The sequence below is a fragment of the Diabrotica virgifera genome, chromosome 3 (assembly GCF_917563875.1).
Source record: "Diabrotica virgifera virgifera chromosome 3, PGI_DIABVI_V3a".
NCBI lineage: Eukaryota > Metazoa > Arthropoda > Insecta > Coleoptera > Chrysomelidae > Diabrotica > Diabrotica virgifera.
Window position 1 is genome coordinate 87157658 of NC_065445.1, and position 60948 is coordinate 87218605.

General features: G+C 33.2%; 1 protein-coding gene across 2 annotated transcripts; it reads right to left on the reverse strand.

Moving 5' to 3' along the window:
* Positions 1-19433: 19433 nt before the first annotated feature.
* Positions 19434-58386, reverse strand: LOC114330529 (uncharacterized). 2 transcript variants are annotated; one of them, XM_028279883.2, is made up of 8 exons: positions 58233-58386; positions 35179-35584; positions 34512-35046; positions 33596-34401; positions 30645-31565; positions 28038-28342; positions 25073-25444; positions 19434-19879 (listed from the first exon to the last, which is right to left on the reverse strand). In XM_028279883.2, exons 2-8 carry the CDS (start codon positions 35581-35583, stop codon positions 19651-19653), a joined length of 3573 nt encoding a protein of 1190 aa, XP_028135684.1. In that variant the 5' UTR covers position 35584; positions 58233-58386; the 3' UTR covers positions 19434-19650. The 2 variants fall into 2 exon arrangements, with proteins under 2 accessions (XP_028135684.1, XP_028135685.1); XM_028279884.2 differs by lacking the exon at positions 30645-31565.
* Between the last annotated feature and the right edge of the window lie 2562 nt (positions 58387-60948).

Here is a 60948-nt window from a genome sequence, read left to right on the forward strand (position 1 = left end):
TCTGTTTATTTTGTTTGCGGTGCTTCAAAATACATATAATCTATTTTGATAACTCAATATTACTTAAATAGGTAAGTACATATAAGTATTATATAAATTTTAGTTACTTATTATGCATAGTTTAGTTTAGCTAAATATTATATAATGATTTATATAAATAACTAAAATTTATAAATATGTACTTACTTTTTAAGTAATATTGTAGAATGTAGGTACTAACTACATTCTCATTTGCAATTAAAATATGTAAATAGATATTTGGTAGAACCAGTAGAACCTAGATGAGATTAGGTGATGCTGAAAACATACTTCTAAGCAATATAGCACTTGATAGCACTTTCTTCTAAAAATGTAATATTCTTCCCATACAAAGATGTGCGGTAGTACGTTCTTAGTATATAAATAGAAGGTTTATAGCACTTCCTTGGCATATTCTAAAAAGTACCTTCTTGGTATAAACTAAAAAGATGTGCGGTAGTATGTTCTAAGTATACACAAAGAATGTTTATAGCACGTCCTTGGAATGTTCTAAAAAGAACATTCTTGGTATATACTGAAAAGAAGTGCAGTAGTACATTCTAAGTATATACATAGAACGTTTAAGTACTGTAATGTAGTATATACTCAGTATCTGCTCTGCACATTCGCAATGGTAATTACGCACATTCTCAGTATATACTTTTTCTGAAAAGTATGTTCTATGAATCTACTAAGATCATGAAATTGTTATGTGGGATATCACCTTTGATTCTTGAGGTATACTCTACATACTTACCAATTTTCATGAAAATCGATGGAGGTTCAACGAAATCGGAGGTGAAAACCTTCATTGACTCCACTAACTGTCACAGTGTCATATTCCTCTGATACGTCTAAAGGTGGGAAACTATGTCATGTAATGTTAATTTACACGTTTATAACGATCACTTCCATCTCCACTAGTTTAATCTCTTTTTGTTTGGCAATGTATTATGTTTTCCATCTTTTGCGCTATTTTGCCGGTTATTAGCGCGCTCATCACTGTGTAGAAAAAAATACAAAGTAACAATGTAATTACCGGTAGTGTTAAAGTAAAAGTTGTAATGTAAGGAACCAGAGCTTTGAAAGTGCCATACTTATAGTACAATAAAATTCCTCCTGCAAACATCTGTGTGTGTATCAATGCTAGTACAGTTAAAAAACATGAGGCTCTTTTCCACTCATAATCTTTGTTTACCCACATTAATAAAGTTGTTAGGATAATTTGTAAATTATCGCCTACAAAATTTAATTAACAAATTAATTTGTTACAATACAGAAAATATTATCGCACACATTTGCAAATATTACTGTTTTATTACAGTTTTATAAATCAAAATGAAATTTTTACACGACACAAAAATGATGGAAATATTCTCGAAGTAGTCTGTGACAACTAGACTAATAGACCTTGGGCCCACACTTAAAAAACTTCATTACTTCATGAGACTTATTCATGACGAGTCGGATAATTTTTGTCGGAAAATATTACCAGTAAATTGTAAGTATTTTTGTCAAACAATTCTGCACAAAAAAATCATTATTTATGACTCTATCTATAGTACACCCTCCATATGGGGGTCGCACGGATTATAAAGAGTCATAAAATTTATACCACCACAGCTAATTTTTGCTGGATTGTTTTATAAAAATATTTACAATTAACTGGTCATATTGTCCGACAAATTTTTAAGGGTATTGCAGTTGTCGGACGCACCAAAGTTTAGAAATCTCTAAGTTTGGAAATCTCTCTGGTCCCTTCATATTGATGTGTTAAGCAAGAAACTATCCTAACCGTGCTATGCAATAAGATCTGTTTCGAAGGAAATGAATTTAGCCTCTTCCAAAATAACATATTTTGGGGTTCTGATACAGCTGCCCAATCCGATGTTATTTTTAAATTACAAAAAAGAGCAATAAGATATCTGTTTGGCCTCAGAAGAACAACACATTGCAGAAGCTACTTCAAAGATCACAGGATTCTAACACTACCTTCTTTATATATTTTAGAAACTGTTTGCTTAATTCGTAAACATCTACATGTCTATGTCTTTCCAGCAAGACCTAGTCATGACTGTTCCACCGGAAATTCTACCTTTGACATCTATTTACCGATCCCACCCAGTGAGTTAGTAAAGAAATCTGTATTATATTCTGCAAAAAAACTATACAACCATCTCCCTCTACAACTTAAATCTGCAACATCTTTCCCCAAGTTCCGTAAAATGACAAAAGCCTATCTAAAAATCTGAAAGACCATATTATTCAATATTAGCAGAGTTTCTTAACCAATATCCAAGAAATTACCTACAGTACAGTACAGTTCTTATGTATTAGTAGAATTTTAATCTATATTTGAGTGTCATATGCAGCAGCTTAATTTAACCTATTAAATTTCTTAAAGTAGAATATGCAATTTGCAATTTTTTGTTTAAATTTTGCAATAGATTGTTATTGTTTTTTGTTTCACTTCATTATATTTTATTTATATTGACAATTTATATAATGTTAGTAAATTGTATTTGTTTTTGTTTTTATTTATGACTCTTATAGGCTTTGTCTATAAAATGACAATAAAAAGCATATTTCTAGTCTTTCTATTTTCTATTCTATATTTACGAAATGACCCTTCCCTAAAATTATCTGAAATAGAAAAGTTTTCCGACTCGGCATGAATAATTGAATAAAAAAAGTCTTATGAGGATGGTGATAAATATTTTTATGTGTGGTCCCAAGACCTATAAACAGTGCCGCGCCAGTACGTGTTAGCGCCTGTGTGCAAAACATTTAATGGCGCCCAAAAATACGCATTTTTTTAATCATCTTGTTAAAATCGTCCCGTTAAAATGAACAATTATTTATTGTAACCAAAAAAAATAACTAAATAACTAAAAATAATCGTATATGCAACAGGAAAATAAACTAAGTTAAAATAATTAAGTAAAAATAAATCTTTGGCGTAACATAAATAACTAAAGATACAGGTAAACTTGAAAATAAATATATATTTCAGAAAAAATTCACTTTTCGCGTCTTCCAGCATTTACTGGAATCAGACTGCAAACCTCAGAGTTTAAGGTGAACACACCGAATACGTGAACATCATGCGTGGAGTGAGGCAAGGCTGTATTCTGCAACTGTGTGGCTGGTTGATAACTGGTCTCCTCATCCAGTTTCTCTGCAGTTTCATTTGCTGTAGTAATAACATCATTAAATTTGATATATATCCGAAACTCGAGCAACAATTATTTTATCTCTTGTAAAGCATTTATAGCCAGCTGCATAATATTCATTGTTTTTTATTGAAAAATTTTGTTAACGAAGTTAACTTTTATCAAAACTTTATAACCATAGGTATGTAGACCAGTGGCGACGCGTGACTTTTTCTGAAGTGTTACCAAAACCAGATGCAAAAAACCTTATATAAAAAGATGAAGATATGGCTAAATGTATATATGGCTTCAATAGTATCATTACAATTCCCTGTAAGTGCCTCGATTGTCAGAATCATCGCCCTCAAAATGAACACGAAACGCTAATTCTTGTTTGGCCAAGAACCATACTGTATCTATTATAAATGTGCTAAGATATACCTATCTATTTTTTTTTCAACAAACTCATTATGTTTAGCAATATTTGCTTTAAAAGCTTAGTTAAGAGACCTTTTGATACTTGTTTTGCCAAACTGAATAAAATTCGCTATACATCTTACATGTAGATAACGGAGAAATTTCATGGCTCATTTTTAAAACTCTAAAACTATTGAAATCGTGAACACGGCCGCGGGTCCACCCATTTTTTCTCTAGAAAGCAGAAGACATGGCCAACAATACAGTCTATTTTTCTTGCAACCACATAACCAATGATTTTCACTGTACCAACTCAATTTAAAATATCGAACTACTTTTTTTATTCCTTTTTTAAAATGTTTAAAATAGGTCTTTCATTTTCAATAATCTCATTTTTTTTCTTCAAAATTATACAAGGAGAATTACTTTTCAAGTAGTTGATCGATTACGCAGCGACACTCATCCATGGTTAATAGCACGCACACTGTAATAGGTACGTAACCAAATCAAAAACTGGTAACAGGTCTACTGATATACACACGACCCATGCCGTCGCTCCTTCAAAATTTTCAGATACTAGGCGGTCTCGACCGACAACGAGGATCACCACATTGTAACCACAAACGAAAGTGGTAACAACGTGATAAAGTGCAACTGAGTCACATAAACTCGCCAATATTTTCGTGTGTCTACGAGTAGTTGGCTATTTACTGAATTAGGTACTATTAACACATAATATATTTCTATTGGTAAAAATATAAATGGAATTATTTCATAGTAGTCATAAAATATTTATTTGCAAGATTTTTAACTGTTACCAATGGTAACAGTGATTACATGGACGCTTCGCCAGTGATGTAGACTGAACAACTGAGCATATGAATGTAAATGTTGATATTTTATCTCCTAAACATCTAGCTTGACAATTTCAAACATGATCTTTATCCTAATGCGTGATATCACATAAAGCATAATAACTCTCTGACAAAATTTGGTATAATGGCTTAAAGCATCAATTCTGCTAGACCAGCGTGTATTAGATAAATGCTTTTAAGCCAGACTTGCAAAGTGTTGTTTTATGATATCCCAACATTTGGTAGAAGCTGAAAAAAAATAGGTAAGTGATATTTTGATCCGCCTAAAATTTTTGTGAAAACTCTAGTGGCGCCCCTTAATTGCTGGCGCCTGTGTGCGCCGCACACATTGTACACGTGGACGGCGCGGCCCTGCCTATAAAGGATATTATATTCGACATATGCGTTGTCATAGAGGAAATATGCGAAAGTAGAACAGAGTTATTGTCTACTAAATATAGAAATATGTCTTTTTTAGCACTATTTTGTATAAAATATAAAATTTGTAAAATCTTGATTGCGATAGTAGGAGGCTATGCTACACTGACCCCCTTTTAGCTTTGAGGATTTCGATCAATAATTATCCCCATACGAGGGCCATCCAGAAATTTCGTTACATTTTGATCTGCAGCTGCTAGGGGCAGGGCTAGCGCTTTCATTTTAGCATCGTAGCGTTTCTCCGTTCAGTAGCTGTCCAGGGCCTCGATTTTTGACCCTTCGCTTCGTTATCGAACGTATTCGCTTCGTATCTGTTTAGTATACGTAGCGAATATGTTCGATAACGAAGCGAAGGGTCAAAAATCGAGTCCCTGCCGTGTTATCGCGAAGTCACTGTCTCTTCTGTTATTTTACAACAGTTGTTTGAAATGTGTGCAGTCATCGAAAACCCCGCCAGTTGTGAGGTGCGATGATACAGTTCTTGTTGGCTAAGAACAACAATACAATTGAAATTTCTTTCAAATGTATAGAATAAAATCTTTTTCCACCTACCTCTACCGAAAGTATACTTTTCCGGACCTGATTGTAGGGAGCAAAGTTGTACTTTTCCTCCCTAGGGAGGAAAAGTAAAAGTGACGTCATGGTATGTCATTCATGAATTATAACTTATTGACGCCCTGTACAATATCTATTTTCTATTACGTAAGTTTCTATACATTTTAACGTTTATTTATAAAACACCCTGTATTTTGCAGAATGGTAAAAAACAGTAAATTGTTATTTTGATTCAACAATGTTTACATTAATAATTTGACTTATATTTGACAGTTGGCAAGTTATATTGTACCTACTTGTTAGTTTTAGTTCTAATAAATTTTGTTGGTTAGTTACATAAATAAATTAAGTTAAAATGAAAAAATGACTTGTTATTTGAGGAAGGTGGAAAAACCATATGTATAACATGGGAGTAAAGTGCTTTTTCCACCCTTGAATGATTACTGCCCTCCGCTACGCGTCGGACAGTAAACTTCATTCTCGGGAGGAAAAGTAGCACTCTCCTCCCTTGTATTACAAATAGCTATTTCTTCTACTTGTTTTTTTTTTCTACTCCAAAACGTAAGGTAATTTCTGGATAGCCTGAGTATTTTCTTAAGGGGATGGGTACGTATTTTTGGCTGCAATTATATTCAAATGGGGATTCATTTTTTTCGAATCCTAAGAAAAATAATAAGTATTTTGAAAAATTCAAACGCAGAATGAAAGATTACGTTCTTATCGAGGGCCGAAAGTCCCTGAAAACTTCTATAATGTTTATTTTAATAAATTACAGGGGTGAAAAACTAAGAGAAAATGTAGTGTGATTTTTAATTTCAAATATCTTATTCAAAAGAAACTTTTTATTTATTATTCTAAGGGACTTTCGGCCCTCAATTTCAGATTAGGCCCTCGATTTAGTCTTTCATTCCGCATTTAAATTTTTTTTAAATATTTATTAATTTTTTCAGGATTCGAAAAAAATGGACACCATGTCCGTGGTGATATTTTCCAAATCGAACATTTGCTATCATTGTCATACAACGCACTGAGTCAAATAGAATATGATGACAAGACAGTGACAGTTTTTTATATTTGACATGGCATCGGGAATATTTTGAGTTGTTGATTAAATAATATTGATAGTGTACTTGATAAATAATTGATTTATATTAAGACGTGAACTTAATAAAAAAGTTATTTATTGTTTATTAGTTATGGAAGATCCAAGCAGAGAATACATCAGGATATATTCTGTGATCCAAGTATTTTTTTGTTAAACATGTTCAAAATTGTAAGCGTTCCATAGTAACAATATATTATTAAAAAATCACTTTAACACTTTTCCTCTTTTCTCGATTGAGTATTAGTTCTTGCTGTACATATAAATTATTACAATCACTGAATACATAGTTAGTGAAAAAATTATCACATTTATTAACTGAATTAATAATTTGCAATTATACAAATAACAGTTATCCAAGAACATTCAAAAGCCATCTCTTTAAAGTTAATGATGACATTGTCAAGTAGAATGACATTCTAGTAATGTTTACATATCCATACCAGTGTGAATTTTACTACACGTAATTTGCCGTGTAAAGACAGAAAAGTAGGGATAGCCGTAAAATAGGTGCGAATTATGTGCCGATGGCCTTAATAACGAAAACAGCAGGTGTTTCCAGCTCTGCACAAATCCCTATAATCCCTTTTCGTTTATTAAAAAGCACGGTGACACTGAATTTATATAATGCTCCTCAAAATATTTTAATCTGTCAAAGAGCATTTATATAATGCTTCTCAAGATCTTGCAATCTAGGCTTTCCAACCCGTTGTATATTTCAATAGTGCTAGCACAAATTTTTTCCCAAAACCACTATCAACTGCTATTATCTATGTTATGGGAGCTATATTCAGTAGTGGCAGACATTTGTTTGCCTAATATTTGTATAACAAAAACTCTTTAAATGAATTTAAAAGTGATTTCGGTAGGGGTTAAACAAAGTATTAAAGAACACTAATAAAAGGAATAAAAATGTTTTCTTACCCCGCCTGTACTTTTTGTTAAAATTCTCCATTGATAATGACACTGTGAAAAAAGAAAATAATTTAATGTTTTATAACACGCCATATCTTCTTCTTTAAGTGCTATCTCCGCGACGGAGGTCGGCAATCATCATAGCTATTCGGGTTTTAGAGACGGCTGCTCTGAAAAGTTAATTTGATGTACATCCGTACCATTCTCTCAGGTTGCGCAGCCACGATATTCGGCGTCTTTCTATGCTTCTTTTTTCTTGAATCTTTCCCTGCATAATCAATTGGAGCAAGTTGTATCTCTATCCACGTGTAATATGTCCGAGATATTCAAATTTTCTTGTTTTGATGGTATTTAAGACTTTCATTTCTTTATTCATCTTTCTCAGAACCTCTTTGTTTGTGACGTGTTCTGTCCACGATATTTTTAGAATTCTTCTTTACACCGACAGCTCTAATGATTCTAGTTTTTTCACTGATGCAGCATTCAAGGTCCTAGCACCAAACGTAGCACCTAGCCAACCTAACTCTTAGCTCCAACTTCAAATCTCTTGTACAGAGCACTTTTCTCGTTTTGTTAAAATTTGCTTTTGCCTTTTCTATTCTGATTTTGATTTCCTGTAAGTAATCTCCTGAGGAGTTGATCATTGTTCCAAAGTATGCATATTGGTCGACTCGTTCGATATTGGATCCGTTTATGAAGAGATTCTCGTAATTTCTTTGAGTTTTTGATATTCTCATTAACTTTGTCTTCTTGACGTTCGTTGTTAGACCGTATTCTTGTCCAAACTCCGCTATTCTGGTCCCCAGCCTCTGAAGATCCCCAATATTTTCAGCTAAAATGGCAGTGTCATCCGCATATCTAATGTTGTTAATGGGAACTCCATTTACCTTTATTCCAGCTGTTTCACCCTCAAGAGCTTTTTTCAAGATCTCTTCCTAGTAGGAATTAAAACGAACTGGCGACAACACGCATCCCTGTCTCACTCCACGTCTGATCTCGATTTCCTCTGATAGCTGATCGTTAACACGTACTTTTGTTCTTTGTTTATAGTATAAATTAGATATAATCCTGAGATCATTGAAGTCTATATTCTTTGATTCCAGGACATGCATTAATTGTTCATGTCGTACTTTGTCGAATTCTTTATTATAGTCAATAAAACACGCATATATATCTTGATTGACGTCCAGGCACCTTTGTGTAAGGATGTTAAGTGAAAAAAGAGCTTCACGAGTTCCTAGGTCTTTGCGAAACCCAAATTGCGTATCATTAATGTAAAAGTTATAGCGGACGAACAATAGGACGGTAGTTATTACTGTTATTAGAATCCAATTTGTTTCCTTTTTTAAAAATCGGTATTACAGATGCGGTTTTCCATATGGAAGGCAAAATATGTGTATTTAATGACAAGGACATAATCACATATAGTGGGTAAGCTAAAGCATCGGAACATTTCTTTAAAAATAAAGAAGATATTAAGTCGAGACCAGGAGATGAATTATTTTTAGGTTTTGAAGATGATGTTTAACTTTTTCAGGAGTAATGATTATATTTTCAAGGAAAGAAGAAACTCGTGAAGAAGTAATAAGTACTAGGCAACTGATGATTAGGGGGTTCGACAGAGAAAACCTTATAGAAAGTATTGGCGAGGACTTCGGTATTCTCATAGTTATTTTGGGATATATCACCATTATCTTTTTCCAGTAGAGATATATAGAAACTTTTGTTGTCAACGAAGATCGAATATACTTGTACAGTTTTTTACAGTTATTACTAATGGCTGTACTCTCTTCGTAGGCAACACGAGCTTCATGTAGAGATATCTTTCAATCTTTGGCAAAGTATCGATGAATTAGTAAATTCTCTATGCGACTTGTACGTCTATATTTGTTCCACAACTTTCTTTTACACTTATCAGATATATTAACTCTCCATTAGTCCAAGGTTTTATGTTATTTTTGTATATAGTTTTTTTGAAGGTATTTTGGTTTTTGCAGAGATTAACAACGTGTAAGAACTTATCCCAGAATATAACTGGATCTCTTATGTCGCCGAGAACATCATTCCAGTCAATATCAGGCAGTTGACGATTTGCATTTTCAAAATGAATTATTTCATATACCGTTTTATTAACATTAGGAGTACAGTACTGTAAGTGTAAGTTAAACTGAATATGAAACGTTATGACTACATGATCTGAGTTACCTACTGGAGAGCTTATTATAGGATGTGTCAATAAATGGGGATCATTAGAGAAAACCAAGTCCAAATATAGATAAATTGTTGATTCTGAAACGAGTCGGCTCCGTTATAAATTGATGTAAGTTAGAATTTAATACAAAATCTGTAAATAAATTTTTGGAAGTTGTTAAGTCACTAGGTGGATCAGTTATAGGTCACGAAATGTCTCTAAAATTAAAGTCTTCAATAACAATCAGATTCTCTAGCCTAGACAGTTCATCAAGTGATGCGATAAGGGACTCATCATCTGCTAATCTAGAATCACCAAGCCGATAAACACATACTTAGGTGAAAAAAAAAGAGTTTTTATGACATATTTTTAAGCCAAGAGTTCTTATCCCTAATAAGTTCCATATTAGGGATAGTAATGTCAAGCGATGTAACAGAGAAATTATTAGTAATTTCTGAAGACAAATAGATACAAGTTCCTCCTCCACTTCGCGTCGATTACGACGATCACACCTATAAAGGGAATAATTATCAATGTTATAAAGAGAGTCAAGATCATTTGGTGTTAACCATGATTCAGTGATGAGAATTATTTGGGGATTTAAGTTTTGAATGTTGCATAAAAATTCATTAAATTTGGAATTTAACCTTCGGATGACCAAGCGGGGGAAATTTTGACCCCAGCGTATGTTTTTCTTTAAGAGGATCGGTACGTATTTTCGGCTGCAATGCTATTCAAATGGGGATTCATTTTTTTCGAATCCTGAGAAAACTAATAAGTATTTTTGAAAAATTTAAACGCAGAATGAAAGATTACGTTATTAGCGAGGGCCGAAAGTCCCTGAGAACTTCTATAATGTTTATTTTAATAAGTTACAGGGGTGAAAATACTAAGAGAAAATTTAGTGTGATTTTTAATTTCAAATATCTCATTCAAAATAAACTTTTTATTTATTCTAAGGGACTTTCGGCCCTCGGTAATAATTTAGTCTTTCATTCTGCTTTTAAATTTTTCAAAAATATTTATTGGTTTTTTCAGGATTTGAAAAAAATGAACACAATGCCGTGGTAATATTTTCCAAATCTGTCTTTGTCTTACAACGCACTCAACCGAATATAATATTGTCAGCATATATTGTCAGTCAGACACTGACAATCAGTGACAATTTTAAATATTTGACATTGCATCGGGAATATTTTGAGAAATTGATTAAATATTATTGATATATAGTGTATTTGATAAATAATTGATTTAAGACGTGAACTTAATAAAAAGTTATTTATTGTGTATTATTTGTGGAAGATCCAAGCAGAGAATACATCAGATATATCCTGTGATCCAAGTATTTTGTTGTTAGAGATGTTCAAAATTATAAGCGTTCCAAAATAACAACATATTATTAAAAAATCACTTTAACACTTTTCCTCTTTTCTCGATTGATTATTAGTTTTTGTTGTACAAATAAATTATTACAATCACTGAAAACATAGTTAGTGAAAAAATTATCACATTTATTAACTGAATTAATAATTTGCAATTATAAAAATAACAGTTATCCAAGAACATTCAAAAGCCATCTCTTTAAATTAATTATGACATTTTCAAGTAGAATGACATTCTAGTAATGTTTACATATCCACACCAGTGTGAATTTTACTACACGTAATTTGCCGTGTAAAGACAGAAAAAGTAGGGATACACGTAAAATATTTGCGAATTATGTACCCATAGCCTTAATAAATTCAAAAGTATTTTTAATTTTTAACTCATTATTTTTTTATTTGACTTTAATATCATTCTAGATATCCTCATATTTTGAAATAAAAAAAATTCCCTATATTTTACAAATAAAAAATATATTCTGAAGTTGATGTTTAGTAAAATACCGTCTATTATGTGTAATTCCAAGTAGTTTTACGCTAATGACGTCGACTTTGCAAAGTAACAAGACACTTACTCAACATACACACTACACATGACACTAATACTCATGTTGTGACTGGCTAAATGACATAAAGTCCATGCCATGAAAAAACTTCATTTTTTCGATAATTGTCATTTTTGACCTGAGGTCATTTCCCCCCCCCCCCCCCCTTGGTCATCCGTGTAACAAAAAAGGTTGGTCATCGGAAGGTTAAAGTAGCTAGATTAGTATAGAAACAGAGCCAAATTATAAAACTCGAAATTATTAAAATACTTTCAGAGTTTTATGACTGTGTTATAGGTATGGTTAAAATGAATTAGGAGAGATATTGATATGTTACACAGACAATATTTAAATCAATTTTTTAAAAGGCTTTACTAATATTGCTGTTATTTCACTCTCGTATCGATATTCGTTACATAGGCAGGTTTCACACACGGTGGTTTATCGCTGATAAAACCGAGATGTCTTTTCTCTCTGTTTTTCGCGGACGCACGTGTACACGTCACTATTTTCGTTTTAAACTAGTTCAAAAGGAGGAAATGCGTTTATTTGAGTTTGAGAAAAAATTATAATGCAAAATACGATGTATAACCGAAATACGCTACTTACTATTAACGATAAAGGTTTTTAGTTAAAATATTAGAAATAAATTTTGTAATTTCAATTATTATCCATTTTGTTTTCACATTTTTGTAAAAAAGTATCGCTTTATTCAATTTTGTTATGTTATTATTTCTACATAAATATGACAAATAATTAATAACTATTACATACAGAATATTGATAATTTTAAAATACTAAATTTTTCCTGTATTCTTACCTAGCTTTTCTTGTTGGTTTGAGTTCGTTATCGTCAATGAAACTATAAAGCAGGACAGTGAAAATGATTACAATATATTTTTATATTAGAGGTAATTAATGTTAATACATTGAAATTTACTTAAATATCATTATAGCTTATTAATATCTTATCACAATAACATTAATTCGATACATATCTAATGATGCGCATAAAGACGATATCCATTTTTATGAAAAATATTAACCTTAATGGATTAATGCATGAAACTTAATGTGATCAAAAATATTTTTTCCAGAAATATTTTTCTACTAGAAGCACTTTTTCATTATTAACACATTAGACAACAAAGATAATTGCATTTTGTATGATGTACGACTGGTTAAAAATGTCTTAAATTATTACCCTTTCTGCAAAATAGCAATGAGTACAAAATAAGGGGGCAAAATAAGATTGTTTTATTCAATGTCTATCAACCACTTTGGTGGCACTTAGAACCTTCATAACTCGCTTAGAAAATTACTATAGCATAGTTAAACCGTCCACCAAATTTTATTAAAATCAACCCAACAGATTTTGCATAATAAATTTGCAATCTAATTATTTTTTTAAAAGTTCAAATTTTTTAAAAACTTTCTGAACAAAAAGTAGCCCATTTAGTAGTTTGCTAATATTTTTACATACATATATAGAGACGCTCTATCTATCTAATACACGTTACAGAATTAAAATCGGATTATATAAGCGGCCTGAGCAATGTTTTAAAGTTATAAACAATTTTTTGGCTTATAAACAAATAGAATATCTCCGTTACTATTACATTAAATTAAATTTACAAAACGGCACTAGAAATTACTCGGTACGACGCTTATTTTAAAAGTAAGAAAGTTGAATTGTGAGGACCAGTTCTTGAGATACAACCGGGTAAAATTGACCGGTATTTACGACGAAGTTATGAACAATACGATGATAATCTTTGAATTATTTATTAGCTTACTCTTTGGATCCTTTTTCTCTATGCAAATTTTCATACGTTTGAGATGCTCATAAAATATATTATAATAATGGTATAAAAAAAACATAAATACAAAAAAAACTAGGTTGAAATAATTTGAACCTCAAAGTTCAAAAATCGGTTTAAGCAAAAAAAAATGCATTTTCTCGGCTTCTAATCGAGTAATTTTCTTCATTTCTTTTTAAACCGAAGTAATTCGAGTAGAGCCGCATAAATAACGTACTATCAAATGCCAAATATGCTTTAGTTTTGTTATAATAAATTAATTTATTTATAACAAAATAAAACAACATATTTTTCTTGTGTTGTAGATTTTTTTTGTAAACTTACTTTATGTGTATCTTTTAATTTTATAAATACTAATGTTCTCATTTGAATGCTGTATAATTATTTAAACAATATTTGTTTAAACAAATTAAACTTTTTTGTTAATAATTTTTTTACCGGACACAGAATGTCATCTTTGTTTATATTTCATTGATGAAATAAAGACTATTTAATTTAATAAAGATAGTTTAAATAATAATTTTAGACTTTCATTTCATCTTTCAAATGAGACATTTTGCATTTAGAGCGTTAGAAGGTCTACAACACAACAAAAAATACGTAGTTTTATAAAATAAATTAACTTATTTTTAACAACATTAAAACATATTTGGAATTAATTAATGTGATATTTTATTTGTCCCTGTTCGAATTTAATCGGATTAAAAAAGAAGAAAAGGGAATTAATGTTAGAGATAAGTATTTAAAAATTAGGAGAGGCAATTTCCTTCTTTGTTTTTATTTCATCAATGAAATATAACACATAACATTCAATATAGCAATATATGACATATGTGAGCAAGTATGTTGTTCTGGAGCGAAATCAGAGCCACTGAAACCATCCGGTAGAAAAATTATTAACAACAAATTTTAATTTGTTTAAACAAATATTGTTTCTAGTCCGTCCGCTATAACTTTTCCCATGCGGTACGATTCATTTTCAATCAAATTAAGTCAAAACATAAATTGAAACGAACGTCGACGTGTATATACATTTTGTATACTGTATACTATATACTACACACATCGGCGTACGTTTCACTTTCTGTTTTGACTTAATTTGATTGAAAATGAATAGTACCGCATGGGAAAAGTTATAGCGGACGGACTATAAATAATTATACAGTATTCAAATGAGAATATTTATAACGTTAAAAGATACACGTGTGTTACGTTTTTTTAAAAAATTCTACAACAAAGGAAAAACATGTGGTTTTATTTTGTTATAAATAAATTATATTATTATAACAAAACTAAAGCATATTTGGGATTTGATAGTACGTTATTAAGGTGTCAGAATGAAGAGAATTGCTCGATGGGAAGCCAAGAAAAGCCAAGATTACGTATACCGATTTTTGAACTTTGAGGTTAAAATTCCTTCAACCTAGTTTTTTGTTTGTATTATTGGTATTTTTATACCAAATAATCGCGGAATACCGAGCGTTTTCATTATTGTAATATACTTTATGAATATCTTGAGGATATGAAAATTCGCATGGAGAGAAAGGATCGAAAGAGTAAGGTAATAGTTCAAAGATTATCATCCTATTGTTTATAACTTCGTCGCAAATATCGGTTGTGTCTCAGGAACTGGTCCTCACAATTCAACTTTTTTTTCTTTTAAAATAAGCGTCGTACCGAGTATTTTCTAGTGTCGTTTTGTAAATTTAATTTATTATAATAGTAACGGAGATATTCTATTTGTTTATAAGCCAAAAAATTGTTTATCACTTTAAAATATTGCTGAGGCCGTTTAAATAATCCGATTTTAATTCTGTAAAATGTATTAAATAGGTAGAGCGCCTTTTTATATGTAAAAAAAAGCAAACTTCTAAATGGTCTACTTTTTGTTCAGAAAGTTTTTAAAAAATTTGAACTTAAAAAAATTAGATTTCAAATTGCAAATTTATTATGCAAAATCGGTTATGTCGATTTTAATGAAATTTGGTAGACGGTTTAACTATGATATAATAATTTTTAAGCGAATTATGAAGGTTCTAAGTGCCACCAAAGTGGTTGAAAAACATTGAACAAAATAGGCTTATTTTGTATTTATTGCAATTTTTCAGAAAGGGTAGGTAACAATTTGGGACATTTTTAACTAGTCGTATATTATACAAAATTCAATTATCTTTATTTTATTTCCCAACGACATTGTTCCAAAACGAATGGTTTTAAAGTTATAAGCAAAGAAATTAGAAAAAAATCGATGTACCTATTTCGAAATTTTTAAATATTTAAATTTTTTTATTAATTTTCCGGGCATATTTGAGAAAGAGCATAAGTCAATTATAATTATTGAAGTTGTCACCTAACTTTATCTGCAAAAATCTGAATGCCACCTCTCACATCCAAAAATATACGTTTTTCACCGATCCGCCCTGGTCTAACATTTTTGTTAACACTTTAACTGCCATAATATAAACCGAATCAGTCAATGTTTATCCAGCGCCATATTATGTAAGTATAGTGTAAGTAATAAATATAGTAGAACGGTCAGATTTGTAGGTTTTGTAAGTTCTGCTTTAACTTTAACTTATAGCGCGGCGACTGGTTTTTTCTGGTAGTTCAATATGTATTTAAAAATATTTACTTTTTACAAATTAAAGGGAAAGTCCCAGAAGTTGGCGCTATACCATAGTTATAAAAAACTTACAGAGAAGTAAAAAACTTCGTTTGTAAAATGGTAGGTATAATAGGTCTGGATCCGGCGTATGAAAAAAAAGTTGATTAATAGCAAGCTGAAAATTTGTTAATAGCTTAAGGGTGTCTAGTAGGATCAACTTTGATATATGGGAACACTGGAACAGGGGCAGTTTTAATTGTGGAACAGATTAAAAATTTGGAACGGTCAGACCACGAAAACGGCACATTTGTTTTGTCCGACAGAATAGACTTAAACTCTCCGAACAGAGATTAAACTCTCATGCAAAAATCAGACTGCTATTAATCACCTGTCATAATTCCTGTCATTTGACATATTCTACATGTTCCACTCATTAAAACGCCCATTTAGTGATAAATAGCAGTCTGATTTTTGCATGAGAGTTTAATCTCTGTTGGGAGAGTTTAAGTTTGTTCTGTCGGACAAAATAGTTGTACCGTTTTCGGGGTCTGACCGTTCCAAATTTTTAACCTGTTCCACAATTAAAACTTCCCCTGTTCCATTGTTCCCATATATCAAAGTTTGTCCGACTAGACACCCTTAAGCTATTAACAAATTTTGAGCTTGCTATTAATCAACTTTTTTTTCATACGCGGGATCCAGACCTATAATGTTTATTAAAAACTTTAAAAAGTCATCTAAAGGGGTTATAAAATTTCATCAGAACGTTTTCAATTTTATCAGATCGTCATCAGTGACATTATGTGTAGTAGTTAAAACTAAATATTTAAATGATATTTAAATATGTGAAACGACACTAGGTCGATGTTAGCAGATTTTACTTATGGGGCAACATGGCTTCCTTGCTCGAAAGAACAACAGTGGTATTTATATCGTTTAAAAGATACAGATCGAATCAGGTAGATATAAAAATTGATAGATACGCTTGATTTCCATAACAAGTAGTTCCATAACATACAATTTATAGATGGCTCTAAATATTTGTATAACCAATACAATCAAACTATTGTAGTTGACATAAAAACTAAAAACGTGAAGTGTATGTATTGTTTTCACGCAACTGAGAAAAAATGTGAAAACGTTGAATTATCCACGTCCGTTTGTCCGTCCGTCCGTCTGTAAACACAACTCATCCGTCCTTATACCAGGTAGAATGACAAATGAGGTGTCGAATGATAGCTTATAACTCAAAGATGGTACTAAAGGTGAGAAATTTAACTTCGGACTTCCGGTTTTAAAGTTACAACCGGAAGTACCTTTTAAAGTCACCGTAATAGTACAAGTGATATATTATTCGATGAGCCTTAGCAAGACGAGAAATATACTTGCGGTTTCAAGACTGTCTGTCCGTCTTTTCGTCCGTCCGCGAATAAAACTCCTTCATTATTAATACAGATAGAATGACAAATGAGGTGTGGAATGAAAGTTTATAACCCAAGGATGGTATTAATGATGAGAAATTTGGCTTCTGACTTCCGGTTTTAGAATTGCAACCGGAAGTACCGTTTTAAAGTCACCAAAATTGCCAAAATAGTATAAGCGATTTATTATTCGATGTGCCTTAGCAAGATGAGAACAAACGTACACTTTTGGTTTTTATATCATTTCGGGTTAAAAAGTTCTAACCGGAAGTGCCATATTATAGTCACAGAAATACACTCACCGGCACGAAAAACGGGCACCCCACAAAATGGGCCATTTTTGATGTCTCGAATTTCCTAAACCTGTTGTCCGATTTGCGTGATTTTTTAGTGTGTTATAGCCTTATTATTTAAGAATATCAGTGTAATAATATTGTTGCTAGACAGGTAAAGGCCATTTTGTACCGGGTGTACCAATTAAACTGTGTTGTTATCCTTAAAGTTCGGAACGCTCTGTGGAATATTATAGCATTTATAAAATACTGAAATTAAAACCCAACTATAACCGCAGGCTTTCTTAACATTTTTTTTTATTTAATCTTTTATGTTGGATAATAAAAAAGTTAGGTACTTTAACAACTAGCCATGCTCTTCCTCTATACAGGGTGTTTCTAAATAAGTGTGACAAACTTTAAGTAGTAATTCTGCATGAAAAAATAATGACCGTTTGCTCTATAAACATATGTCCGCAAATACTTCGTTTAAGAAGATACGGGATGTTGGATTTTTTCTTACAAACTGACGATTTATTGATTGCTCTTAAACCGGTTGAGATATGCAAATGAAATTTGGTAGGTTTTAAGAGGCAGTTATTGCGCATTTTTTGACATGCAATAAAGAATTTTATATTCTCCATTGACGTGCATGCGGTTAATATGACGGGTAATATTACCCGTATGCACGCCAATGGTAAATATAAAATTCTAAATTGCATGTCAAAAAATATGCAATAACCGTCTCTTAAAATTTACCAAATTTCATTTGCATATCTCAACCGGTTTTGGAGCAATCAATAAATCGTCAGTTTGTAAGAAAAAATTCAACATCCCCTATCTCGGAAACGAAGGATTTGCGGACATGTGTTTATAAAGCAAACGGTCATTATTTTTCCATGCAAAATTACCCCTTAAAGTTTGTCGCACTTATTTAAAAACATCCTGTACTGATGATTAACATGGCTAGTTGTTAAAGTACCTAACTTTTCTATTATCCAATATAATCGAATGAATCAGAAAACAGAATGTTAAAAAAACCTGAGGCTATAGTTGGCTTTTAATTTCAGTATTTTATAAATGCTAGAATATTACACAGGGTGTGTTGAACTTAGAGAAAAAAACACAGTTTATTTGGTACACCCGGTATACAATGACAATTTACCTTTCTAGCGACAATATTATTACAGCGATATTGTTAAAGAATAAGGCTATAATATATTCAAAAAATCACTTAAATCGGACAACAGGTTTAGGAAATTCGAGACATCAAAAATAACCCATTTTGTGGGGTACCCGTTTTTCGTGCCGGTGAGTATAGTACATGTGAGATATCACTCGAAGCGTATTGAAAAGTCAAGCTTGAATCTTTAGTTCCGGTTTTGAAGTCATTTCCGTTTAAACAATTATGACCTAAAGTTTAGTAAAAATGATTCAAAATTAGTGAAGAATTCAAATATCGACTTCCGGTTCTACTTTCGGTCACTTTAGGTGAAAACCTAGGACTTACGAAGTCCAATTACTTGTTTTATAATGGAAAGTAATATTTCCTTTTTCAAAAATGTTTTCTAACAAAATTTATAAAGTATAAAATCCTGATTTCGACTAATGTTAATTTTTAGTTAGATAGCTGTAATGTTAATTGATTTTTCTTCATCAGGTCGGCAATTATTAATAGAAAAATCCATAAAAATATATACCTGTTGAAAAAATTAAGTATCTATACATAAAAGAAAATCATTCAACTTTATTTAGATGATTTTATTTAAAAAAAAAGAGGATCAGTAGCAGTACAAAATCAATATATCACAACAAACGAACATAAACGAATATAAAGTTAACTATATACAAGTAATAAGTTATATTATACTAGGTATTCCATAAATAACTTATAATAAATAATCTTAAAGTATTGGAATTAATTTAAATCTAACTGTAAAACATTGACTTCTTTAAAGTCGACCTAATATCTTTGCGTTATTTGCCTGATCCAGTCCAGATAGTAGCCAACTTTAACATAAACTCCAGGAACTCCGGTCTGACCACATCCGATACCCCAACTTACTAGACCAACTACTTGCCAAGTGCCACCCCTTTCGCATACCATTGGACCACCTCCGTCACCTTTGCAAGCGTCTTTTCCTTCTTCTCCACCAGCGCATATGAATCCAGGATGGAGCTTGAAGTCGTACCTGCAACAGATCATTAATTTACAATTGATGTTTACAATAAATATAGGAAGACTTATTTGTTAAATTAATGAAATAAAACAGAATTCAGAAAATTATTATCGTGTAAAACTTAGTTTTAAGACGATACTATAAAATAAAATATTTGTTTTTTTGGCATAGAAACCTCAAATCTAAGACAATGCATAATCAGTCTTATTAAAAATACATATGTTGCACTATATTTTTCGGAAAAATCAACTGAACAAATCAACCCCTCTAGGATTGAAACCACTTCAAAGCCAGATAATAATATAAAATTCGTGATCAACACTTAGTTTTACAATCAAAACATGTGTCGCACTTTATTTAAAAAAACTGGACAAAACAAGTCCTATAGGGTTGAAACCACCCTGAAGCCAGTCAAGAATAGAAAATTCGGAATCTAAATTTAGCTTTAGTATAAAAACATGTGTCGCACTATATTTTCTTGAAAAAACTGAACAAATCAACCCCAAAGAGTTGAAACCGCCCCAAACCTAGTCAATAATATAAAATTCGTGATCTATATTTGAAATCACCCTGAAACCAGTCAAATAATAGAAAATTCGGGATTTGTACTTAGTTAACTAAGAAAGTTAATTAACAGCCCAGACGCATACGTATTGGATCAAAAGTCAAACAATAGAAAATTTTGAATCTGTACTTAGTTTACTTGGCCGGTTTCACCAACGACAAATAGTAGTTTATTCTATGAATAAAGTTATTCGACCAATAAACTGACATTTCCTCATTTTACTAACGTCAAATAAGACTTGTTTTACCAATTTATCAAATAAATATTTACTTTTCGAATAAATTGGCAAGTTAATCTCGCTGTAAATATTTATAAGAAAGTAAATTCTGCAGTTTAACATTAAATTATCAGTAGTAATTGCACAAGAGCTCTGAAATTATTGAATTTTTCCCGAGTGACACTTTGACAGTTTTAATTTCACGAGCCGAAGGCGAGTGAAATTATGTCAAAGTGTCACGAGAGCAAAAATTCTATATTAATTTCAGAGGTCGAGTGCAATTTGTCACGAGAGCAAAAATTCTATATTAATTTCAGAGCATTATTATCAATCGCAACACGGTTGAGATAAAGCCACGCGCATGAATAAGCCTGTCTCTCTCTCGTCTACGCCTACGTCACTGACCGACAAACGCCAGGCCAAATGTTCAATTTTTAACTTGGGTTTGTTATTTTTATGCACTTTGCGAAAGTTTTCGGAAACCATAAAGCTATATTTTCGGGATAAAATTCTTAAATATAATTAGAAATAGTCATTAGTGCCCTTTCAGCAAGGTATTATTGTTAGTATTAAATCTTTGCGACTACTCTTTCTAGATTTAAAAAAAGATTTCAACATCAATTATATAACAACATATAATTTAAATGAAGATTGCTTAGAAGGACTATTCTCAGTAATACGTGCGATTGGAGGTTTACAATGATCATCCGTCTCCTTTGCAATTTAACTCCTTCGTAATTTTATTATGGGTCGGAACGATGAAGTTATTTCACTCTCTTCTAATGAAAGTAACCTACCAGAAACAACAAACATGTCGCTTCAAATCATGAAAGCAGGAAGCTCTTTGAATCTTGATTGTTACAACAATGACGTAGTAGATTCAGTAATGATAGCCGAACCACTCTTTAGTCAATTAAATCTTCCAGTAACTTCAGAAAATGAAAACCATCAAACAGATTTTGAAATGAGTTGTATCATAATGGACTAGAAAATTTAGCTGGTTTCATAGCTTTCAAGCTACGACATGAAGAGAGTTTGGGCAGTTCTACAAATAGTAACACTTCTTCCTCGTGGGTAAATCATCTCTCAGAAGGGGGTTTGGTGAAGCCTTCAGAAATATTACTTACGAACTGTCTAGTGTGAACTAGAAAATATTTTTTGCTAATTCAATGGGGACACTATTAAAGTTGGCATCAAAAATTATCAAAAATCTTTATTGGAAAGATCAGTTTATGTTAAAATATCTGGTGATGTGAAAAAACTATTTTTTAGATGTCGGATGTATGTTCGAATGCGATTTTTGAACCAAAAGTTGAAAGAAAGTCTAAAATAAAAAAAAGATGCAAAAATCGTTAAGTAAAATGAATCAAATGTAATATTGTTTTTTTTTGTTTTTGTTTTGTTTTTTTTTGGGCCGAGAGATGTGCTCTTCTTCTAGTCGGCGTAAAGCTGAGCGGGAAAAGAACTAATCTCAGGGGATGAGTTTTGCTTGGAGAGTCTTAGGACTTTGCACCTCCTTAAACCATCCCAAGACCGCTGGGTACTCCCAACATTGATTGGGGGTGTGTAATCTTTGATTGCACCCTTCTCGTGGTGGCCCTGTTGAAACTAAACTTAGCGGATCTAGACTACATAGATAGTCGATAAACAATCCCTGCGGTAATATACACATAGATAGGAGAATAGGACAGTAATATCAACTCCAGTTAAAGCAACCATCAAAGCAAGAGTAGGTGGAGGCTGTCCACAAGGAGGAGTTCTGTCACCTCTACTTTGAGCAACCTTGGTAGATGTTCTCAAAAATCTCTCCACAGAAGACTTTTTTGTCTAGGATACACTGACGATATATCAATCGTCATCAGGGACAGGCTTGCCCAGATGGTGTCTGGGAGAATGTAAGCAGCCCCAAATATAGTTGACGACCGGTGTAAATAAGAGAGACTGATAGTCAATGCTCAGAAAACAAATCGCCAACTGCACCCAACGGACAGCACTAGAAGGCTTAAAACTACCGGTGCTGGGAGGAACAGAGATTTCATTTGCCAAAAGAACAAAATACCTTGGGGTTTATACTGATCATAGGAAATGGAATACTCACATCCTGAAAACCGCACAGAAATCTACTATGTCCTTGGGCAAATGTAGAAGAATGTGCGGTGAGAATTGGGGCTTATTGGACCTTTTAAAAAGGGCCAGACTAAAGAATGTAATCTAGAATTAGAGGACCACAATAGATCTGAAAAGGTAGTAGTGGAATAGGCTAAACGGCCACCTCTTTAAATCCATCTAAATCTATCTACTTAATTTTGTTTTTGTAATTTTAATACTTTTTTGAAACTTTAGTTTTTTTATTATTTGTTAATAAACCATCTTTTATTTGACGCGGTTTATTTAAAGTTTTCTGCATGTCAAGAAACCTCTTAAATTTTTGCAGTGAAAAAACTATTACGTTTTTAGTACAGTACCTACATAATATATTGTATTATTTTACTGGTATGATTATAATAATTCATAAAAGTATAAATTAAACAGTGTAACAGAACAGACGAACGGCAATTTCAGTTATTTAATAACACGAGAATGTATAAAACCGTATAAAACTCTATGCTTTCCCATAAGTCTCCGTACAAGTTTGTCGGGCGCTGACGTCATGCGCGCACCGGTTAAAAGTTGTTCTCGAAGTGGCTTTATCTCTGGTTGTCGTAGTATCATGATCGCAACAAATCGCAATTTGTTGCGATTATTTCATGAATAAAACTGTTCAAAACCAAAATTTTATTGTAATTTATTTATGTAAGTACCATTAAACACACAGTTTTTATAAATATTTGACGATTGAAAGTCATCACTTTTATAATTTTTAAAACATTAATTGTCATTAATGTCACTGAATGTATTTTTTCGTAGCAACGAAGGGCATCTGACGTAATATACTTAACGACGGGAGATTATCAAAAATTATCGATTTAATTCAGATTTCTGTAGCTTTCTATTGGTCAGAATCTCCTATGAATGAAATAATCAAAATTATATTGAAACAAAATATAAATATAAACGTCTAATAAATTTTATTCGATGAATGTTTATTCATTGATTTATTTGTTGTTGGCGAAACCGGAACTATTAGAAAATTAAAATATGTGTAAGAGCCCAGATGCATATGGATTGGACCAAAACCAATATGCAACACAATTTTATTTTTCTGAATTAGAATTTATTTAACTATTACAAATTAAACGTATACGTTTAAGGGCATTAAGTTTATTTTTTGATACTATGTGGTTTTGCCAATATTATTTAATACTTTTATGAACTATTATACATAATAATGTAATTATAACATAAACAAAAAGAAGAAGTCTGGTGCAAATTTGAATCATCCCATATTTTTTCCGATTGCTTTCTCCATTTTTTCTGTATTGATTGTCCAATGCACACTTGACGTAATTTTCAGAAAAATACATAAATATGCTCATATTACTATATCCCGCAAGGTTACTACACGTGTCTCGATTTTTCGAAAGACGCTATCGCAAAAGACGCAAAAACATCGTACTGAGCTATCTCTCTCTCTTGTCGTTTCCTCATTACTGAGGATCGTGATTTCTTCCAATGTTCCTAACAATGATTCTCCATTGGTCTCTATCTTCAGCTGCTCTAAGAGCTTCGCAGAATTAGTTTCCAGCTGAATTCTTTATTTGGTCGAACCATCTAGTTGGTGATTGTCCTCTTGATCTTCTCCCCGGAATGTTTCCAGAAACAATTAATCTCTCCAAACTGTCGTCACCTCTGCGAACCACGTGACCATAGAATTGCAAAATTCGTTACAGACAAATTGTGGACAGCCTTTTTTTAATATTGAGTTGATTTAGAATGGAAACGTTTGTCCTATGAGCTGTCCAAGGTATGCGCAGCATTCTTCTCTAACACCACATCTCAAAGGCATCAATTTTTTGGCGCTCGCATACGCGAAGAGTCCAAGTCTCTGCTCCGTATAGAAATATTGAGAATACAAGGGCATTCACCAGTCTCATCTTGATATTTTGAGAGATAGATCTGTCTTTCCAAACTTTAGTTAGGCGACTCATCGAATTTTTTGCCATACCAAACGTCTCCGAACTTCTGCTTCACAGTTACCATCGTTAGTTATACTAGACCCGAGATAGACAAAGGGGTTTACTATCTGGTATTCCTGTAACAAGTTAGTCAGTTGAATAGTGTTGAATCTGTCGACCACCATTATTTTTGTCTTAGCTTTATTGATTTTCAGACCAACTTTATTGCTTTCGTACTTTCGTACTCAACTCTTCGCAGAAGATCAAACATTTTTTGCTCATTTGCTGTTATAAGTGTAGTGTCATCAGCAAATCCATACCGAGCTATAAAAAGTACATATTCACGTCAAAATATTTATCCAACTTACCCTAATCTAGTTTGCTGCAACTGTCTCTGACAAATGCCGCTATCAACTATCGGTACATCCACTTCTTTAAGTATGTTCTGATATTTTCCGAAATCTCCAAAAGCATCTTTTCCCCATCCTGTTGTCCAACATCTGGCGCCCGTGTAATCGTCTTGGGGATGAGGCAAACAGGCAGGACTAATGTGTGGGCTCTTGGACCAATCTACGGGTTTGTCCATCCTCAAAATAGCGATATCGTTGTAGAGAGTACCAGCGTAGAATTCAGGATGAACATGGACAGATACTACGTCTCGTTCTATGTAGGGGTAGAATTCTACGTCGTGGTTGACATCCCATTCTCCAAGACGTGCACGTAAATCAAATCCAGTGTATCTAAATAAACAAATATATTAATTATAGATCCGGAAGATAAAAGACGTATAGCCTAAAATGGTCAAGGGGTGCAAAGAATCTCCCGGTTTCAACTTGATAAGGTAAACAAAACTGCTACGTGGAATGTCAGAAGCTTATTTGCAGCAGGCAAACTACAAAATATAATAATTCAGGAAATTAATAGAATTGACATCGATATTTACGGCATAATCTTACAAGAAAAGTAGCGGCCGACCACGAAGAATATGGATTGATGATGTGGAAGAAGACTTAAAAATTCTAAGGGTCACAAGATAAAGGGAAGTTGCCAGGAATCAACAGGAGTGATGACTTCTTTGCGAGCAGGCCAAGATCCACAACAGATTGTAGAGCCACTTATGATGATGATTCACGCAAATTGGGATGGAAAGTCACAGAATAATGGGTGGCAAAACCCTTTATTACTTATTGACTACATATTTGTGTATTGTTCCCACGAATGTATATGTCTGCAAATTTTTAGTTATTTGCATTGAAGAAAATGTAGTCAAATTAACGTCCAAAGATTTGACCCAAACGATTGAACTAAAGAAAAGCGTTTAATTAATTAATACGACAAAAGAATTCTAATGTTAATTGTAGCACAAAACGTCTCTACCGGTGGTTTTTCTAAAGCGTCGTTTAAACACAACGATAAGTCACAGCAACTAGTTGTGATGACAAGTTGAAACACTGTTTAGACGCTGCGATTCAATGCGATACCACCTTCAACCCAACTCCAACTTTGATAAGTTGTGCGATGCACCGTTTACACACAATGATAAGTTGCAACAACTCGATTGACCTTGATAAGTTGTTTGATTTATCGCTGTGTTTAAACGACCCTTTAGACTACGATAAAAGCACGAATTTCTTGAATTCGAGTTTTGGTTGAAGTTTTGTTTCGTATCGTATTGAAATTTGACACGAATAAACGCCGATTTATATATAAACAAATATATGAGCTATGAAAGATGAAGTTAGTTTTCAATCCTAATAGCAAAATTAATAATATTGAAAATATTAAAAATATTACTAAAAGATTTTTAAATTGAAAACTTATTGGTACATTTCCCTGGTGACACCTCCAAGGCTTCTACAATTTGCAAGCCAAATGGATGCTGCAGTGAAGACAAAGGGAAGAAATTCTACACTATGCAATTCACATCCCCCGTCTGCAGCTGGTAAAGTTCCAACGGAAAATGCACCTGGTTACTCTACGGAGTAATACGACTATAAAATAAAAATGTATACCATTTTTATTCAGTTGCAATGCGAAGGCAAAACAATCTTACTTTTCAATTAGAATACGGAGCGCAGTCCAGTCCTCTGAATCGCGATTTTCGGCTCTTATTGGAGCCTCATCGAAAAGAACGTAGGCACTGTTCTCCATACCCCAATTGACTAGCGTCGAGAGTTTCTCCCACCCATTGCAACCGAAGTGAAGGTATTAGGTGACTAGCGTTATCTGGCAATTGAAAGATGAAGTTAGTTTTCAATCCTAATAGCAAAATTAATAATATTGAAAATATTAAAAATATTACTAAAAGATTTTTAAATTGAAAACTTATTGGTACATTTCCCTGATGACACCTCCAAGGCTTCTACAATTTGCAAGCCAAATGGATGCTGCTTTGGATGCAATGGATGAGCCTTTTTCAATTTAAAAATCTTTTAGTAATATTTTTAATATTTTCAATATTATTAATTTTGCTATTAGGATTAAAAACTAACTTCATCTTTCAATTGCCAGATGACGCTAGTCACCTAATACCTTCACTTCGGTTGCAATGGGTGGGAGAAACTCTCGACACTAGTCAGTTGGGGTATGGAGAACAGTGCCTTCGTTCTTTCCGATGAGGCTCCAATAAGAGCCGAAAATCGCGATTCAGAGGACTGGACTGCTCTCCGTATTCTAATTGAAAAGTAAGATTGTTTTGCCTTCGCATTGCAACTGAATAAAAATGGTATACATTTTTATTATATTTAAATATATGAGCGTTCAAAATTTGAAACTTTATTGTTTATTTATGAAGCATAACGTAAACAATTAACGTAAAAAGTGAATAGTAGTTCGTATCATTAGCTACAATCCGTAAAAAAGTTTCTACATTGTAAAAAACAAGAGAATTTAAGCATTTTCCATTAGAATCGTTTTTTTTTTAACAATTTATAAATATAATTTTTTTTATTGACTATTCGTGTATTGTTCCCGCGAATGCATATGTCTGCAAATTTTCATTCATTTACATTGAAGAAAAGTCAGTCAAATTAACGTCTAAAGATTTGATGCAAACTATTGAAGTAAAGAAAAGCGTTTAATAAAAAGTAAGTAGACTGCATAATTAGGACACGTATTACGAAATGAGCAATACCCTATCCAGCAAATGGTACTCGAAAGAAAGATAGAGGGTGGGAGAGGTCTATGATGAAAATAGGATGACGTATATAGGTCTTAAATAAAAAAATTGGGTGCTATCGAAAACCTTATGCTTTAGGAACTTTTCAAAAACCGAAAGATATTGTAATATTGCTGTAAATTTGAAAAATAATGTTATTACCCATATCAACTTACGTTTTAACACAATGGGCAGCAGTAAGAATATGCAAAGGATCTATCAATGTTCCTCCACATACGTATACGCTTTCTTTTGAATCTTTCTTCAGAATAGCAACTTGCCAGGGATATTCTCCAAATTCGCTGTCGCCATCTACATAGACGGGGTTCTTGATACGGCCGTTAATACCTTGAGAATGCCTGGTACCACACTGCCTGTTTGGATGAGGTACTTGTGGACGTAATGGACGTTTGCAGCAGACGTGTCTTGGACCGCAGGTTTGTGGACGACCTATTAAGTTATTGCCTCCGTAGAACTGCCTCTGAAATAATAAGAGGACAAACGTATGAACAAAGAAACTTTCTCTTGCATACAAAAATAAGTTTTAACTAAAATAAAGTTGGAAGTTGACTTATTACTAGATAAAAAGATAAAATAATGAAAATAATTAAACAATGACAAGTAATTTAAATGTAAACAGTAAATCATATATTAAATACATAGAGGTATTATTCATAAAAATGCCAAAAGTTCATAAAATTTTGAAGGATGTATAGATAATTATTAAAATCTAATATAATTATCAGAATCAAAGTCAGGCAGAGTAAGACTCAAATATGTAATCCATCTTCTGTATAATAAAGAATATAAAACTATTGAAAACATCTACCAAAACAACAAAATGGATGCCAGAATAGATCGACAACTTACAGAACCTATAGACATAGGCAGTGGAATAAGACGAGGGGACTGACTCATCGAGACATATGCTCTTCAATTTAATCATGGACGAAATCATCAAAAGCGCCAACAAAGGAAAAGGATACAGAATGGGAAATAAAGCAATAAAAATACTGTTACGCAGACGGCGCAATATTGATAGCCCAAGATGAAAGTCTGCAAAGATTAGTCCACAGATTTAACATAAGAGCCAAAGAATTCAATATAACAATTTCATCTCAGAAAATTAAAACAATAGTAATCAGTATAGAACCAATCAGATGTAAAATAGAAATTTATGGCATCAGTATTGAACAAGTAATGGAAAAACACTATTCAAAATATACCTCGAAACAGAACTCAACAAATGGAAGAAAGAATGTACGAATATGGGCATACCACCAACGGAGTCAACTTTGTACACGCTGTGCTTTGCGGATGACCAGGTGATCATCGCACAGGACTCTGAAGATCTTAGTTACATGATACGAAAACTATTAGAAGAGTTTACAGAGTGGGGTTTAGAAGTGAATATGGAGAAAACTGAATACATGAGTATCGGAATAAAATTATGTAAAGACTACAAATACCTGGGAGTAAAGATCACTCAGAGGGTTGTTTGGCATTAAAAAAACAACCCTCTGAGAGAAAGATCCGTGGAAAGACAAATGCTGAACATTAAACTATCAGACAGGAAAAGAAACGAATGGATCCGTAACAAAACAAAAGTGAAAGATGCCTCAACCCAATTAGCAAAGCTTAAATGAAAGTTCGCCGGACACACCCTACGGCAGAAGGATGAAAGATGGACTAAGACGATTATACATAGTAAACCGTGGAACCACAAACGAAAAAGGGGAAGGCCACAAATGCGATGGTCAGATGACCTGAAGAAGCACACTGGGTCAAAATGGATGCAAATTGCCCAAGATAGAGAGGCATGGAAGAAGGAAGAGGAGGCCTATATCCAAGGATGGATGTTTAGGGCTGATTAGATAGATAGAAAGATCACTTAAGACGGAAAATTAGACGCAGCTATTAAGGAACGAAATATACAGAGAAGGAAAGGCATATCCTTACTAAACAGCATACTGTGGGATAAAAACATATCTAAGAAAAATAAAAGAAGAATTTATAACACCATAATAAAAAGCATCACAACATATGGATGCGAAATTTGGCCCCTAAAAGACAGAACAGAGAAAATGCTTAGAGCAACAGAAATGAACTTCTGGCGCCGTTCGGCGGGAATATCTAGACGCGACAGAATAACAAACGAGAGAGTCTGAGAAATCATGAGGGTTACACATACTATTGTTAACGACATCAGGACGAAACAACTCAGCTGGTACGGACACGTAAGGAGAATGCCGGAGAATAGAATACCAAGACAGATCCTCGAATGGCAACCAAGAGGAAGGCGCAGACCAGGAAGGCCCAGAATAAGTTGGAGAGAAGTAGTTGATAGAGCAATCAGGGACAGAGAACTCGAGGACGATCTATGGAACGACAGAACGAGATGGAGATTGAAAATCGGAAGACGTCGAAGAACGTTGTGAACCGATATTATAATATGGAAATAAATTAGCAAATAGACTAGCAGAATGCGTTAGTAACACTCTAGACTCTAGGCGAAACCGACATATTAATACTGATAGGAAGTCAAGAATTTATAAAGCCAGTGTAATATCAATTATTATGACATGCATCAGAAAGAAGACGCGATACAGCCACAACACAAAGTCTACAGGAAACAGCAGAGATGAAAGTACTGAGAATAATTACAGGAACTACGCTGAGAGATCGGAAGCGGAGTGAAGACATTAGAAGAAAATGAAGAAGAAGATGATAATTATCACTCATTAACGTTAAAATATTGGAAATTAAATCTATAAATGTTTTACCTTAGTAAGCTTTTTATCATTTTCAGATTCCCTAACGTCTCTTCTTCTCCGACTTGTAGGAAATCGGATAGGATTAGAAGAAGAGCTATCAATATTTAAATTTTTTCCTATGCGAAATCCTCGAGAATTTTTAAATTCGACATTATTTTCCTCTCCATACGTTTCAGTACCACGACTGGCCTGATTTTGGTATTGTTGTATTACACTATTTCCTTCAACAAATTCATTGCCACTCCCAATATTTTTTCCATAAATTGGTCCTGGGTAATATTCCCCTCCGCCGTAATTTAGAGGATTGTCAAAATACGAACCTGGTACGGCTCCTTCATGTGTATTGGGGTATTGTTCTGGATACGAATTGTGAAGGTCGTTTGGTTCATAGTGAGAACCCCCATAGTGAGGATCTCCATAATGAGGACCCCCATAGTGAAGTCCTTCGAAAACTGGAGGACCATGCACTGCAGGGTAGTGAGATTCGAACTCATGAGGGTGCTCACGATATATATCATGAGGACTTTGATGATATTGAGGATAATGATTATGATGAGGGTAATGGTTACCTTTGTGAACATGATAGTGCTTGTGTTTGTTAAAGATAACAGCTTTTTTGTAATTAAAAATATCAGAAAACTTGTGAATGAGATAATCGTTGGGTGTTACATGTAAGTTAACGAAAGGCTTAATTTCTTTATTGCCATAATCATCCTTAGTTACTTGAATCGACACTAAAGGGTTCACTGAGACTAAGCCAAGATTTATCCCGGGTTGTCCAATCGGATAAGGATTAGAGAAAGGCGTGGGACCATAGGGATTCACAGGATATCCACCGCCTCCCTGTTGTGGCAAACCGAACGACACTCCAAATGTTGGTTTTATCTTCTTCATGTCCAAGTTTCCAAGAGAACCATAATTGCCCTGGCGCTGTAACAACGTTGCCGGATTAACAGGCGTATTTAAGAACATCTAAATATCCTACACCGTATGGGTTAAATGATACAACGCTATTATAAAATTTAGTTGGTATTAACATTGAGGCGGTGGTTTTCCTATGAACTCCTTTCCGATTGGTTAAGAATTTTATCTGTAAATTGGTAAACATGAACTTAATGACAGTAATTATCTACAAAAATCAATGCTTAGCGAAAAGTTACGCAATATTAGCAATAAATATATAAAAGGAAAAATTTAGGTAGTCCAAGGAGAGGTTGTGTAATTATTAACTTACAGAGAACACCGCACACATCTTATGAAAAATGTAATGTCAGCCAAATGCAATGAAATTTACGTAAATAGATTCTTGAAATTACAATCATTTCATATTATTGCGCCAACTCTGAATTTTGATTAATAACAGCGTAAATTGTAATGCAATATCCCCAAAACTCATCTTCACCTTAGCTCTGGAAGACGTCCTTAAAGAACTGGAATGGGAAGACATGGATATCAACATAAACGGAAATAAACTCAATCACGTCAGATATTGCGATTATGGTGTTCTTATTACAACCAACCAAGAAGAACTAGCCACAACGCTGACTAGCACAAGCATCAGAAATGATAGGATTAAAAATGAACATGAGTAAAACAAAAATCGTGACAAATACAAATGACAGAATAAATATAAATATAAATAATGTAACTATTGAGGTTATTACAAATAATCAAAACTAATTAAGAGAACCAAACAATTAAAGTGCAAAGAAGAATCAGAATGGCGTGGGTAGCGTTTGGAAAGTTAAGATGGACACTGAAAAGCACAAAGATGCAACAGTACCTAAAAACCCGTGTATTTGATCAGTGCATCCTTCTAATTCTGACATATTGCTCAGAAATATGGACATTAATAAAGGCTAACATAAAAAATAGAAATAACTCAAAGAAAAATGGAAAGCTTTTGGGAAGGCCTATGTCCAAAGTTGGATAGAAATGGGCTAAAGAAGGATAAGAAAATTTGAAATCCATAAAACTGTCATATTCACAAATACTATTAGTCTCGTCGCTATTGAAAATGGCTTAGGCCTCGTTCATATAGGGCGGTTTGCCAACGTCGACGCCGCGATTTACCTGTTTTCCCCCTATTTTTCTTGGTATTAGGGTGAAACTTCAAAGGCGGCATTAGGATGAGATCAAGTAAAACAGGTAAACAGCGCAGTCGACGTTGGCAAACCGCCCACATATAAACAAGCCCTTAACCCACCGTGAGCTAAGCCGATTAGAGAAACCATACTACCCTAATACCTGCAGATATGAGATAATTGCCTTAATACTATTTACTACTTATTATTACTTTTTCTCACTCATAAGGGCCGGTTGTTCGAAGGCTAAACAAAAATGGAATCAACTGATCATTATCAAATATTTAATTACTGTCACCAACTGTCAATGTCAACGTTGTTTGTCAATGTTGTTTGGGTTGCTGAAAACATAATTGTTTACAATTATGAGATTTATTAATCAATTATGTTATAATTGTTATGTTAATTAATAATTAGTAATTAATTAACCAATCAATCATGTTAATTATCATAATGATAATTAACATAATTGATTACAATCAACTGATTGACGTACGAATGAGTGGTGTTTTTATTTGATGGTTGTTAAGGTTAATTAATTATAATCAACTTCTTAATTAGCGTTCGAACAACCGGCCCTTAGTCACTTACATACCCATTTTATTTTAGATTTATTCATATCAATTTGCGCCATTACTAATCAAAATTCAGAGTTCGCGCAATGATATGAAATGATTGTAATTTCGATTGTATTTATGTAAATTTAATTGCTTATGAGTGACATTACATTTTCCATAAGGTGTGTGCGGTGTCCTTTATTCTAGAATCTAGAAGATAAATATTATTAGATATAACATGTATTAATCGATTAACATAAAAATGTTAGATATTATTTATTGTTATCTACGTTAGTTAAAAAAAGTCAATGTGGCTTACCGCTTCTGGTTTACCGTCTCCTCCATTCTGGTTTACTTTGGCATCTACTTCAGAGGTATCTCGTTTGCTGATCCTCTTACCCTCCTTCATAACTTCAGTTACATTTGTTCCAGTTAATCCTGTATCCTTGTTAACTGTTACTACGGTCATCGTACCATTTCCATCTGTGATAACTCTTTCTTCATCGCTAAGTGCCTCGATGTCGGATTTCAGATTTCTGGGGTCAAGAGGTAAATATAAGTCATCTTTCCTTCCAATAACGTCATGTGAAGGACATTGGTCGTAAGGTACGCAGATACAATCATAATTCTCAGCTCTTGCTGATTCAACTCCTTGGTACTTATCAGCGTAATTGGCTTGAAGATAGTTGTTGTTAACTGAATTGAGGTTTAACTCTTTTTTGTATAATCCTGTTGAACCATATGAACCTACAGAGGCCCCGAAACTTTCATATCCTTGATCTTGATAATTTTCGGTTATAGGTTTAACTCCATAATTTGCAATAGGCTGACCTCCATAGGAAGCTTGACTGAATCCATTTGTAGAGCCAAAAGTATTAGATGCTAGGAAACCATTGCTAGATCCAAAATTACCTAGGCCTGCTGTGGTTGAGGGACTGATAGGTAGAGAAGGTTTAAAGGAATTGTACGTTCCACTGGAACCAAAGGAGTGAGTACCATAAGTTCCAGAAGATAAATCTGAGGTAGTTACAGCTGCCGCAGCAAGTGGAGCTGGGTTGACTATTACTGGCTTGTTGTTGTTGTCAAGGTTATGGTGGTAATGATGATGGACGTGTTCTACGGTACCTGTTACAGAAAAACCATAGTGAATGGAGTTTAATTAATTATCATTACGAAAATATATTAATTTATTTGAAACTGTCAAATGTAAATATATTTTAATATGGCTTTTTTACCTTTAGCAGCTGATGAAGATCCTAAAGCAGCAGCATGACCACCTTGAGCATTAACAGTTATTTCAACTCTCTTATCTTTATGTGTACCAAACTGACTGGCTCCCTGTTCAAACTTGTAAGGAGGAATCTCAGGTTCTATAGGCTGCACAAAATCAAGGCCACCAGCAAAGTTTGGAGGTGGTTTGCTGAATATATATTCTCCTCCTTCATATACTTCACCATTAAGTCCTGGCTTACCATAGAAGGGTTTTGTTGGTGGACCTGCGAATTGACGACGAGGTGGTTTTCCTGGTTGGATATAGGTAGATGGTGGACCGAATTTATTTGGTGGTATGCTTAAAGGAGGGAATTTTCCGGGAGGAGGTAAGGGACGACTTGGATAGTGAAGAGGTTTTGGAGGACCATATCCTACACCACGGTGTCCTTTGATAGGAATGGTTGGAATGGGTTTACCTACAGGGTTTATGGAGACTGGTTGGGCGTATATAAGTTCTTCAGGAGCGTAGAATGGTCTCTTTTCCTCCACACCGTCACACTAAAAAATAACAAAAGTATATTATATAAATTAAAATATTTAACTTAGGGTGAAGGCAAAAGAGCAATCCTAATAATAATATAACAAACCGAGAGTCTCAAAAAAAAGGAAAATTAAAATTAAAATACAAACCTGCATAAGTCCTAAAGCACATAACCTATCCTTGATAACATTTCTCGCTTCGGAATCATCCCCCTTTTGCAAAGCTTCTTGTACGTTAGGGTCGCTGTAGACTTCATGGAAACCATCTATGGCTCTACCTTTCTTCGTAGAGCTAAGGATTTCGTCTATTACAAGTTCTGCTTCAGTGCTGTTTGCTCTGATGTCTTCTGAATATTCGGAAGGTTCAGCAATTAGAATTTCCTCATCTTGTAAAAACGAAGGTTTTAAAGATCTGGGCACAGTTTCTTGAAGTGGCTCATTGGACGATTTCTGTGGGGTTTCATCTTTGTCGTTTGAGCCCCAAGACCATGAGGCTTCTTCTGCTGTTGTATGATGTAACACAGAAAGTGCCAGTATGGCTAGAAGTAGTCTCATTCTGAAATAGAATACCAAGGATAGTATTATATAGATATCAAATTATACAAGGTATCTTATTACATTTATTTCAAATAAAGATGTCTTTTAAATAAAGAAATTCGGTCTGGGATGAATAAATCACTTGTTTGTTGTTCAAATCGGTGAATTGCCATTACCAATGAACACTTTATTATGTACTATACTAGAACTTTAGATTTTTAGTGTTCGTCTATACAACCAAATATCAAAAGCCTCTAACTAAGTGGTTAATAGTAGATATTTTGAAGCTCCATGATAATATCAATTTTTAATTTTCCAAATTAATAGATTGGAAAATTAAAATAATTATTTACAGAACCCTAATTAGACCTGTAATAACATACAAATCTGATACCGGGGTAATGATATAACAAAAAAATGATGAAGAACAACTTTTGAGAGATACCTAGTCCACTATGATACTTGTAGAATAAGACGAAATTACGACATTGATGTGTTGAAGGAAGAAAATGTTAGAAGAAGTTGAATTACAGAAGACGCAAAAACAACTAGGAAAATGGTGCAATGAAAACCAACAGGCAAAGTAAAGAAAGGAATCCCTAGAACCAGATATTTGGACGATGTGAAGAATGATTTAACGAAAAATATAAGAGTAAAATGGGACAAGAAAAATCTGAATGAGATGGAATAATCAAACAGGAAAGACTCACGTAAGGTTATTAAGCCAGAAAGAGAAAAAAAAGTACAACTGGCCATCCTCAGGCACTCTGCATCGAGAAAGGAAACTTCCAAGTGGTATTTATGCCACTAATAGATACAATTATGATACTTCAGGTATTCCACCAAGAGTTATTAGATATATCAAGAACTTAGGTATACACGCACTAAGTCTTTGAACCGATTAGGATAACTATAGGATTGTACCCGATGATATGCCAAAGACTGCTAAAGACTGTTTAATACAGGAAAATGTCTTATCTGATATGATACAATACTATGTGATCTTATCTGATAGAATACTACAACTCATTCTTAAAGGCAAAATAGAGGGCCGTAGAGGTGTAGGAAGAAAGCAAATTTCTTAGTTAAAAATAGTATATTGTACAACAAATGAGAAATATGCCATTTTTTCATGTGTTGTACACTGTACTTTTTCTATGGATGCGGTTTTGTCAAGAGTTCAAACTTCAAAATTAAATAATTTAGGTGCTTTTAGGTATATTATATGCATAAATTGAAATAAGTAATAATGTAGGTATTTAATATTCTTAAAATTTATATACCCCATTCCACGAATATACGAACCTCTTGGATTATCGCGACAACGAATATTTTACTGTGCAAAATATGAATTAGAGCAAAATACTTTCGTACTTCTTATGTTGCATACTAAAATATTCGTTGTCTCGATAATCCAAAACAGGCGTATATTCGTGGAATACACCATAGACGATATTTATTTAAAATTCTAACAGTTATTTTTGTGAACAGTTTTGAAGGTAATTCCTGGTATGTTTTGCTTCAACACATTTTGTTCGACAACATTAATTGTGTTTGTATTGTGCATGTTACCATGGAAACGGCGATCGTATGCACGTAAAACCGTAGGAGAACCCGTGAGAAAAAATATTTCTCACTGCAGTGGCCGACTTTTATTACTGCGTGAGAAATTGTTCGTTTTGAATGTATGTATGTAAGTACATAGTGAGCGAAGTTGCACATTGTATAACATCCATAGAAAAACATTATTCAATAGACTCAGATATCAAATGCAGAACAATTATTCGATGTTGCAGTAGATCGGGAATCTTTCGCAATGGTGATCACCAACGTCGGATAGTCTGATAATTCAGATATGGCACGTGAAAAAGGTGATTGATAATATGCTTAAAATTGGCAACTTCTACAAATTATAACCGAGGAGAAAAGCATAGAAAATGATAATATTAAAGAAAAACAAGATAGATTTTTTGTAGAAATCAATTAAAATATAGATAAAATGGCAACTAAGATGATAAATTATTAACATATTACAAATAACTACTATCTTTTAATGCGTTGTGACAGAATAAAAAGGGTCTAACTGCCTCAGGTGCCATTTTTAGTTATGACTGTTTAAAGTTTCTATGTTATATATATATTTTACTATTGTCGCCACTTTTATGTGTTAACAATGTAAATTTTTAAAAAAATTCATATATTTTTATTAACAGTAAAAGGTTACTTCAATAGTTACTACACAAAGGAGTTCTGATTTGAGAAATGAATTAAACTTATTTAATCAAGTTCTATTTTCCACACATACCTTTGTTTAACAATTAGTATACAATAAAACAACTTCTAGTTGTTTAATAAAGTCTTATTATTAACTTATAAACACTTTTAGTTCTTGCAGATAGGACCTTGTGTACTTAGTTGACTGTTTTTTATGTCAGTTAGAAGCTTGTTAACTTATCAACATTTAAAATTCTCTGAGATAGAACCTTGTAACTTACGTATGTCAGCCACCTGTTAATAGATGTCGGTGCTAGGATCATATTAAGGTAAAGAACATAAAATAGAACCAAGTTACACAAAAATCTCAATTTTAAAAAATTTACAGATAGAACCTTGTTATTCTAACATAACGAATGGCAACAAACCATAAATTTAATTATGTAAACGCATATAAACGATGGTAATTATATAACAAATTTCGCAGATTTTCGCAATTTAGCAAAACATAAACATATAAAATATGACCAAAAGAAAGCTCGTGGGTACAGACTGGTATAAAGTAAAAGTTGTCTTTATGCGTCATGATTTACTATATTTTGGCGCCTACTAGACCATCACATAACGGCCATTCGTGTGATATTTTCACTCGCCATAACACGCATGAAATCATTGAAAACATAAGGAAATTTTGGAGAAATTTTTACATAATCTAATTGATACTTCTGTAAATAATTGCAGTTTATATTGTCTATTCCACAAATATTAATAAAAGCCAAAGCAGTAAAAGTACTCTACAAAAATAACAAAAACGGGCAATAGAATATGCAGTCCATTTAAGACGATAAAGGGACTGCTACAGGGCTGCTCCACATCCCCTACCCTGTTCAAAATATTCCTGAAAAAAAAACCCTGAAAGCATGGAAAAGAAAGTGCAAAGGAATGGGTATACCAGTAAGAAACGAGTAAGTACCTATGTACCCTAAGTTTTGCTAACGACTAAATAGTGATCATACGGGACGAAGATGACCTCAGTTTTAGATGAGAAAACTGGAACAGTAAGATACAAAGAATACGATGGAAATAAACCTAAAGAACACTGAAAATACAAGAATAAAACAGCTGGAAATAGACGAAGGTAAACAAATCAAAGGAAAAGACAAGTACAAGTATTTAGGGTTCATAATATCAAACAAAGGAACAACTGAAGAAGATATCAAGAATAGACTAGGACTAGGACATAATATAAATGACTTCATACGAAAATTGAACCCGGTATAGTGGGATAAAAACATCAGTATAAAAACAAAACGAAGAATATGTAACACCGTAACAAGAAGTATTCTCATTTATGGGTGTTATATTGGATAATAAATAAGAAAACCAAAAACAAAATAAGAGCAACACAGATGGAATTCCTAAGGAGAAGCTGCAGAGAAACAAGAAGAGATAGAATAAATAACAGAGATTAAGAAAAGCATGAGAATTAACTCAGATATAATAGACTACACAGAACAGAAGAGATTAACCTGGTACGGACATGTCAGAAGAGCAGACTAAAAACGTTGGATAAACAGAATAACATAGTGGAGTTCGATAGGAAGAAGGAAGAGAGGCAAATCCCAAAGATCCTTCAGAGATGAAGTGGACGTAGCATTGGAAAAAGAAATTTGCAGGAAGGGGACTGGCAAAACAGAAAGAACTGGAGATAACAGTTGTGTGAAGTAATACAGTGAAAACTGTGGAAATCTTTAGTATAAATATATATGTTTATTCGCGGTGTGCAAGTACTTGGAGGGGATACGAGAAACGATCGTGCGAGAATAGCGGAGAAATATTGCAACTTTCTTAAATAATTCATATTGTCAATTGAAATTGTCAAATTGACGTATATTTCATACCTACTGTCATTTAAGAAGAAAAATTATATATTGCTCCACAATATTGATATGATATGCAATTATTATATAAAGCTAAATTTAATTAATTGTATTTTGCTTGCAGTACTGCATTTCAATAACTAATTTTATTTACTACATACAATTGTTTACGTTTTAAAACATAACCCGAATCTTATTTTTTCTTCTTATTGTTTTTTTGGACTATGGCCTTGACAATCATCCAGTAACCAGGACTAATATAATTGGCCAATATAATTAAAAGTGCGAATAATGTTGCTGAGCGTAGAAACCAGGTGTCGCTTTGCCGAACTTGCACGGTCCCAATAGCTACGTTTTCACGCAGCTAGAAATCATGTCTTTGCAGCTAGTTGCAGCTGCGGACAAAAGATCCAGAAGAAGATCTCCAGTACGATGGTCGGACCAAATAAAGGACATGTTACGGTAAATAAAGGACTGTTTACTTATTCCCTTAAGCAAAACAACACGCACAGGAGATAGCTAATTGGACAGAAATAATCAAACAAATTACATGACGCCACTACGTCCTTACGAAGAAGAAAGTATAGAGGAGAAGGATTCAGAAAAATATAAGTCTACAAAACATCCTAATCGAATGACAAGCATAAGCACCAGAAGAAAAACGTGAAATTTTCTACAAATGAGTGTCTAAAATTGAACTGTGACTATTCATGAGTGTTTTGTTACGTTAAAAAAGTAAGCAGTAGGCCCTGATAATTTTCATTCCGAATTCTTAAAACTTATGGACGACGGCGGCATAAAATGGTTGACAAATATATTTAACAATATATATGACACAGGCATAATTCCCCAGAAATGGCTAGAATCAACTTTTATAAATCTTCCAAAAAACCCAATGCGAGAAAGTGTGAAGACTATAGAATTATAAGCCTTATGAGCCATTTATTTAAAACATTTCTAAAGGTCATTCACAAAAGAATACATATATACAAAGTGCGAAGAATAACTAACAAGAACACAATTCGGATTTCGTGATGATCTGGGAACACGGGAAGCCCTTTTTGCTGTACAAGTGGTATTTCGGAGATGCAGGGATGTAAATTGTGATATATACGTATGCTTTATAGATTACCAGAAAGCATTTGACCGAGTAAAACATGACAAATTAATAACTCTAATACAAGAAATTGGAATTGACAACAAAGATCTGAGAATTATCAGTAGTAATTGCACAAGAGCTCTAAAATTATTGAATTTTTCCCGAGTGTCACTTTGACAGTTTTAATTCCACGAGCCGAAGGTGAGTGAAATTATTTCAAAGTGTCACGAGGGCAAAAATTCTATATTAATTTTAGAGATCTAGTGCAATTTGTTGCGATTATTTCATGAATAAAACTGTTCAAAACCAAAATTTTATTGTAATTTATTTATGTAAGTACAAATTACTACAATTAAACATACAGTTGTTATAAATATTTCACGGTTGAAAGTCATCACTTTTATAATTTTTAAAACATTAATTATTGTTATTAATGTCACTGAATGTATTTTTTTCGTAGCAACGAAGGGCATCTGACGTAATATACTTGACGATGGGAAATTATCAAAAATTATCGATTTAATTTAGATTTCTGTAGCTTTCTGTTGGTCAGAATCTCCTATGAATGAAATAATCAGAAACATTTATTACAATCAAACGGCCAAAATCAAAATAGAAGACCAGTTGACTGATAAAATTGCAATAGAACGAGGAGTACGACAGGGCTGTATTTTATCTCCACTACTATTCAATATTTACTCTGAATGGGTATTTAAGGAAGCTTAAGACGGTTGTGCGAAGGGATTATTAATAAATTGTGAATGGTTGAATAACATTAGATATGCAGATGACACCATAGTTTTTGCCGATAATCTGAATGATTTACAGATATTAACAAATCGTATAACAGAAGTCAGCAACAGATACGGACTAGCTCTAAACATAAAGAAGACCAAATGTATGACAATTAGTAAAAAAAACAATACTAAACGCTCAACTTACAATCAATCAACAGAACATCGAAAGAGTTGAGCAATATACATATCTAGGAACGAATTTAAATAGCCAATGGGACCACTCAAAGAAATTAAACAGCGAATAATACAACAGCATTTTCAACAGTCGAGACATATCATTAAAAACAAAATACCGTCTGTTGAAATGCTACATATTCACAGTTCTGCTCTACGGAATGGAAGCGTGGACACTAACTGTTGCATCTATGAATCGGCTGGAAGCTTTCGAAATGTGGTGTTATAGGCGCATCTTACGTATATCCTGCTTGACAGAATTACTAATGTGGAAGTCCTGCGTAGAATGGGGAAAGAGTGTGAAATTCTCATAACCATCAAAACAAAAAAATTAGAATATCTAGGACATGTAATGAGAAATCAAGAACGTTACGGCCTTCTCAAACTTATTCTCCAAGGGAAGGTAAATGGTAAAAGAGGACCGGGAAGAAGACGCATTTCCTGGCTTCAAAATTTACGAAAGTGGTATAACACGACTACCACTGAACTGTTCCGCGCTGTGGTAAACAAAGTCAAGATAGCCATGATGATCGCCAACATCCGGAACGGATAAGCACTTTAAGAAGAAGAAGAAAAAAGTAAGCGCCTCTTAGACAATTTGAAAATTGTTAAGACAGTGACATAATAGTGACGAACATGTAAAACTTAAACAAGTGTCAACATTTATTATATGTAGATAACACACCAATTATCATCAATTAGCCATAATATTTAATACGTAATCATTTACGTAAAGACTAGGCATAGTTGTCAATAATACGAAATGCCCCTGATGATATTCTGAGAGCGAAAGTACTTAAGCAAGATTTAGTAAACAACTGTGCTCGATATCTGCCTTCTAGTTGTAAAAAAATTAAATTAATTTTATTGACTTTTCTTCTTCTTCTTTAAGTGCCGTCTCCTAATCGGAGGTTGGATATCATCAGTACTATCCAGGCCCGCCGAGAGGGAGTACAGCCGGTACATTTTACCGGGGCCCGGCGATGTAAGGGGCCCGACGATGTAAAGAGCCCGGCGTCGACCAGACCAAAGACGTAATTTTTCCAGTTTTTTTTTGCTCCCCACTTTGTGTGCATATTGCGCTTAGTTAATACTCAGCTATATTTAATATTACCTTTACCTCTATTTTGAAATATAGGGCCTAGTATTGAGGCGACTGATATTGCGCGATTTTTATAAAGAAGACGATAGAGCGATGTACAAGGAGAATATTTGTGAGTCTCAACTTTCTCCAATATATTTTCTTAATAAAATTAAACATTCCAGATTGGAATCATTACTTCCTAACGTCGTTTTAGTCGCAAAAGGGAAAATATCCTTTAAGCTGGGCATTCAGGGTAAATCCATTTGGAGCCACGCCAAATGGCTTCAGTCAAATGGATTGACGCTAAAATCATAGCCCATTTATGACCATACCAAATTGGTTATCATTTCGTATTTGACGTGGTTCGGTGAAGACGCACAATATCAGATTCCGAAGAAGAACTCAGCGTAGAATGAACGAAAAAGGACGAGGGTTTGGACATTGACGGGAGGGTGGCGCGATGGCATGACGCGGTGTATCGCCACTCACGAGCAGACGGCATGATGGCTTGGCGTTAAGCAACGGCATGACGCGATGGATGAAGCGAATGGAAATCCGGATTTTGGCATCACGCTAAAAAACAATCATGATTCAACACTCACGATCAAAATTTGGCTGTATATCACGCCATTTGACGCGAAGGCATAACCGTGAATGTCCACCTTTAGTTTTCTTTCTCGTATAAACAATGCTATGAGATCTACAATGAAACAGGATCGGTTAACTAGCTTAGCAACTTTGTGCATTGAGAACGATTTGGAAAAATCATACGATTTTTCGAAAATTATAGACATCTTTGCAAATCGAAAAGCACCGGTAATGTAAATTTTTTTACTATTATAAAAATATAATCAAAATTTAATAAAAGTTATATTGAAAATGTCTCTTATTATTTATTATTGATAATTTTATTTTTATAAAAATTAAACAATTTTTTTCGCGCTTCACTTTTTGCCGGGGGCCCGCTCTTCACTTCTTACCGGGACCCGCTCGTCCCTCTCGGCGGCCCTGTCACTATCTTTACTCTATCTACCGCTGCTCTGAAGAGTTATATATAACTGCATTTAAACCAGTCCCTTAAATTCTTCAACCATGACACTCTCTTTCTGCCTATACTTTTCTACCGAACTATAAAAATGCCATAAATTCAAACAAGAAGATTGATAGATTGCATAGACCACAAATATCATACTGTTCTTGCTGATGTTAATGAACCTGGCTTCGCGACCGTGACCGTGTCTTATAAAGTAGAAAGTGAATTTGAGATGCAACATTAAACCGATTACAAAAATAGACTCTAATTGAATTGTTTCATATCAAAAGAACACCATAAAAAACTAGGAGGAGTTTCCTTTATCACGAACTTTCACTAATTGTTTCTCAGATTAACTACTGTTTGGTGAATAATTACAATACGTATTGTTCTGTAATTTAGACAAATTTAATGTTTTATTTAGCTATGTTTAGATGCTTCGCAAACTTATACCGTCAGTGTGGTAGTAAAATTTTTAAGTAAAAAAAGACTAACAGAAGTATAATGTTTGTTTATGCCAACCAAAAAAGTGCTTCCAAATAATTATGCAGCAATTAAAAATGAACAAACTTAAACTTTTTTACCAGAGAACGGCAGTTCTCGCCAGTGGCGCACACCCACACCCCCCTACACGCGACACTATATATACACGAAATTTTCGATTTTCTAAATCTGACGGAATTGAAAATTGTGTGTAAAAATGTGAAAATGTGAAAAACTCCCATCTTAAAGTTCAGGAAAAGACTCACCAATTCATATGTCAATCATCCATTTTGTTCTAAGGGTGTGGATTTTACGGCCCTTCGTATTTAGGGTCTGTTTTTCGTTCTCGTCCCCAAAACTTCCAAAAACTTCGAAAATTTAAGTCCCACCTTTACGGCTTATAATAGTACTGATCAATACCTTTCCAACGCATGTCTAATTTTGAAAATCGGTTATACCATTCAAAAGTTACCGAGCTCAGAAATATGACTCAATTTCTATTTAAAAAAGGGAAAATGTTTGTGGATATGTATGTATGTGACTGGAAAAGTTAAATAGACCAGGGCGCATCTGTAAAAATATTAGTACATTTGGACGTTGAGAGGTGACTCAAATTTTTTTGCAGAAATTGCTTGAAAATAAATCAAATAATAATATTTGAGTTATCCTCCCTCTCAAAAAGGTCCGGAACATTGTTTAAATAATCAAAATGTCAAAAAATTAAGGAAAAATTCGAATTTTTTCTTGGTTTTTTGATTATAACTTTAAAAGTATTCATTTCCGAGAAAAGTTGTACTGACATAAAAGTTGCGTAATTAAATTTACTACAATATAGAATTGACTAAAAATTTTAAAAATAGTCAACCTTGTTGCACAATAGCAATAATTGCGAAAGAAAACATACAAAAACAAGTATTCGCATTTTACGTTTTTCAACCATTTATGCTAGACTTAGGACCTTCATATTTCACCCTAAAAAACTTTATGATGTAATAAAATAATACTGTAAATTTCATTAAGATTGGTTCAACAGATTTTGCAAAATAAATTTTTCAATCCAGCTTTCGTAAAAAAAATTCATTTTTGCAAAATGTTACAGGACTGAAAATAAAGCAGATAGCAAGTTGAAAATTTTTTTTGCGTATAGAAGTGTACTGTACCTTGCATTTGCAATTTTGCAAAATTAAAATCGATTAACACCACGGCGTCAGGAATTTTTTTAAATAAACATTAATTATTAGTGCTACGCGCAGGACAGCGGATAGTTTGCTCTGATTGGGCATTCCAATGACCTTTGATAATGATTGATACATTTTAATTTCTATTACATTTCGATATATATAAATAAATTTGTTTATTGCAAAATAAAAACACATACTCTATCCTTTGAAATAACACTTTTATTAGCAATATATATACTTTGTTCATATATTTTAACTTAAATAATAAAAGTTTATTATTTTTAAACATATGCAATTGTTTAAACAATATTTCACAAACAATTATAAAATTAGTTTGATTTTTGTGGAATTAAAATATTAAAATACAACAAAATATAGAGTAAGAAAATAATATATTAGATAAAGATTGGAAGAAATTTTTGTTGGAAATCAACTTGTGTGAATCGAACACCGCTGTCCTGCGCGTAGCACCAAAAATTATTGTTTATTTCAAAAATTTTCTGACGCCGTGGTAATTAATCGATTTTAATTTTGAAAATTGCAAATGAAAGGTACAGTACACTTCTATAAGCAAAAAGAATTTTAACTTGCTATCTGCTTTATTTTCAGTCCTGTAACGTTTTGAAAAAATGAATTTTTTGTGCGAAAGCTGGATTGCAAAATTTATTTTGCAAAATCTATTGAACCGATCTTAATGAAATTTACAGTATTGTTTTACTGTATCATAAAGTTTTTCTGAATGAAATATGAAGGTCCTAAGTGTAGCATAAATGGTTGAAAAACGTAAAATGCGAATACTTGTTTTTGTATGGTTTTTTCGCAATTATTGCTATTTTGCAACTAGGATAACTATTTTTTAAATTTTTAACCAATTCTATATTGTAGTAAATTTAAATACGCACCTTTTATGTTAGTACAACTTTTCTCGGAAATGAATACTTTTAAAGTTATAATCAAAAAACGAAGAAAAAAATCGAATTTTTCCTTAAATTTTTGACATTTTGATTATTTAAACAATGTTCCGGACCTTTTTGAGAGGGAGGATAACTCAAATATTATTATTTGATTTATTTTCAAGCAATTTCTGCAAAAAAATTTGAGTCACCTCTCAACGTCCATCTCAAAACAGATGCGCCCTGGACTAAAACTGATCTGAATTTTTTTCTGTGTTTGAAGAGGGGGTCAGGGACGATTCAGAACCGGTGTAGTTTGTGACTTTTGACCACCCGTAAGCCAGCTATAGGACTTGGTAGGTACAAAACAGCATATTTTTTGGGGGTATATATCTTCGGTTCAAGAAGAGACAGGAGAATCCCAAATACACCAAATCAATAGTGTTGAGTTAAGCTTTCAAATGGTGTCTAAGCCATTAGGATCAGACATAGACACGGCTCAGTATTGCCAAAAAACTGAAAAATTAAACTTTGAAAATTTTGGTTTTTCGACAATTTTACTCAAAATTTCAACCTACGAATTGCGCCAATAACTGAGAGTTTATAGAAGGACTCTAGATGAATCTGACGGTGTATACCTCATATCCGGGAAAATTCGAATCTTTAAGTTATAGGCTTCATAAATATGATCAAATCTATTTCCTATTATTTCCTATGGAAAAACGGTTTTTCAAACTCAATAATTCCTGTAATAGCTTCAGTTATCATACTTGACCTTAGATGCATCAGATACTACTTGTCAATACGTTTTAAACTCATTTTTAGTGATCAAAATCAAGTAAGCCGTTTAGAAGTTATTAAGCTACAAAAGTATAACAAAATTAACGATTATTCCCGAAATGGTTTATGTAGTTTTAGTGGTTACGACGCTAAATTTGATCTGGCAACGGGCAATCCGAGTTCATTAACCGGCCATCCCAACATTTTTTTTCAATCTATTTCGAATAGAAAAAAATCTAGTGTACATTTGGGAGACTAGACATCGACACTAGATCATTTGGGAGATAATGTGACAAAGGCGACCATTTATAAAGCTTAACGTGTAATCGAGAAAAATTGCTTTCAACTTCATACATTTAATTTATAAAAAACTTTGAAAAACTCCTGATACAAGAATAAAAAACCGCTAAACGCCGTAAAAATGAGTGGCGCATACAATATTTCAGCTACAAAAGATCTGATATGAATATTACGTGGCGCGAAAATGCATTTTCATTTTGATGCATAATAAAATTTTAGTTGTATTTTAAACAATTTTTCCATAATATTTGGTAAATTTGAAGTAAACGCGCCACAAAAGAGTTTCAAAATTCAAACTGTATCAAAGTTACTCTTTTGTGGCGCGTTTTACTTCAAATTTAGCAAATATTATGGAAAAATCGTTTAAAATAAAACTAAAATTTTATTTTGCATCAAAATGAAAATACATTTTCGCGCCACGTAATATTCTTATCAGATCTTTTGTAGCTGGAATATTGTATGCGCCACTCATTTTTACGGCGTTTAGCGGTTTTTTATTCTTGTTTAATTTAATTATACAACAAATAAACGAAATTTTGAAGTTATTTTCTTGTGTCATCTTAATACATGAATATTTTGTATTTTGGGATAGATTTCCGAAATGGAAATCAAAACGTTAAAATAAATTTATTTTAAAGTAAAGTTGTGGCTTATTCTCAATCAAAATAGCAAGTAAACTAAAACAAAACCACATACATTTGGGATTCATTGATCTTGAGACAGCATATGATAGAGTTCATATATTAGAGTTTTATTCTCAGTACGAAAAGAGTTCCAGATAAATATGTAAAGATTGTTAAAAACATGTATGAGGTAGTAACAGATAGTGTTAGGACCAGGCTCAGTGGTTAGTCCTTATTAATTTATTCTCACTAGTGGATCAGATAACAGCGAAACTACAGAGTAACATACCCTGGAGCTTAATGTAGATATGCTGTAAACGATTTAGAACAAAAGGTGGAAAATGGCCGAGGAAAAATGTTTAAAACTTAGTATACCAAAAAAAGGGTATTTGGAATGTTCATTTAAAAATGAAGTTAATACAAATAAAATGTTAATTTTGGATGGTGAAATGATTGTGAAAAGTAATAGTTTTTTTAAGTATTTAGGACGGGTATTGCAGAGTCGTGGGAAAATAGGTGGAGATGCATGCAGTAGAATTAAAGTTGGATGGATGAAATGGAAGGAAGCGAGTGGTGTCGTTTGTGACAGAAAATTCCAATAAAGCTGAAGAGAAAATTCTATTAAACTCTCATAAGAACAGCTATGATGAATGGAACTAAATGTTGCGCAGTTTAAAAAAAGAGGAAATGATAATGCTTAGATGGTTGAGTGAAGTGACAAAAAAGGAAAGAGGAAATTAAGAATGAGTATGTATATTAAAGGGAGTCTAGGGGTGGCACCAATTGATTCCAAAATGAGAGAGCATAGGTTGGACTATGCGTGTTCAACGTCGAAACATTAATCACTCAGTACGAAGAATTGCTGATCTGAGTATTCCTGGAAGGAATAGAAAATGACCTGGAGGAAAACGCTTAGGCAGAACATGTTGGTAAAGGGGATTGATATTGGTATGACCCCCGATAAAAATTTATGGAGAAATGTAATTAGGAAAGCCACCCTGCATATGGATAAACGTAAAGAGAATGATGATGATCATGATAACGCTTCATGTGATCCTCAATACGAAGGAAATCAATATATGTACGAGTACGAGTGGACTAATATCTGCTGAGAATGGGACATTTAACGCTAAGAAAGGGTTTTCTTGAAGCAGTTCCGCGCCAGCACGTGGTAGCGCCTGTGCGCAAAACATTTAATGGCCCCAAAATAAATAATTATTTATTGTAACTAAAAAAAAAATAACTAAAAATTCTTACATATGCAACATGAAAATAAAGTAAGTTAAAATAAGGTAGGAGAACATGAAATACTACTATTTTATAAAAAAATAACTTTTCGCGTCTTCAGATTGAAAAATCTTTTTATAATATGGTGAATATAAATTTGATTTAATACTGACGACTCTATAGAGATGCTTGATAAATTTGTCAACCGCCCTTGACTGATGGTCGATCTCAAATAATTTTTTAAGTTTCAGTTTATAAAAAGATCGTTCAGCAGTGGCATCAGATATGGGTAGAGTGAGCAGAATGCGAAGAGCTATTGCTAAATTTGGGTAAACTGCAGTAAATACGTTTAAAAATATAAATTTGAAAATTTTACAAACATTATTTAATTATTTGAAGAAAGGCTAAAGCTGTATAATTTCTTCAATTAAATCGTCTCCCCCTATATCTAGATGATCATTAAATCTCATTTTTTACAAATTTCCACACAAAAGTTTGAATTGTGAGTATTCTGTACTGTCGTTTAAATTATATAAAAATTTGAAAGGATCAACATGATTTTCCATTATGGAAAATCTTTCATTTACTGAAATTAATGCTTGGTCGAGAACACAATAAAAGAAATTAACTTTGTATGACATTTTAGAATCCAAAATCGGTTCGTCTTTATGTTCGTAATCGAACCGTCTGTTTTTATTCCGACGCCGAACTGTGTGTCTGGTTGAAAATTGGCCTTCACATCCAGTTTCTCTGCAGTTTTATTTGTTGTAGTAATAGCATCATTAAATTTGCTATATATCCGAAAATAGGGTAAGAATTGTTTTAAGGGAGTAGGCGCAAAATTTCGCTCCAGTGTGTTTTAAATAAATTCATTTTTTTCGAATCCTGGGAAAACTAATATTCAAGTATTTTTCTAAATTTAAAGGCAGAATGAAATATTATATTATTACCGAGGGCAGAAAGTCCCTTAGAATAACCAAAAAGTTTCATTCGAATAAGATATTTGAAATTAAAAATCAGACTAAATTTTTTTTTCACCCTGTAACTTATTAAAATAAACATTATAAAAGTTTTCAGGGATTTTCCGCCCTCGGTAATAATGCAATCTTTCATTCTGGGTTTAAATTTTTCAAAAATACATATTAGTTTTCTCAGAATTTGAAAGAAAAAATGAATGAATTTCAAACATATTGCCGCAAAAATTTTGCGCCTACGCTACTCTTGTAAAGCATTTAAGACAGGCTGCATATTCATTGTTTTTGATTGTAAAATTTTGCTAACGAAGTTAACTTTCATCAGAACTTCATACCATACCTACAAGTGGACTGAGCATATGAATTTAAATGTTGATATTTTTTCTCCTAAACATCTAGCTTCATATTTTGAATCAAGATCAAAATCCGAATGTGTTATATCACATAAAGCATCATACATGTCTATCAAATTTTTGTACAATGGCTTTAAAGGAAAAATTCTGCTGGACCGGTGGCTGCATATCTTTACAGGATTTTTCTTGTTTATGCAGATTGTATAAATCAATACGTAATGTACCTACCTTTGAAGTTGAGATATGCAGGGTGGCAAGGTCGTTACATGGGTAAGTGTTGTTTTGACCTGCGTAAAATATTTGGAACAACTCTAGTGGAACCCCCTAATTGCTGGCGCCTGTGTGCGCCTCACACATTGCACATGTGGACGGCGCGGCCCTGTCTTGAAGATAAAATGGAGAGAAAGTTGTTAATGCTGAGGAATTAAGCTGAATATGCTGACCTACCTTTAAGAAAGCAAAACTGGGGATATGAAGATGACATTAGCCCATCTCAAAATTTAAAATATAGAACTTATGGTAAAGTGCTGGGTAATTCTCCAAGTAAGTAAGTGGTTATTCGTTCTATAAGATTAATATTCGTAACTGATTAATATTCGTTCTATAAGATATAAAACTGATTAATTATTTCTGTTTCTAGAGGAATTAGGGTTTCCACCGATAGTTGCGGTTACTGAGCACTGGCTTGAAGTCAACGAGCCTTTTTTTGTAGAAAAATATTCCACTATTGCTAGGTATGACCGTCCAAGTTCAGCTCATGGAGGCACCCTAATTCTTTCTACAAATAATGATTTTTCTCTAGTAACAAAATATGACTTTCTATTAAGTGAAGCATTCTTTGAGTTTTCCTTAGTTTACAGTAAGAACCTTAATCTTTATATTATTTGCATTTATAGATCACCTGACTCTTCCGTGGAACTATTTTTTCAGAACCTGCTTAATTTGTTAGATGACCTGCCACATAAAAGCAGAAAAATTTTATGCGGGGACTTCAACATTAATTATGCTGCTGCTTGTGCTACACAAATATCCATGGTCAACATATTTGAATCATATGGTCTATCAATGCACATTGATTCTCCTACAAGGATTTCAAAGACTTCATCTACCATAATTGATTATATTGTCTCAGATTTCTCACCCCTTGACGTCTGCGCTACAACTGTTAATGCGGGACTATCTGATCATGAAGCGGTGTATACGAAGTTTAACATCTTTAGCAAGTCCTCCTCGAAAACTCGACGTTTAGGCAGGATTTTTTCCGGTCGGAACTTTCGTAAATTCCAAAATTTATGCTTAACCTCTGAGTGGCACTTTCCTTCCTTGGATGTCGATCATAATTTCAGTGATTTTTTGAATAAGCTGGTCTGTATCTTCAATACAGCATTTCCTTTAATCACAATTAAGCAAAAACATCGCAAACCCTGGACTACCAAAGGTGTCCGCATATCAGCCAAAAACATGCGTTCACTACTGTATATCAAGAAATTTACTACCAACGTCTCTGTTATTGAATATATCACCAAGTACAGGGCAATCTATTTAAAACTTATAAAATCGGCTAAAAAATTGTATTATCAAAATCGTCTCAGAAGCTCCAAAAGTGTTGCAAAAGAAACTTGGTCCATAATAAACGATCTTCGAAGTAAAACTCACACATCTCAAACATTTTTCCTTCCAGACCCAGAAAATCTAAATGAATACTTTGTTAATGTGAGTAAAAATATAACATCAACTATTGTGTCACAACAAGATCCCATTTCCTATCTCCCTAATTCAGGAAAGGTTTCGAATTCATTCTTTATAAGACCGATTGGTAAATCTGAACTGATCCAAACAATCAAGAGTATCAAAAGCAAATCTTCCTGTAGTACCGATGGACTATCCATAAAAATTTTCTCAAATCTCCCAGACAATGTGTTGGGAGTCCTCATCTCTCTAATAAATGATTCTTTTGAGAAAGGTAAATTTCCAGAGTGCCTAAAGACGGCCATCATTATTCCTCTTCATAAGGGTGGTGAAAAATCTATTGCCTGCAATTATAGACCTATTGCATTACTACCGGTACTCTCCAAAATTATTGAAAGACTCATAAAAGCCCGACTTATGTCCTTTCCCGTTGATAACAAGATTTTATCACAAAATCAGTTCGGCTTTTTAAATAATAAATGTACCACCGATGCCATGTTTTCTGTACTACATGAGGTTTATCAAGCATTAAACAATAATCTCCACACTTCCACTGTTTTTTGTGATTATGCCAAAGCTTTTGATTGTGTAAATCACGACATTTTGATAAAAAAACTAGATTTCTATGGAATTCGAGGTATTTCTTTGAACTGGTTTCAATCTTACTTGGAAAATAGGAAACAACTCGTTAGAGCAAATGATACAGACTCTAGTCTCAGAAATGTTGTATGTGGGGTACCACAAGGTTCAGTATTGGGTCCTTTACTTTTCCTTATCTTTATTAATGACATCACTAGTTTAAAAATCGATGGAAAAGTTTTTCTTTTTGCTGACGATACCAGTATCACTTGGAGCAACTCAAATATCGCAACTCTTCATGCTACTATAACTTCTGATCTACTCACAATAAAATCCTGGTCAGATTCTAATTTACTCTCTTTTAACGTAGATAAAACAGTCGCATTACCCTATAAAGGAACTCTTCAACCCTTACCTCTTCATAACAGCCAGATCAGTATCGTTGATTCTGTAAAGTTTCTTGGTATTTTTTTAGATAGCAACCTTAAATGGTCCCTTCATATCGATGTGTTAAGCAAGAAACTATCCTCAGCTTGCTTTGCAATAAGATCTGTCTCGAAGGAAATGGATTTAGCCTCTTCCAAAATAACATACTTTTCATTGTTCGAGTCCCATCTTCGATATGGTCTGCCTTTTTGGGGTTTTGGTACAGCTGCCCAATCCGATGTTATTTTTAAATTGCAAAAAAGAGCAATCAGATATCTGTTTGGCCTCAGAAGAACAACACATTGCAGAAGCTACTTTAAAGATCACAGAATTCTAACATTACCTTCTTTATATATTTTAGAAACTGTTTGCTTAATTCGTAAACATCTACATGTTTTTCCAGAAAGACCTAGACATGACTATTCCACCAGAAATTCTACTTTTGACATCTATTTACCGATCCCGTCCAGTGAGTTAGTAAAGAAATCTATATTATATTCTGCAAAAAAACTATACAACCATCTCCCTCTACAACTTAAATCTGCAACATCTTTCCCCAAGTTCCGTAAAATGACAAAAGTCTATTTATCTGAAAGACCATATTATTCAATAGCAGAGTTTCTTAACCAATAACTAAGAAATTACAGTATTTTTATGTATAAGTAGAATCTTAATCTATATTTGAGTGTCATATGCAGCAGCATAACTTATTAAATCACTTATTAAATTTCTTAAGGTAGATTACGCAATTTGCAATTTTTTTTAAATTTTGCAATAGATTGTTACTGATTTTTATTTGACTTTATTATGTTTTATTTATATTGACGATTTGTATAATTTTAGTAAATTGTATTTGTTACTGTTTTTATTTATGATTCTTGTAAGCTTTGTCTATAAAATTGTTAAATTTTTCATGACAATAAAGCATATTTCTATTCTATTATTGCAGTCAAGAAAGAGTTCGAGGTAGAATTGAATAAGCTTCAGTAAAAACCCTATTATATCAACTCATTATGCTAATTTTACGCAATTGGATGAAAAAAGCTGCACAGCTTGAATACATAAATAAACCAAAGGCTGCGATAATCACCTTTACACCGAATACCGAAGGAGAATCTTTGCATCGGAAGAAACATTAAATAAAAATACACTGTATCCCATAAATCATTAAAAATACAAGATCCTTTGTAAAAGATATATTTAAAAGACCCCAATAAGGGTTACATCACAAAACAAAACGTTTTCGGATTAACAGGTAATCCATCATCAGTGTTAAGCCAATAGCATGCATGCGTGGATGCGTGAGCCAAAAAAAAGTTATGGGTAAAAATCCTTTAAAAATTGCAAGATCTTAAATGATACTACAGTCGGAAAAATGTAAGAATACCCATGAACGATCACATCAATCACTTATTTTGTATTTGCCGTCTTTTTCTATAAATAACAAACGTTTGTTATAAAAAAAAGATAGCAAATGCAAAATCAGTGATTGAGGTGATCGTTCATGGGCATTCATTCATTTTTCCGACTGTAGATATTATTATTAAAATAGATGTATGTTGCAAATATTCCTGGATATTACCCAGGGCAACACAGGACTCTAACCCACGTGGATGTGATATGCAAGGAATCCTTTCATATCCAGGAATATTTGCAACGTCCATCTATTTTAATAAAGATCTTGCAACTTTTAAAGGGTTTTTACCCATAACTTTTTGGTGGCTCACGCATCCACGCATGCGTGCTATTGGCTTAACACTGATGATAGATTACCTGTTAATCCTAAAACGTTTTGTTTTGTGATGTAACCCTTATTGAGGTCTTTTAAATATACCTTTTACAAAGAATTCTCTATTCTTTTTTATTTATTTTTTTTATTTAATTTTTTTTTATTTTTTTATTTTTTTTAACGTTAAATATCCAAAAGATTAAGGAATTAGAGTTAATTATTTTCTTCTTTCGGTACCATTTTAGGTCCCCTAACATTGGCAATTATATTGACAAGATCGCGGTATTCAGCTAGTCGAAATAATTGTTTGTCATTGCACATTTCTATCTACAAGTAAGCACTAATGTTGTTTAGCTATGGCAAAGTGTTTATTATGCAAAGCTTGTTTGAAAGATATATCCCAGTAGATATTGAATTAAATAAGAATAGAATGCATCCCTGTCTGACGCTTTGTTCAATGTATCTTCCTTCGACTCAAACGACTGGTTTCTTCTTCGAATAAGTTTTCTATGATACGCAGATCACTACCATCAGTGCTCTTGGTTCTTAATATGTTTAAACCCGTTCTATGCTATATCCTATCAAAAGCTATAGATATATACCTTAAAGTTGGTTGTGGCACTTTTGGAGAAATATAAGACAAAAGTGCCTCATAAATACCAAGTACATTCCTAAATCCAAACTAGGTACCATTTAGATTCTATTGGCATTGACTTCTCATTCTTTTATTGCTTATGCGAAGAAAAATTTTTCAATGTGTGACTCAAGTTAATCTGTATTCATCGCATCTTTTTGTCTTCTGTTTCTTCGGAAGTGTTATAAAAACAGACTTCACTCACTCCGTAGATATTTCACCAGTAGTATACACAAAGTTAAAAAACTAGGGCACTGATGTGATCCTTCTTATTATTTTCAAGAGTTCAGTTAGGATGTTTTCTGGTCTAATTGCTTTCTTGGTTGTGGCTTATTTAATGGCATTCATACATTCAGATTTTAAAAAATCGGGTCCTTCTTGATTTATATTTTATTATCTGGTTGGTCTATCATCTTGAAACAATTAAGTTACCTACATAGTTACTCCAGCTTTCAATAATTTCTTGTTCATCAATGAGGGCTTTTTCTTTATTATCTATCACATAGAATATTAGTGGTTTCCATATTATACAGGCTAGCAACTTCACGTACTTACTTTCTTGTACATATTAGGGGTATACCTAGTGTGACCAACTAGCCCGAAAAATCCGGGACATGGCCCGAATTACGAAGTCGTGTCCCGGCGTCCCGGGCAAGGCTTCCGGGCCATCCGAATTTTCAACCTAAATTGGTAAAATTCTATTGTGAAATTTTGAATACGTAATTCACATCAAACTGAATTGGTGGGACGAAAAAAAGTCGATTTCTAGAGTGTAATACTAATACCACATCCAAAACGCTTGCATTTTATATCGTGGTATTACAGTTCTACACAAACTCAAACCCTGAACTTTTTCCCGTTTCTGTATTTTAATTATCGTCTTCTGAAAGACGATTCAAAAATATGAATACCAAATAATGATAAAAATTTTTGATATTAACCTAAGGTTCTATTTACATGGAAATCCAACATCAGTTAAATTTTCTAATTTTTCCCTTTTGAGAACGATTTCCAGATTGGAAGTCGAGACATCAAAAACTAACAAAAATGTAATTATCATTACAACTCATCCCATCAAAAAAATGTTTGTCAACATAAAAATGTTAAATAATCAATAAAATGATATTAAAGTTGTATAGGTATTTAAAAAAAATGGCCCGATTTTCATTGAAAAGTTCCGGATTTTAGGTTTTTCTTTCAGCCTTGTCCCGAGTTGGACTGACTTGGAGTTGGTCACACTAGGTATACCACATTCTAAAATTGGAGCGAATCTAAGTTTTTTTTACAGAATTTCCCTGTGTCGTTAGGAGAAATCCTTAAATTCCTAATAAGTTTTTTTTTACCTAGACCACAGAATGTCTTAGTGGAGTTAAATGAAAGAAGATGAAAAGAAGAAGACTGGGCCAGAAATCTCATTATACATACGATTTTTGAAGCCGAATACTTTCTTATAACTAAACCGCAAAAGAAGAACTAAAAAGGTTAAATAAATTCAATAAAAATATCAAATCCCAAGATTAGATGAAATTAAAATAGATGGAATATTGAATAAAGCAATAATAGATTTGGCTGATCAAAATGAGTAAGATAGAAAACCAATAATGGTAAACGTAGAACAGAAAAACAAAATTGATATTAAACTATTTAAATTATAGTCAATATCCCTCCCATACATACAAATAAAAACACACATATTTAAAAAAAACTAAGTTTTCAATCTAAAAACACATAAAACAACATCCAAAAATGTTACTCTATACCCTACCAGATTCAAAACAATGGGAATCTTCTCTGGTAACACCTCAGAGGCTTCTACAATTTGCAAGCCATAACGGATGCTGAGACTAAGGAAGATGAGGGAATTTTACAATTTATAATTCACGTCCCATCTGCTCACCGCGGTAAAGTTCCAACGAGAAAGGTTTCCTTCGTACTCCAATCAGAGTAAACATGTAAATCAAAAGTGAATAACCATTTTCAATTTCGTTGCAATACGAAACTACAGCCGCATAATTATTCCAGTTCAATCAGAGAGTGCACATATTTAAATTTAAAAAAAATAGAATAAGAATCATAAAATCGTTATGTATACCAGACAAAAGATTTGAAAATACTTAGATATGGAAAATAAATGTGCAGAACGTACTTTAATTAAAAATTATAATTTGAGAAATAAAAATTTATGTACCTATGCTACGAAATACGGCTTAATTTATATTACTAAAACGAAGAAAAGAAGGATAAAAAAATTTTAAAAATGTTACTATCCTTCACATAAATGTTAAAAAAAATTATTGCAGTTGTACATGTTTTCCTTTTGTCAAGTAAATTATTTTATTTTTAATTAAAATTAATTATTTGAATAAGATTTAAGTTTTATTTTTTGTAAGTTTTGCAAATTTATTTTTGTAAACAAATTAATTATTTTTTTCTCTAGATCAAAAGATCCACCCTTAAAAATTTAAAATTATTGTTTGTTTTCGAATTAAACGTATTTAGTCAAAAAGAGACAAACCTTTTTTCTAAAAATGTCACTTTTCAAACTGCACAAACCACACTAGTCTGAAGAAATGTTTTTCACTGCCAAACTGTTTTATAGTTTCCCACCACACTGTCACTTTCTATAAGAAGAACGCAATCAAAGTGTAAGATGACGAGGATGGCGGAGGAGTACTGTCTGCTGATATAACCGCAATGTCTTTTTATATTATTGCAAGATTTTGAGAGGGATGTAATTAATATTGGTAACAGATTCGATTTTCGGAAATGCTACACGAATCTTGGAATTACTGAACAGGATTTGGTGGTGTCAAGGAGACGAACATTGGGTGGCTACTTTAAATTTTTATATAATAAAAATGTACAGGAAGAGACAAAATGATCTGTTGGAAGCAAATATACCTTCTTCTTAATTACTTATTGTGACATGCCTTCTTTATATTTATTTTACTCTCTTCCAGACTATGACTAATCTTTTAATATTGTTATAATAGTAGCCCTGACAACCACAACACAGGAACAGCGCCATTAAAGTCTCTCAGTGGTCTACTCACGATGGGATTAAACATTCAGATAGCGTTCTTGATCATTATTTTTCTTCTTTTGGCTTCATAACCCTGGATGGGTCTTTGCCTTCTCCTCCATCGTCTTATATTCATAGTTTTCAAGTTAGATTTCCACGTCATCTAACTATCTCTGGGTCTTTCTTTTTTCGTCTTCCTTTTTCCGTCTTCCTTTCCTTTCGGCTTTCATTGTAATATTTTCTTTATTTTTTGTATCTTCTTGTCTCTGAATATGTTCCAGCCATGACAGTCTTTGACTTTTAACAAATCTTACAATATCGTGCTCTTCATTTATTTCATTAATGTCATTGTTTCTCCTGATTCTCCATGTACCGTCTTCCTCTTGCACCGGTCCCTATATTTTTCTCAGTATCTTTCTCTCGAATGTCCTGAGTAGAGCTTCATCTTTTTTGCCATTACTCAGTTCTCACAACTGTAGGTTCCTACGGGTCTAATCAATGGTCTGTAGATAGTAATTTTGGTTACTTTGTCTTCTTCTTGCAGTACCGTCTCCTATCGGAGCACTCTATACAGCAATCTTAACTTTGTTGGCTGCAGCTCTGAACAACTGTATTGAACTGCACCCATACCACTCCCTTAAATTTCGCAACCAGGAATCCTCCTTCGTCCCACATTTCTCTTTCCCGAGATTTTTCCTTGGATTATGAGTCTTAGCAGAGAGTACTTTTCTCCTCTCATTATGTGGCCTAGATACTCCAGTTTTTTATGACTTCGCATTCCTTCCCCATCTTCAGCAAGACATCTTGATTTGTTACTCTTTCTGTCCATGGTATTTTCCACATTCTCCTGTAACACCACATCTCGAATGCCTCAATGTTTTTGATGTTTATCTTTTTTAGTGTCCAAGCTTCCATGCCGTACAGTAGAACGGAGAAAAAATAGCACCTTAACATTCTCGTTCTTAAGTTTATATTTATGTCCCGGCTGTATAGGAACTTTTTCATTTTGACAAACGATTGTCTCGCTATCTCAATTTGCCTCTTGATTTCTCTTGTCTGGTCATTAGTATCAGTGAAGCAAACCCCTAAATATTTGTAGGACGTAACTCTTTCAACTGGCTGATTATTTATGGTTAACTTCACATTGGTGTATAGCTTATTTGTTACAATCATGAATTTAGTCTTTTTGATGTTCAGTTTTAGACCATACTTATTGGTATGAGTGTTTATGTTTTCCATCAAATACTGTAAATTTTCTAGGTTATCTGTTACTATTAGCGTGTCATCAGCGTATCGTATATTGTTAATTAACTCTCCGTTAATGTTCATACCAATTTTTTGCTCTAGGAGCGCTTCCTGACATATTGTTTCGCTATATATATTGAATAGTAGTGGAGAAAGCACACAACCCTGACGCACACTTCGACGAATCTCAATTTCTTCGGTTAACTCATTATCAACCTTGATTTTTGCTGTTTGTTCCCAGTACAACCTGGATATGGTGTTAATGTCGCGACTGTCGATGTTTTTGCTTCTTAGGATTTCATACAGCTTTTGGTGCCTGACTTTATCGAAGGCCTTCTCAAAATATATGAAACCTACGTAGAGGTCTTGGTTTACATCCAAACATCTTTGCATTAACACACTCAGACCAAACAAAGCTTTCCGTGTTCCCAGTCCACTTCTGAATCCAAACTGTGTGGCGCTTATGTCCTCTTCTAATTTATTAAATATTCTTTTGTGAATTATTTTTAAAAATACATTTAGTGTGTGGCTCATCACTGCTATAGTTCTGTGGTCTGAACACTCTCTGGCGTTATTCGTGTTCGGGATTGTGACAAAAGTAGAGGAGAGCCATTTCTTTGGTATGATGCCTGTTCTATAAATTGTGTTAAAGAGGTTCACCATTATTTCAAGTGTGTCGTCGGCTATAAGTTTCAACAATTCTACAGGAATTTCATCTGGTCCTGCAGCTTTACCCCCTTTTGTTTCCTTATAGCATATTCTATCTCGCTTTTTAGGATTTCAGGCCCTGTTGTGTCGTCAGTAGGTTCTGCCACTGCTATTTTTGGTCTTTCGTCTGCAAAAAGTTCTTCAATGTATTCTGTCCCTCTTGCCAGTTTTTCATTTAAATCTGTAATTATTTTACCTTTTTTGTCCTTTACGATGGATGCTTGTTTGACTTTTTTACCTGTTATTTCCTTGATCT

Bases quoted from the DNA above. Each gene is read 5' to 3' on its own strand.
- LOC114330529 (XM_028279883.2), bottom strand. From the start codon at position 35,583: ATGAGACTACTTCTAGCCATACTGGCACTTTCTGTGTTACATCATACA. The intron at 35,047-35,178 runs GTTTGTATTTTA...GTTATTTTTTAG, and splicing joins GTGCTTTAGGACTTATGCAG to TGTGACGGTGTGGAGGAAAA. The intron at 25,445-28,037 runs GTAAGTTGATAT...TTGTTTATTTAG, and splicing joins GCTGCCCATTGTGTTAAAAC to ATACACTGGATTTGATTTAC.